Source organism: Nicotiana sylvestris, chromosome 2, assembly GCF_000393655.2.
Source record: "Nicotiana sylvestris chromosome 2, ASM39365v2, whole genome shotgun sequence".
Taxonomy (NCBI): domain Eukaryota; kingdom Viridiplantae; phylum Streptophyta; class Magnoliopsida; order Solanales; family Solanaceae; genus Nicotiana; species Nicotiana sylvestris.
This window is the reverse complement of record NC_091058.1, coordinates 4,951,589-5,023,068: the sequence shown is the minus strand read 5'-3', so window position 1 is coordinate 5,023,068 and position 71,480 is coordinate 4,951,589. Positions and strand designations below refer to the sequence as shown.

Genomic DNA, 71,480 nt, shown 5'->3' with positions numbered 1-71,480 from the left:
GGATATAAATTGAAGCTTTTATGTATGACTTGAACTTTTTAGGATATGAATTGAAACTTTTAGGATATGAGTTGAACTTTTAGGAAATAAATTGAACCTTTAGCATATGTATTGAACCTTTAGGATATGACTTGAACTTTTAGTTTATGTTTAAACTCGTAGGATATGAATATAACTTTTAGTTTTTAGGTTTTGTTCTTGTGAATTGAATTTTTAGGATATGAATTGAAACTTTTAGGATATGAGTTGAATTTTTAGGATATAAATAGAAATTTTAGGATATGACTTGAACTTTTGTGGATATGAATTGAACCTTTAGGATATAAATTGAACTTTTAGTTTATGTTTAAACTCGTAGGATAAGAATTGATGAACTTTTAGTTTTTAGGTTTTGTTCTTGTGAATTGAACTTGTACGATATAAATTGAAGCTTTTATGTATGACTTGAACTTTTTACGATATGAGTTGAAACTTTTAGGATATGAGTTGAACTTTTAGGAAATAAATTGAACCTTTGGGATATGTATTGAACCTTTAGGATATGACTTGAAGTTTTAGTTTATGTTTAAACTCGTAAGATATGAATATAACTTTTAGTTTTTAGGTTTTGTTCTTGTGAATTGAACTTGTAGGATATAAATTGAAGCTTTTATGTATGACTTGAACTTTTTAGGATATGAATTGAAACTTTTAGGATATGAGTTGAACTTTTAGGAAATAAATTGAACCTTTAGCATATGTATTGAACCTTTAGGATATGACTTGAACTTTTAGTTTATGTTTAAACTCGTAGGATATGAATATAACTTTTAGTTTTTAGGTTTTGTTCTTGTGAATTGAACTTGTAGGATATAAATTGAAACTTTTAGGATATGAGTTGAATTTTTAGGATATAAATAGAAATTTTAGGATATGACTTGAACTTTTGTGGATATGAATTGAACCTTTAGGATATAAATTGAACTTTTAGTTTATGTTTAAACTCGTAGGATAAGAATTGATGAACTTTTAGTTTTTAGGTTTTGTTCTTGTGAATTGAACTTGTACGATATAAATTGAAATTTTACGATATGACTTGAACTTTTTACGATATGAGTTGAACCTTTAGGATATGACTTGAACTTTTGTGGATATGAATTGAAGGTTTAGGATATGAATTGAACTTTTAGTTTATGTTTTGGAATTTTAGATTGCCAGAGGATTATTAGAAGAGGTTGATAACGTTATTAGACAAGCAATAGAACTTCCACCAAGAATAACTAAGACACAGTACCTGGCAAAGTGTGCCTTTAATTGTTCTTCTCATTAGCGACAATGATGATGAAAAGGCAATGACATGTGTTTCAAATAGTGATGGTGTAGGTAGGAATTTAGTATTTTCTAAGTAGATAAAAGAAGAGCTTATAGAGTAATTTTGTACTTCATTTTCCATGAAGAAAAGAAGTTTAATTGAGAGTGACAAGGTTGATGAAGACGGAATGTGTTCCGTTGGTCATGGCAGTTCCCATAGAATGGGGATCATAAGACTCTATGATGACAGAGATTATAGGAAGTTTTGTTCTAAATTTTCTTTCAAGTCTGATCCGTACAAGCTTAATGTGATATTAGTGATATTTCTTCAGATTCAGACAATGATTTGACCGACAAAAGTATGGAAATGCTCTTAAAAAGAATTAAAGGTAAAATCTTTTCAGCATCCTTCTCTACCAAGAAAAACATTTTACCTTTAATTCTTTTTAAGAGCATTTCCATACTTTTGTCGGTCAAATCATTGTCTGAATCCGAAGAAATATCACCAATATCATATTAAGCTTGTACGGATTAGACTTGGAAGAAAGTTTAGAATAAAACTTCCTATAATCTTTGTCATCATAGAGTTTTATGATCCCCGTTTTATGGGAACTGTCATGACCAACGGAAAACATTCCGTCTTCATCAATGTTGTCACTATCAATCAAACTTCTTTTTCTCTTGGAAAGTGAAGTAGAGAATTCCTCTATAACCTCTTTTATCTACTTAGGAAATGTTAAATCCTACCTATACCATTACTATTTTGAAACACATGTTGTTGCCTTCTCATTATCATTGTAGCTATAGAGATCAACAATTGATCAAAGACACACCCTGTGAGGTACTGTATCCAAGTTATTCTCTGTATCCAAGTTCATCACGAGTAATAGTACCACGAGGATAATCACCAAAGCCACCAGACAACTTTATGATGCCAATGAAGCAAGATGAGCTATTCAATGAAACTCGTATTGTAAAGAAGAAGAAAGAGACTGATTCAGAAAGGAGGGTCGAACCTCGACTATATACATGTAAGTTTTTTACTTTTCATTAAGTATTTTGATTTACTTTTATATAAATTTTGAAATACTAATTCAATATATATAATTTTTCATATAGGTTCGCTTCACATGCAGCTGGACGTGGGAGAATTCATACGCAGTCAACCACCTAATGAATCGGGCGAGGCAATCCAACTTTCGGACGAGGATGCTGAAAGAACACTCCTTGAGTACTTTATATACTTTGAACTAGACAAAAAAATTTAGTTCTATTGTATTAGTTCTTTTTAGTTCGAATGGGCTTGTAATAAGAGTTAACTTAGTTTTGCTAGCTTAATGTGTTAGTTCTATTGATTGTTGCTTTTAATTGTTGTTGTTGTTGTTGCTAGCATAAAATGCCTGTTTAGGATGTTTGGTAAGCTGGCAGGTGGTGTAGCTGCCAAAACAGGCAGTTTCTGCCAAAAATATACCAAGAAAAGCGACCAACTTTGGTCTCTATTTGGTCGCATTTCACTATAAAAAAAATAATTTTCTGGGCAATAGCGACCAACCTTGGTCGCTACCTGCCCAGATTTCTATTAAACAAATACAATTTCTGGAAATATAGCGACCAATGTTGGTCGCTTATCTTTAAAAAAAATTAAATTCTTGAATTTAGCGACCAACTTTGGTCTTTATTGTCCAGATTTTAAAATATAATATTTGGATTAGAGACCAAAGTTGGTCGCTTTCTAATGATTAATGATAAATTAAAAACAACGTATTTCATATGTAGAGACCATCTTTGGTCGTCAAATTTATATTATTAAATTAATATAGCGACCAAAGTGGGTCACTAAAGTCAAAATCAAAACATTTGGTCCTTTTACCTTAGAGACCAAAGTTGGTCGCTGTTTGGTCGCAATATTGCTGGTCCCTAAAATAAAGGGACCAAAGTTGGTCGCTAATTAGCGACCAACTTTGGTCCCTAAAATAAAGGGACCATCAATATTGCGACCAGGCATGTTTGGTCGCTTTTAGGCCTATAAGCGACCAACTTTGGTCGTTTTTTGTGGTCGCTTTTTACCGGATTTCTAGTAGTGTGTATACATTGTTTAGCTGGCAAACAGAAAAGAGTTTTCTTTCATATCCATCCTCCCTCAAGAAAGCCCGAATTTTTGGAGTTAGTACACTCTGATTTGTGTGGTCCTTTTAAAGTAAAGTCAAAAGGTGGTGCACTATACTTTGTGACCTTCATTGATGATCATTCTCGTAAGCTCCGGGTGTATCCTTTGAAATCTAAAGATCAAACATTTGGCGTGTTTAAGGAATTTCAGGCCTTAGCTGAGAGACAGACGGGGAAGAAATTAAAATGTATTCGCACTGATAATGGTGGTAAATCTTGTGGCCCCTTTGATAAATATTACAAGGAACAAGGAATTCGTCATCAGAAAACTCCGCCGAAGACGCCTCAATTGAATGGTTTGGTAGAGAGGATGAATGGAACTCTAGTTGAGAGAGTTAGATGCTTACTTTCAGAGGCTAAACTTCCAAATACATTTTGGGTGGAAGCACTTAACATTGTTGCCTATGTTATCAATTTGTCTCCTGTTGTTGCTCTGGAAGGTGATGTCGCAGACTGAGTTTGATTTTCCAAAGATGTTTCTTATGATCACCTGAGAGTTTTTGGGTGTAAAGTTTGTGTGCATGTTCCTAAAGATGAGAGATCGAAACTGGATGACAAAACTAAGCAGTGCATCTTTATAGATTATGGTCAAGATAAGTTTGTGTATCATTTTTATGTCAGTTGACAATAAACTTATTAGAAGTCATGGTGCAATATTCTTTGAAGACCAAACTATTGAAGATATTGACAAAGCTGATAAGATAGATTCTCACAGTAATGAGAGCTTCGTTGATATTGATCAAGTTTCAATTGCTAAGGCACCTATTGCACATGAAGGAACCCAAGACAATGATGAAGATAGTGATCAAGATCAAAATGATCATCATCATGTAGATATTATGGATGCCCCAGTTGATGAAGTTGTGGTTGATCAACAACCAATTTCTGCACAAGTAACTATTTCGAATGCTCTTGAAACCTCTCTTAGAAGATCTACAAGGGAGAATCAAAAATCCATGCGCTATCCTCCTGATGAGTATGTATTTTTGACTGATATGGGAGAACCTGAGAGCTATGATGAAGCCATGCAAGATACTCACAAAGATCGGCGGATAGAAGTCATGGAAGATGAGATGAAGTGACTCCATGAGAATGGCACGTATGAGTTAGTGAAATTGCCAAAATGTAAGAGAGCTTTATCTAACAAATGAATATTTAGAATAAAGCAAGATACTCATACTTCTGCACCTAGATACAACGCGAGGTTAGTTGTTAAAGGTTTTGGCTAGAAGAAGGAAGTTGACTTTGATGAAATTCTCTCCCCTGTTGTGAAGATGTCTTCTATTCGTGTGGTTCTAGGCTTAGCCGCAAGTCTAGATTTAGAGGTCGAGAAGATGGATGTCAAGACTGATTTTCTTCATGGTGATTTAGATGAGAAAATTTATATGGATCATCCCGGGGACTTCGTAGTTAAGCTTGCAGATAAGCATGCGTTTTGCAGAAAATTGGCAGGTATGAAGCCTGTCAATAGTTCCTCTACTTGAAGACACATTTGACCTTTGGCTGGAGGGGGAATTTGTTGGGCACATACCCATGTTGTCCAACCAAAGGCCCAATGGCATAATCCTATTCTCTTTTCGTTTCCATTCCTATTTGGAATTGGATTCGATTTATTCCTATTTTGAGTGGTTTTGGCTTTAAGAGAAAGCACCACTCATGATCTATAAATAGGACAACTTTGGAGAATTATTCTATGCTCATTGGTAGAAGTCTTTGAAAGACTTAAGCACATAAGAGTGATTTTTGAGAGAGCTTTCATAAAGAGAGAAGAGAGAAGAAAAATATTTGTTTTGCTGCAGATTTTTATTCCGACTAGCCAACATTCAAATTACATTTTCCGATTCGTTAACCATTGGATTAGGCTAAAATTTTTACTGAGTGTTTGTAATATCTTGATCTTGAATTTGAACGGTAAAGATCGTATTTTGAGGCTCGTAGCATCTGATTGCGAGCCTCGAACAGCAGCTTCGTTTTTGTGGATTCTCCTCTTTCTTCAATTGATTAGTTGTTGCTCTTGTTGCTATTATTGCTCCGTGTTTGGCACTTGTTGTGTAGCGAATTTGGAGAACTTTTGTAACCCTCTTATTGTTATAGTGGAGCTTTTTGGATCTTTGTGATCCCATGGTTTTTACCTTTGATTTGAAAGGTTTTCCACGTTAAAATTTGGTGTTCTTTATCTTCTTTATTTTTCGGGGTCGCCTCTTCCTCGACATAACAAGTGGTATCAGAGTGAGGTTGAAGACATGTTCATCTTTGCGGGTTCAGTTCTAGCCGCAACATATTTGATGATAATCATGAGTTTGTCTGAGAAATTTGACCGGTGTGCTACACACTTTGAGACAAACTTTGTGGCGGAGATTTGGAGATGCGACCTATTAAAGGCTATGTGAAGAAGGTAGATCAAGTTTATTTTGTCAGAAAATTCAAGTCAAGGGGGAGAATTGTTAGGTGTTTGTCCAGATTTCTTACCATAATTGATTTTCCTATTTCATGAAGGAAATGACAACATATTTACCATAATTGGGTTTTTCTTTTCCTAGAAGGAAAATATAATTCTTCCATATTTGGCTAGTCCCTTTTCTTGTAGGAAAAAGTTTGGAATTCTATAAATTAAGGATCATTCCTTCTCATTCAGCAGCATCCATGATGTAGCCATATGGGGTTTGAGAGTCGTGTTTAGGGGGGGAACTTTATTGGACAAGTATTAGTGTGTCACTTGTGTTTGCCTTTTCGTGAGTTTGTTCTCCCGATATTTTTGTACTCTCTTTTATATAGTGGATTGCACATCTCCACCGTGGATGTAGGTCAGTTGACCGAACCACATTAAATGTTTGTGTCTCTTTTGGTAGATTTCCTTTTTATTATCTAATTTATTGTCGTTGAGGGTTTGTTTTACTAGCTTCTGCATGACACCTGATTTTTTCGGTCCTAACAAATACATTAGCTAACTTTCCAATTTCTTTTTTTGCACGGTCTACTAGGAAAGAGATTTCTCTAGTTGCTTTATTTGTCAATGTACGTAGAAAAGAATCTAGGCAATCATTTGCTTGGTAATTTTTTGACATTTTGACCTCTCGGCTTTGACTATATGCTTGCCATTTTTTAACCAATGGAAAAGGGTGAGAAATTCAAAAATAGCTAGATTTACAATTGGCCGTTCAAAAATAGTCCAATTTCAAACGTAATCGAAATTTAGCCACTTTTCATGTAAAGATAAATCTGAACGAAAATACCGTTCAAAACCCGAAAAAATATGTCAGTATATTAGACTGGAGTTCCAGGATAAGTATGCTGGAACTCCAGCATAATATGATGGAGTTCCAACATAAGTACACTAGAACTCCAGCATAATATACTGAAGTTCCAGCAAGTATAATTGTCCAGTATAATATACTGGAGTTTGGAGCACCGGTGCTCTAGTCTCCAGCATATTATACTGGAGTCAGCAAAGTATACCGGTCCAGCATAATATGCTGGAGTTCATACACAGGTGCACCGAACTCCAGTATATTATGCTGGACCGGTCTCTGTTGCAGCAAAATAGTGGTTATTTTTTATTGACTTCGTAAATGCTGGCTATTTTTGAATGACCAGTACGAAAACTGGCTATACCGTCCTATTTTTACTAAAAAAAATGCTCTTTACCGTATTGGAAATAGCTTAAAATTACTCCCCTCCATCTATTGAATCCTAATTTCCCTTAACAATTGTTCCTTCTTTTTAAGGATGCTGATCCAAACCTTTTTAAAAAAAAATTGTCACACTAACCAAAACCTTCTTTTTTAAAAGAACCCCAACTAACTTGCCTATAGAATTAACACAATAATAAGAATTACTTCTCTGTCACAATTTATTTAATATTATTTTTTTTATTCCCCAGAAGGATTTGCACATTTCACATATATAAACTCTTATATTTGCCTGTTATTTATTATTATTTATTTTGTTACTTAATTCGTCTCATTTTATGTGATCTTATTTAACCGTGTACCGAATTTAAGGAAAACAATGAGAACTTTGATTTTACCAATAGGGAGGAATGAAATGGTCCCAAAGACAAGTCTTGGAATAAATTGAAATATTCTGTGAATGGGACTTTAATTAAGTCGCTTCGAGGCCTCAGGGGTATCACTAAATACGAATATGTTGGTGGGTTTGCAAAAGAGGGGTGGAGGGGAGTTTTGGTCAAAGATATATCGTTGAAGGAAAGTGGCCATCCCAAGACAAGAGACCCTTTAAATATTCTTTACACGGTTGGCAACACGTAAGAAAATTGAGTTTATGTTATAAACATTGTCAATGGAACGGATTTTTTAGGTTCATTTAAGTTCATGTAAAATTGTAAATTGCATTGGTCAGTAAATACAGGAATTTTAGGGTACGCAACTGGCTAGTGGTGGCAAAATGGTTAAGAGAAAACAGTTAACCTATCCATTAAAAAGTGGGTTGGATAATGAAGTTTTTAAAAACGGGTCAAATATGAATAAGAACCATATTATCCATTTAGAAAATAGATAACTAATAAATAATCAATGAGTTTAACTTTTATATTTGTAAAGTTTTAAATTGGGGGTTTCTCAAGTTTTGGACCCAAAAGTGATCATATTTAAGAAATCATGATTATCTACCAGTTAACTCGTTTTTTATCCATATTAAATATGGGTCGGAATGAATAATTTATCCGTTTTTTTCATTACTCATTTTCGATCCGAACCATATCCGATCCGACCTGTCCGTTTATCATTCCTACAACTGGCATAGGATTTAGCATAGAATAGAAAAACCTAACATTAATAGCAGGAGGAATGCGTTTTCTGCAGCCTTCTTCGCTTTTATCGAAAGTGCATGGAAGCTTTATTCCGACTTTTATCTAATCTTTAATTCGTATAGCCCACTTCTTATCACATATCATCACTCAACGTAACGTAACAGACCGCTTTCTTCAGGTTTTTCTTTTTTGTGAATCATTGTTAAAAATAAGGATTAAATTGCACCTTGGTTCCTTCTGATTAAAAATAAAAATGGAGATCGTCCAACATTATGTATGTTTGAAGCAATTAACGTAAAGTTAATTTGATATTGTGAAAGGACATCTACAGGATCTAGTCCGAGAATTAAAAATCATTTTATTATCAGTATTGTGCAAAAGAAAAGGAATTCGGAACCAAAATGTGGTTTTTTTTTACTCAAAATACGCAAATAAGTGTTAAAAAAAAAGTTACCAAACTATATATAACGCCACAAATAGTGGCGCTATACAGTAACGTTAACTGCACCGTTACTGAATAGTGGCGCTATACTGACACACATTACATAGCGCCATTAATAGTGGCGCTATACCCCTTATTACCTGACCCCAACAATAATTTCTGGGTTCAATAATTTAAAAGCGTATAAAGTCACTTTTTGTGGCGCTATATACCAAAAAAAAAAAAAACCCCAGCTAGCCATTTCCTATATAAACATCGTAGAATCGCCACAACTTCATTCAAAAAATTTTTTTAACTCTTGTTGGTTTCTATTGTTGTTAAATTCTCCAGCATTTTTTCATTATGTCTGAAGAACGTAGAATAAGAGTATCATTATATTGGGGGGTGAGGTTGTGATGGAGAATAACTCTGTGGGCTACAGTTTACCTGCTAAGTGTAATGTTAAATTGCCACTTTCAATGGAGTACGAAATATGATATCGTTGTTATGCAAAAAAATGAGTGTGAGAAAACGTTCAGTGATACTCAAAGTAACCGGAAGATATCCATATTTCGTTACGCCGCAAGGGGTTGCTTTTTACTCAGAGTTTAACATCGACGATGATGACACTTTGAGTGATTTCTTGAGGACTCCGGACGAATGTCGGGAATTTCTTGTAATCACAATGTTGGAGATGTACGTGAAGGTCGAAGACGTTCCAAAAAATGAGGTTGTGCGTAGTAGAGATAACCCCCAGTCATCGGGTGATTATTCTGGATCAGTTTTTGCTGGACATGTTCCGGATGAAAGATTTTTTCTTGATTTAAATTTATCACCGTCGGCGAATGAGCAGCGAGAAAATAATTTATACCCTGATTTCCATAATTCACAAGAAGAGTGGTAAACTTCAATTTTCATTTGTGTTAATTATGTATATTTTTGCGTATTAAATTAATTTTAACGCTCATTTATTTAATAGGGGGTACCGGCCGGATATGAATTTTACAAGTGGCCCATCCGGTAGTTATCACCTAACTGAAAACGTCCATCATGGAATGTCATCACATTACGACTTGTAAGTGAAAAGCTACAGCCATATATAAAGCATTTATTAATTTAGTAGCTTATATTTTTGTTAAAATGTGCAGTGAAAACGAGCAAGTTGAACTACCCGTACTCACTCAATTGCCCGAAAACGACGTATTACATCAGGATCTGGCAGATGCACAGAGTGAGGAAGAGAACAGCGATTACGATAACAATGCCGATGAATCGGGAGACGAGACACCATTTGCTCGTGAGGATGGTGATGAAGAGGACGAGGAGGAAGGACCCGATTTGAAGAGAGCCCCCCATAGACGAAAAGTGTACGAGTCTGAAGTGCCGTTTCATTCAAGGGAGATTCCTTATACTGATAACTTGCCAGCCGTGCCGGATGTGGAAGCTCTCACAAGGGATTTTGATAAAATCCGGACAACAATGTGGGATGAGTCTAGACCAACGGTGCTTGCAAAGGGGATGCTTTTTCCTGATAAAGCACGCGTAAGCAGGGCTTGTAAAATGCACAATGTTAAAGAGTGTCGTGAGATGCAGGTATCGGAGTCAAGTCCGACGGTATACAAGGCTATTTGCCGCAGGTGGTTTTGGCCATGTAATTGGATGTTGCGTGCGTCGAAGAAGAAGACAGGTATGTGGAAAGTGGGTAAATACATTCCCACCCACACATGCGAAATGGACACTTTCAACGGGAATCACTTCAACTTGGATATTGACTTGATATCTCTTGTACTTATTCCGCACATCGAAGCGTCCATAAGGTATAAAATCAAAGAGTGCATTACAGCAGTCCACCAGGAATATGGCCACACAATTACTAAAAGAAAGGCATATCTTGGGCGCAAAAGAGCGTTTGAAATAGTCTATGGTAACTGGGATAAGTCATTTGCAGATCTGCCTAGGTACATGGCTGCACTGTAGCACTTTAACCCCGGAATAGTTATTGAATGGAAGCTTGAGTGGAGTCCAGGTAAACCAGAATATATATTCAATTACGTGTTCTGGGCGTTTAAGCCAGCAATTGATGGTTTTTCGTATTGTCGGCCCGTAATATCCATAGACGGAACTCATGTCTATGGAAAGTACGATATCAAGCTATTGATAGCCGTGGCAGTGGATGCTAATGGACAGATATTTCCTCTAGCCTTTGCTATTTGTGCAAATGAAAGCACAGAGACGTGGACAATATTTTTGAACCACTTGAAAGAGCACGTTGTCAAACATCGTTCAGGTATTTGTCTAATATCTGATCGGCACGGGGGTATATTAAGTTCTGTGGAGAACCTTCCTGCCTGGCAAGAACCTTATGCATACCACCATTACTGTGTGAGGCACTTTAAGGCCAATTTCAAGAAGGCACATCCCAAAAAAAATTTACATGATTTGATGTGGATGGCAGCAACAGACCACGAACAACATAAATTCCGGAGGCATATGGATTCTATCAGGCAAGAAGAAGAGGCAACATATCGTTGGTTAATGCGACATGATCCTGAAAAGTGGAGGTTGCATGCAGATGGGCAGACGCTGAGGAATTCTTACTACAAACGTGTCAGAATCCTTCAACGGGTTATTAAAGTCGGCAAGAGGATTGCCCGTCACAGCCATGGTGCGTATGTCGTTCAAGCAGATGGCGGAGAGGTTTGTGCAACGGTCTGCAGCTACAATGGAATTGATGGAAAGGGGTGTTGAATTTATGCCAGTGTCTATGAAGAGATTAGAGAAATACAGACGGCGAGCACATTGGCATTCCTTTTTGCAATATGATAACGAACGAGGCATTTTTGAAGTTCGCACCGCTATCCATAATAATCGGGGTAATAATGTACATACTGTAAATGAATCCATAAGGTTATGCTCATGTGGGAAATGGTCAATCTGTCACATGCCTTGTTCACATGCCATCAAGTGTTTTCAACGTGTTGGTTATGCGGAGACCAACTATATTGATCAACAATATAGTGTTTCCAAATACCTAAACACATATAGTGGTCAGTTGCAACCAGTGGGTTCTGAGCATTACTGGCCCCCAGAACCATTTAAAATGGTGTGTAACAAGTCCTATTTGCGTAAAAGACAGGTGCAGAAGAGAACGTGTATACGGAACCAAATGGATGTTAGTGATATCGTATATGCACGCAAATGTGGTATATGCTCGCAAACAGGCCACGACCGTAGAAAATGTCCTTTGGGTGGCAACAATAATCAAGCTCAGGGCGGGTGTTCTTCTATTGTACCTAACTACCCATGAGTTCATGTTGTAATAATTAGTTGTTATGTATACGATTTAAGTATTTATGAAATAATATTTTCTTGTTTGTTAATTATGATTTGTACTTTCCCTTTTTACCTATTTAAATAATAATTTAATATAATTATCGGTATATTTATCATGTGTGTTGTCTTGTCGCTATCACGATATTTAATATACAAAATATAGCGCCATTATATATGGCGTTATGTGTGTCTTGTCTTGTCGAACTGAAAAAGCTGAAAAGCTGACCGGCTGACATAAAGTCGTCTTGTCAACATCATGATATGGCGCCATTAGATAGGGCGCTATATGTGTGTTGTTTCGCCTATAAATAATGGGGTCATTGTAGTTATTTTGTGTGCTAAAAATTTCCCCCAATAAATATTTCATTAAAAGTAAGTACAACAACAACAACAACAACTCAGTGTAATCCCACAAGTGGGGTATTATAAGTAAGGTTTTTATTATAAGCAAATATTTCACAAATGGCTCAACCTGGTCGTCCACCAATTTGCTTATGTGGAAAACCATGCATGATGGATTGTGGGTGGGAAGGTGCTAATGCTGGACGCCGTTGTTGGTGCTGTATGAACACGTTGTACAAGCAACCCGGCGAACCTACTTGTGAATTTGATGAATTGGCTGAGGAACCATGTTATCAGGAAAGCTACAGGGATAGATTACAGGAATTTCATAATATGTGGTTATACCAGCATAGAATACAAAAGGAGGGAGATAGAATTATTACAGAAATGAGGGAGAAACTGAAGGAGGTGGAAGATAAAAAATGGAGAGCAGAATGGAATTGTGAAGCACACAAGGAACGCAACGAAAAATATAAACGGGAACTTGCGGAGGTGAAGGCGAGAGTGAAAGAGTTAGAAGAAGAAAAAGAACAAATGGAAGAACGATTTAAGTGGTTGGAGCGAAGAATAAATGACAACTGAGGATGGAGCATTGGCGTGTATGTGTTTAGTGTCATTTTCATATGTCATGTATTTTTATTATGTTGGCCTGTTATGTTTGTGTTTGTGTTGTAGTAATGTTTTCCTTGTTTGTTGTACTAAATTTTATTTTAATTTAAGTGGAAGTTAAGTTTAAGTTGTTGTGTTACTATACCAAATACTATAAAACGAGGGGAAAAAAAAGTAAGTGTCATATTCGATTAAATATTGTTGTTAATGTATACAAAAATATTATTTACACCAAAAAAACATAAAAATGGAAGACCGAATCAATGTGTCCCGCATCCGGTGTGTCTCAAAGTAGCCGTTGGCCTGAGGCGCATCCCCTAGTCTCTAATGGGGACCAACTGCATACGACTGCTCCCAATTGCTACATCTGGGTCCTCGGACCTGAAACCCGTGAGCCTGTGCAGCATATCCATATATGAAGCCCGATTAAAATGTCTCATATTCCCAGGCAGTAAAACTGGCAAGCCATCGGTGGGCAGGCCATATAAAATTTCGACATCCTGGAGTGTGATGGTGGCTTCGTCGATGGGCAGATGGAAAGTGTGCGTCTCTGGTCGCCACCGCTCAATCAACGCCGTGATCAAAGCATAGTCGAGCTGTATCCGGCCAATGCTAATGATCCTATATAATCCCATCTCCTCCAGGTGATGGACCACACGGGGATGTAGAACGCGGGGAGGAGTCAAAAACTCCCACAATAAATCCACTCTCCTGCCCCGAAAAGTCTGCGTAAGCAACTCTCCCCCCATATATGCTCGGATCTATGCTGGGGCTGTAGGGGTAGTAGCTCCGACGTCCGAGGGCCGGGATGTATAGGTGCATCCATGTCGTCAACTGCAAATTCATAATTTTTAATAACTATCATTAAAATTTATGTGTTTTTTTTATAATTTAAATTCATATTTTTTAACAACTTAATTGTAAAAATTATATATATACTTATGGGTTTCGTGCTAGATTTTCTGAGGCTCAGTGGTACCAAACTATCATTAATAATTTTATGTTTTTTTAATAATTTTTATTCATATTTTTTAATAACTTAATTGTAAAAATTATATATATATATATATATATATAATTTTTATAATTATGGGTTTCGTGCTAGATTTTCTGAGGCCCAGTAGTACCAAACTATCATTAATAATTTTATGTTTTTTTAATAATTTTTATTCATATTTTTTAATAAATTAATTGTAAGAATTATATATATATATATATATATATATATATATATATATATATAGATTTCGTGCTAGAATATAAGATAATTAAACAATTACTACACAATACTACGCTACAAGGCTCTACATTTTACTACGCTAAAAGGGTCTACGTTTTACTACGCTAAAAAATAATCTAAACTAAACGGCATAAAAACACATAAATATACATGAGGATATTAACAAACACATTTTTTAGACTAATTTACATATTTTTATACAACACTAAAATTAAATCCGGATAAAATTTAACATGCTAGTTTCGGAAAAAATAAACACAAACCGAAATAGAACACATACAAATCAAGTAATATGCATTGTTATAAAAGTTTCAACTTAAAATAAATCGAAATACCTCGATTTAGAATTTTCGGAGTGTAAATAGATCGAAATTTTGACTCCGGAAGAGTGAATCCACAATAACACGAAGCTATACTCGACAGTGGGACCACCAATATTCAACTTTTATGTGACGGGGGAACCCAAAATTTATTTATTTTTTTTAAAATTTGGGCAGAATCGGTGGGGGGGGGGACCAAAAGGGAGTAAGAAATGAGAAATGGGGGAGATGGAACGAAGAAGAAGAAGACGGAGAATTTGTATTAAGGGGTATAGCACCACTATTAATGACGCTATGTGTGATGGTAATAGGGATATAGCGCCACTATTAATGGCGTTATGTAAGGTGTGTCAGTATAGCGCCACAAATAGTGGCGCTATACAGTAACGGTGCAGTTAATGTTACTGTATAGCGCCACTATTTGTGGCGTTATATATAGTTTGGTAATTTTTTCTTAACACTTATTTGCGTATTTTGAGTTAAAAAAAACCACATTTTGGTTCTGGATTCAAAGAAAAGTGGCCATGTGCACGTGTGCAAATAAGATAGTGATTTGCCGGCAGTCACCTTTACCTACAGGATCGACCTGCAACTTGATATTGTGAAAGGACATATACAGGATCTAGTCCGAGAAATAAAAATCATTTTATTATCAGTATTGTGATAAGATAGTATTAAAAATCAAATAAGATAGTGATTCTGCAACTTGACAATCTTCTGATGTAATCCTAGTTTGTGGACCTGATATTTTTAATGAAGGCTGAAATCTTTTTTTTCTAATGGTGGTAATATTTGAATTGATCTCTTGTCTGCCCTACTATGTTAAAATTATAACCAGGGGGGATTTAGGGGCGGAAGGAGCCGTGAACCTCTTCGCTATAAATTACACCATACATATAAGACAAAATTTGTTTTATGCTTCTATATATTATATTTTGAATCCACTTGACACAATCCAAAATCATAACTCTTTGGTCAAGTGGTTTTAAAACCTTTGTGAAGTTGCTGATTTAATTTCCACTTGTCACATTTTCTTTTAATTTTTTAACTTACTGTTTTAAAATAAGATGTTAGAAAAAAAATACATTTTTAATTAGACATTTGGTTATAGTATATCTCAACTCACGCAATATATCTCTGTGGGCTCTTTGATTCTGGGACATATATAGTATTTCAATTAAAACAAGAAATATTCTAGTAGCCAAGGCGTGGGGCCGAGGCATTTGTTTTTCACTTTCTGTTTGTGACGCTGTTTGGATCACACAAACAGGTTCATAATATATCTTAAAGTGAAATTTAGTTCAGGCTTTTGTAACATAATGATTTTAATTTTGAGATCATACTTAATTAATTAACACATACAGTCATACACTTTTAAAAGGTTTTCGTCCATCAAAGACTTGTATAAATAGCTTGAGACCCTCACCTTCTTCTTCAAATCTTCTCTCAGCTAACTCTTCTCTACTCAAAACTAGAGTCTACAGACTGAAGCATCAACCACTTTTACTGTAATGGATCATAGATATGAGTCTTCCGATACTCTCAGGTACTTACTGTAAACTTGACCGATTCAATCTTTAAATTTTAAAACTGAACTCATACTATATTTTTGAAATTATGGATTCAGAATTTACTACTCCTATCTATTAACTAAAATTTTAGTATTTATTTTTGACGTGAAAAATATTGAGTTCAGTTGAACGTACTTGTCGTAGTTCAATCCTTGATAACATGCAGAGTATTAATATGGTTTCTGTATAATTCATGGGATATTGCAGGAACAAGTGTGCAGCGTGTTATAGGCAGTTCAACAAAAAAGAGCATTTAGTGGAACACATGAGAATATCTTATCACTCAGTTCATGAGCCAATGTGTGGAGTTTGTAGAAAACACTGTCGCTCTTTTGAATCTTTAAGGGAGCACCTTATTGGTACGTACCCAAATCTTTCTCAGCAGCAATTACAACTTTTAGTTGCCTAGCTACCTTTTTATTTAGTTATGAATTTTGATTTGATGTTTGCGTTAATTACTCCAAATTCATATGATCAGGACCACTTCCAAAGGCAGAATGTGAAAGAATTTTCAAGGAGAGAGGATGTGATGTTTGTTTGACAATCCTTGGTAGCCGAAGTGCTCTACGGGTTCACAGAGAATCATGCCTCTCACGTCCAAATAATAATGTATGCGTAATTTAAACTATGATAGCTCAAAACAATGATGTGTTAAATATTGTGATCATGTCATCTAAAAGCTTAAATTATTTGAGGGAGTATATTTTAAATTATTTAATTATGTTTTAACACGCTCTCTCATGTGTGATTTGAATATTTTTCATGGGCCAAACACGTGAAAATTTTTTCAATAAAGGGAGGCGTGTGAGACTCGAACCAAGAAACTATGCGTGCTTTGTTATTTGTTTAATTATGTGATCATCTTATCTAAAAGTTTAAGTTAGCGTAAAGTGATGTTGGTTCTTTTTGTAGGGTTTGATATATCGCATGGCAAATTTGGGAATTCAAGATGAACTAAGAATTGATAACAGCCGAGGAAGAGTTGTTGCCCTAGCCTGTAAAATGGTTGGTGGTGGCAGCGATGGGTCTCTGGATCTATGTGCAAGAGTTTGTCTCATTGATGAACATGAGAGAATCCTCTTTCATTCATATATCAAACCAAACCTTCCTGTCACTAGTTACAGGTAACGAACTTAAAGTTATATATACTAATAGCATAAAAATTCTTTATATTTTTTTGCAAGAGGGGAAACCCGCAACCGTTATAACTTATGTCACAGTCTTTGCCCTTTGGGTGAGCACTCTGTAGTGAGCACTTTGTGCATACTGGATAAACATCTCTTGTGTAATAGCCTGCAAACTACACAGGGAATGTAAACCGCACTAGGCAATCCCTGTACGATAGGGTCAACCCAGAAGACATTGAAGGGGGATTCGATCACAAGTCATCCATCCAAACCAACTGGGCAACCCCATTATTAATTACTAGTACTACTTATCGTATAAATATTTTGTACACTATCAACATATAGAGCTTAAATAATGACAAGAAATTATGTGTTTATTAGGTATGAAACAACGGGCATAAGACAAGAATATTTGAGGGATGCGATGCCATTAAGGAATGTGTCAAGAAAAATTCAAGAATTCCTTTGCAATGGAGAACCTATTTGGCAAATCCGTTCTAAAGCTGGAAGGTCTAGGATTCTTGTTGGCCATGGTTTGGATCATGATCTTAAATGTTTAGAGATGGAATATCCAGCAATAAAGATCAGGTAAATTAATTCTTTGATCAGCTTATCTAGCTAAGAACCAATGTTTTGTCATTATGCAATTTTCAATGATTAATTTCATGCATGATAACTAAAATTTATTACTACAATAATAAATTCACAAAATTATTTTTCATCACATTAAACTAACTGAATTTTACCCTGTAAAATAGTAAGCTCATTGAACTATGTTTGCCTCAATAAAGTAACTGAATTTTACCCACTAAAATAGTAAAGTCACTAAAGTTCAACGTGAAGATTTTCTCACTTTACTATAATGTTCAGATACCACTTTAATGTGAGAAAAATCAATATTTTTGTGATTTTTAGTGTTATAGTACTAGATAAAATTCAATTACTTTAATATGACAAATAGTTCTATAACTTTATATTCTATTACATAAAGTTCATTAGTCATACGTGAAGAAATTAATTTGTTGTCATAGTTATTATTATTACTATAGATGAACGGTTCAACAATTGTTCGATTTTTTTTTTTCTGAAGGGATACTGCAAAATATCCGCCACTGATGAAAACAAGCAAGCTCAGCAACTCTCTCAAATACTTGACCAAAGCTTACCTAGGGTAATTGCATGAAACTTTATCCTTGTTCTCCACTATTATTATTTTGTTGCAATTTTAGAAACAAAAAATTAATGGACAAATTAAAATTGTATAGGTATGATATTCAAAATGGAGTACAAGATCCCTATGAAGACTGTGTTGCAACAATGAAGCTCTACAAGCGAATGAAATCACAATTTCACAAAAAAGAAAACTACCCTCTTTCTTCAGATCCACAAAATAAAAATAATTTTGCAACGTGGAGGCAAAATGAGCTTGAGAGGATGAGTCCAGAGCAGCTGTTGGATTTCTCAAGGTCTGATTATTATTGTTGGTGTTTGGATTCACAAGATATATAATTAATAGGAGACGAAAGCAACAATATTTGTAATGTACGTTTTATGAATTCTTAGTAGATATCAAGAACTCAAATCATGATATTCATGAAGAAAATTTAGTATTTGTATCCCTACTTGCTATTGTAAGATTTATAGTTGAAATAAAAATTATTTTAATTAATTGTTAAATGAGCGAGTACTGTAATGTCAATGCATAATATACGTCTCAATCTCAAATAAGTTAGAATCAATTATATAATATACCTATAAGCTAACTTCAAGTGCTTTAGTTTCCTAGTTTCAACTAGGAGTAACATATAATATATAGTCCATTTAGGGTGATGGGTCGAATTAAAGTACTTACAAGTATTAATAGCTTTAAGTTATGATATGCTTCCCCTTTAGAAGCGTGATGAAAAAAGTGCTACTCCCTCCGTTTTTTCAAAAAAATAGTGGTTAATGTTCAAAAAAAATAAAAATTGATGCATTTAATTTTTCACATGAATTAGGACATTGATATCTTATCTTTCTTAAAATAAACTTAACATTTTATCTTGAACCTATATAACTATAGATGGCACTTTTCAAATAAACATACTTTAAGTTCCAGTAGCTATTACCATTGACATGTATTTGTTTTAATTATATATGATACCCATGCATGTATTAGTATTTGGAATTTGTTGTTGGAGTTCTCCATTTGATTGATTTCCTTTTAATTTAGTGTAGTTTTATTATTTGCATATATGAAGTGGATACTTATGCGTTTTTTTAGACTATTCCATGCATTTGAAGTTTTAAATGGCGTAATAAAAATCCTTAAGCACCTCCCAAAATGCGGATGGATTTATAAATAATAGTAATCCCTATGGTTTCTCTCGAGGAAATTGCTTCCCATGGAAATGGTGCATTTGTTGGATAGTTTTTAGTGTTTGATTGGGTGTAAAAAAGTAGGAAAAATGACATTGTATAACCACCGTAAAAATAATTGCCAAAAAAGTGTATAAAATTTGTATAATTTTTGTATATATATATATATATATATATATATACAAAAATCATACAAATTTTATACACTTTTTCGACTATCAGATGTAAATAGTTTCTGACACGGGCTAAAAATAGTAATACCCTAAAAAGTAAGTGACATTTATGTGTAGGATATGGATAATATTTTGGTTGACAATGCTGTAACGTAGTTGAAAATAGGAACTTGAGGAAAGTTGAGTTTAAGGTGCGGCAAGTAAAATGTCAGGACCATCTAAATTTATACGAGGCGAACTGCTATGTAAAACTCAAGGACAGGGAATTCGAACTTATACAATGATATCCTGAAATTCGAAACTTATACAAGTGCAGGCTCAAACACATATTATAGTTTGAGGATTTTTCTGGCTTCGGTGGATATCTGCCAACTCATAAACATAAAAAACACAACCAAAGGAGAGAATTTATGGCCATTGGAGCAGCTGAGATGGTGCTTCAAAATGTATTTGCTGGAAGCTTTTCAACGTTTGACATTAATATGGAATGAAGACTATATCGTCGTAGTTGCAGCTGTAAACTGAAATGATCTGAACCAGACTTGTTTGCTATTGACTCAAGTCCACATCACTCACTCTTTCCTTAATCCTTTTTCTCCGATTCAAACAGTATAACATTCCAAGATATCCAAGCAAATCTTAACGTCCTACAAAAATTTAATGGATGTTGGTAAATGGCAATTGAGAATCGTTTTGCACTTTATGACGTTTTATGTCACTTTATAAAATTGTCATTTACAAAATGGGAGAGAGGGGGCATGAGTTAACAGCATAGAGATGGGACAGGAGCAGGTTAAATATCACATCATCGATCCAGACGGCAGTTGGCATAAGGTTTGTTACTTTCATCTCGCAGTGTGAATGTGGATCCGGAACACCCCTAGTCTTTTCTTTTTTTAAATCATTATGGCAAAATAAGCTCCACTTGAGTTAATTCAGAGAACATAGAAAGATGATATATACAAGTATTAAGACAGCATAATAAGTTTGAATTTCGAAATATATGTGTAAATCTAGGCAATTACCAGATTGCGCTCTAACAGAAACTACAAAGAAAAACAAGCACAAAATTGTGTTCTCCAGAAAAAAAATCGTCATGGTACTTCATGAAGATGTAATTCTCGAAAGGTCACTGGCCTAAGTATTCCAAAGGCCTTAGAAAAAACCAGACAACAATAGCCAATAACTTGTCCACAAGTTGCAGTGCATCTAGTCTGTGTCATAGTTGGATCTCACTAACAAGAGCATAAAACTGCGCAACACACATATATAACATCATTCTAAAGCTTGTACAAGGAGCATTACAACACTATTAACTCAAGGATACCTCAGTATATACTCACCTGAACAACCTGCAACTGATTTTTCATATCAGACAATTGCATTAAACTTTAAAGTATGATAAAGACCAAAACATAGCACATGACTATGTTGATCTAGAATTGCATAGTACATAGCCAGATATGAGGGAGCTGAAGGCCAAAGCTGCAAATGCAAGGAAGGACATTGCTACGGAGGCGCTTGCCATATCAGGAAACTTGTCCTTCCCCCAATTGGACTGCCAATCATCAATGCGAGTGGCAGCAGAAGATGATGCTGATATCAGAAGATATGTTACAATCTGTCATATAGAAAAACAGTAAATTTTAACAGAATCACAGCAAAGCCCTCAAACTAAAGTGGTTATGGAGATACTCTCAAGACCCTCAAAGTTTATGGAGCAAGGTACTCAAAGCCAAATATGAAGTAGAAGACAACTGGATGACTAAACCAGTTAACACAGCTTATGGAGTTAGTCTTTGGAGCTCTATAAGGGTATTATGGCCAGCTCTAAGAAACTAAGTGTCTATTAAAGTGCTAAATGGTAGCAGGACATCCTTCTGGAATGACAATTGGCTGGGGAATGGAGCTCTGAAGGATTTATTCTCTGACATATATGCTCGAGCTCATCACCAACAGAGATTTATAGCTGAAATGTGGTCACCTCAAGCTTGGGAACTAATACTCATAAGAGACTTGAATGATTGGAAGATAAATAGAATGATTGAGTTCTACAAACAACTGGACAACTTCACAGGAATTCAGAATGGAGATGACACATTGAGATGGCAGGGACATAGTAGTGGAAAATTCAGTGTCAGTGCAGCCTACAAAACGATAAACCAACAATACCTCAAGTCACCAACTGGCCTTGGAAACATATTTGGAAGACCAAGATACCATATAAGGTTGCATGCTTCTCATAGCTACTGGCAAAAGGAAGTTGGGCTCACACATGAAAACTTAAACAAGAGGAAGATGTTTTCTTTGTGAAAATGAAGTGGAAACAGTTGGTCACCTATTTTGCACTGTAGGATAACTGAATCAGTTATGGAAGATTTATGTGCCGCACCCGTGTCGACGCGACACTGGTGTGGGTGTGGGTATGGGATTCGTACCGAATCTGGTCAAACAATTTTGGGTACTTTGACCACGACAGACGGAAAAATTCAAAACGAGATACAATTTGATTCCCGAAATCAGAACCAAAACTAGAATAAATTTGAAGAAAGTAGCATACCTTATCTAGGAAATCAATCCTTTACCTATCTGCATCTTGAGAATAAAAAAGAAATCCACACTTTACAAGTATTACGTAAGTATTCTACAAATTTCTCATAATTTAGAGATATTTTTATATTTTTATTTTTTTGAATTATTTTTAGCCGGATTCTCGCACCTGTTTTACTAGGATACGTATCCCCGAATCTTAGAATTTACATCTCGAAGGATCCGACTTTTAGATCCGCACCCATGTCGGACACCCGCACCGTGCCCGAGTAACTTAGTTGCTAACTAGAGCTGAAGCATGCATTTTCAAAGTCCATCTCATGGCTAATCAACAAAACCAAGTCCACTCTAAAATATAAAAAGTATACACATTTTATATAAAAGTGATAGTTTATTTCTTCTTTTTGAAGATCAAAATAATCTTATCATGCATGTATCGCTTTGGTGCATGCCCAGGTACTGGCAAGTTTATCAAACTACAACATTAAAAAAATAACCTTTTAACTGTTAAATATTGGTTCTTAGAATTAGATTAACTGAACCTGAAGTATTCACTGAGTACGACGAAATAAACTAGCTATTCGTAAACAAATAACGAAAAAAGGATAGAAAGATAAAAACTGCCAAAGGATCTCACTTGAAAACCCAACAAAAGAAACAGCAAACCTCAATAAGTTAAAAATATTTTAAAGAATAATTTAGTACCCAATAGAACTACCAATCCACAAAGGCACCCAACAGAAAAGAAGGTTCTGAAGGTTTAAAAACTATCACCTGTCCTCTTTCCAATCTCTACTGTGTGTTATTCCTTTTAGTTTTGTACAGATTAAGTTAGTCGATAGCGGAGTTCTAGTAATTTTACTAGCCTTTCGAAATTTAGAGGGCACACAAAACAAAGCCTATAGCGAAAGTTTATATGTACAAAATAGCCGTGGAAGGAACTTGATCACAGGACTCAATCTGCTAGTGCAGAGTATGCAAACAAGCTTAGTAACTCTTAGATTTAGACTTTGGGACCTATTAAGGTGGGAAAAAGAAACAGACAGATCACCCTCTTTCACAGGGTTCTGCTTTCAAAAGGTGGCCTTTCAGAGAGGGATGGCATTAATCTAATAATATACTATATATTTGTTTATTTTTAATAAGGGGTCAATATTGGTTAATGGAAGAAATTTTCCATCAAGATAAATGAAAACAGAAAAGGAATTGTTCCTAGGCATAAAGCAGAGGGGTAAAGTATATGGCAAATAATACAGGGCTCAGAAGGAGATGCCACAAAAAAGAAAGGTGATTCTACAGTTGGATGGACATGGTAGAATTTTCCAGCCAATGAAAGTTAGCAATTAATAGGCACCCAGATGATCATAAAGGAAAAATTCCTCCAACCCTGTGGGAATATTTTTCAGTGCACTCTTTTAAGATTACTTTTGGGTTATCAAAAAAAAAAAAAAATTGAGGGAACTCTATGACAAAAAAACATTTTTTTTATGGGATATATGATCCCCTTTCCTATTCATTTTACAAAGAGGCGGACAGCTAGAACAGTCTTACGCCAGGCTAGTGCAAATCCATCACCACCATAACGAATTTTTCCACTCAATCAAGGCTCGCAATATCATACTTCATAAAGTCATAGTTCCCATTACCCCAAAAAGAGAAGAAGTCCGAAGGTTTTTAAAGCTTAAAATCATTATAGTAGTTAGTCATTGCACCCACTTGACCATGAAACATGCGTGCATAAAGGCATGTCTTGTATTTATTATTTTAGAACAGACACCACGTGTTCCAGAGAGGGGGGAGCAAAAGAATGTATTCGTGTTAGAGTTTAAATTCTATGCACCGATGGCATGAAAACATTTACACAATCAGGTTTTAAAAGGTTCAGTAGATAATGATAAGTAAACTATAATAATAGGTTAAAGTATATTGATAGTATACGAATATCACCACTGTCAATGCATATAACATAAATCCTTTGTGTTATGGGCTGAACCAACTTGCCTGATCAAGGGCAAAATCAAAAAAGTAGCGCAAATGGTGCTGCACGACGTTCTTGCCTGTGGCAGATTGGTAGGCCAAATTGAATGCCTGAGCTCCCGAATACACAAATCCTATAACGTTCACCGACATAGAGTACCTGCCAATGCAAATTCACCAACCAATATTATCATTCATAAAAACTCAATGAGCTAAGGAATTAAATTAATCAATTAAAAGAGAAAATAAGTGGCAAACCTGAACTCCTTGTAACGTTCGAAAGAGTCCAGAGCCCAACCTTGATTCCTATCAGCTGCCAGTACAGAAAACGAAACCAAGCAAAACAAAAACCCAAAAATCCTAAAACCTAAAGCCGCTTTCTTCACCATCTCATCCCTCTTCCCTTTTCTTATAATCGAAAACGGCGGCCTTACTTTCCTCCGCCGGTTGCCACCGCCTCCGTCGCCACCTTCCCCAATAGTAGTACCATCACTGAACACCAGATCCGCTTTCACTATAGCAAGTGGCTCCTCTTTGATAGACCGTTTCACCACCGCTTCCGGTGACGGAGGTTTCTCCGGCGGACTCCTCGTCGGAGCTGCATAAGGTTTATTATCCTCGGGATGGAACGACTCGTGAGGAAGAGATATTTGATCGGAGGAAATTGACGACCTCGCCGGAGATTCCACCGGCGGGGAAGATACCTTAGTAGAATCTCTATTAACACTAGTATGAGTAGCAGCAGCAGTAGAAGTAGTATTAGTATCAATATTCCTAGCTTTATCTGTGTCGGACTTAGTAGAATCATCTGAATCATAATCGGAATTACTATGGAAACGAGCTGGAGAAGAGTATTTAATAGCTTTTTCTGTTTCAGAATCAGTAGAATCTGAATCAGAGAGGCAGTGATGATTTTCATTCTTCATTGCAGCTAGCAGAGTCTGCTTGTTATTGGTATGATTCAATTCCATATTGAAGAAACTGTGATACAAAGGGATTGACAATGGGTTGAAACGGAAAGTAGAATAATGAATGGGAAATGGAAGTTGAAGGATGAGGTAGCGACGATAATGATGGTTTTGGCGGTTTCGTTTTCTACGTCTGATATTGGGAAAGCTTGCTCTCCTTAGGGACTGCTTAATCCTTAATACTAATATAATGTATTCACGTGTCGGGTATTCTCTATTTCTCCTAGTCATAAATAGCATGAAATACTCCTACCTAATTTTCAAAAGAAGAATGATATATCTAGGTAAAAATAGCATGGCTAGCCAGTTTTTGGACTGGTCATTCAAAAATAGCCAGCATTTACAAAGTTATATAAAAATAGTCACTATTTTACTGCAATACGGAAAGTTCCAGCATAATATACTGGAGATCGGTGCACATGTGTATGAACTTTCAACATATTATGCTGGAATTCCAACACACGGAAAGTTCCAATATAATATACTGGAGATTGGAGTACCAGTGCTCCAATCTCCAGTGTACTATACTGGAACTCCAGTATATTATACTGGAGTATTTTTCGTATATTGAACAGTGTTTTCGTTCAGATTTATCTTTACATAAAAAATGGCTAAATTTCGATTACTTTTAAAACTGTGGCTATTTTTAAATGGCCGCTTGTAAATCTGGCTATTTTTGAATTTCTTCCTGTATCTAGAAAGGATATGAAAAGTACTACTCCATTATAATCGCAACTTGTACTAAAACAAAGAAAAGGTTAAAATATCATAATTTATCGATTCATTAATATTATAAAATACGAATATTTTTACTATCATAATCAGTGATAGATTCAGAATTTTATGCAAGCGGGTTTAATTGTAATAGTTCATAACTAATATAAATGGCATAAGACACGAGGAGCAAATTTTTTGTCTTTATTGCTCACAATGTTATCTCGTAATAAAGTTTTTTTTCTTTTTTGATTATTGCAATTTATGCAAACAAAGAAATAAAGTAGGCACAAAAGATAAAAAGGATTCGCACACAAGACCTCACCAACTCTATGAACCCGCTTGACCACTTTCACAAGAGCAAAGCTTTTGTCAAGTGGGTTCAAATATAATTTTTGTACAAAGCTTTTGTAATTTAATTATTTTTGGGGAACTTTCATAAGTATCACATTTTGAAAGAATATATACAAAATCCTAGCACTATTAAGTATATTTGATAAAGCGAGTTCAGTTAAACCTACTTAGCATCACGTGGGTCTGCCCCTGAAATTCACACCTCAACAGAGCAAGCTTGAGTTAGGGTTAACTATATAAATCCGGGTCGCACCACCCCATTTACTTATCAACATTAATAATAGTAATTAAGAAACATTAACATACCCAAAAGGACGCATTCCTTAAATGTGATTATTGTTGTTTTTTTTTATGTATTTAATTAATATATTAAATACTTAAAAGAGGGTGAATGGGAAATGGAGGAAAATGAAATTTTTGAGTGAAATTTTAAGTTTCCCCCCTTGGTAAATGGACATTGTCTCATATTGGAAGAGGAAGAGGTTTTCTATGGGTATATAAGCAATTGCTCTTCTTCTAGCTCTTAAAGAGTTGAGAAGAAGGCAAGCCTCGCGCCGTCGTCGTCGTTGCTCGCTCTGCTCGGCTTCGGCTTTGGATTTGGTCAAATGATCGATTGATTAACTTTTTGGACCAAATTTATTTGTTAATAGTAAAATATTAACAGAAATATTATTAAATATTTGTTTTAATAACAGAATATTAATATTAAATGTTAATATTAAATCCAATCTGTTTTTCTGTTTTGGTAACAGAAAATTAACTACCCTATTCAATTTTTCCTCTTTATTGTTGAGTAAATAGCCATTTATGTAATGACATTTATGTTGTGGCCGTTTCGCAGAAACAACCATTCTGAAGAGTTGCACCTCTTGAGATTTCAGCCCAACTTTGGCTATAAATACAACACTATTCTGCTCAGAATTTCACTACGATTTTCTGAGTTTCTCCTCCTTCTTCTGCATACTTTTAGCATCAGACAAAGCAATAGTAAGTGTGATTTGCTACCGAACTTTGTGTTCGCTGAAACACGAGGGTTTGAAGTACCACTACACCAGTGTGTAATTCGTTCTATCCTGAGAGGAAATAATCCATAACCTTGGGTACTAGGAGGAGATTAAATTCTTTAAGGAAACACTGTGAATTCAGTGAGCTCGAATTGGTTTTCTGTTATTTCGTTGTTCACTTCTGTTTATGTTCATTTATATTTCCAGAATTATTTTACAAATACAGTTTACTAACAAGCTTAAGGAATTTAACTATTTTCTGTATTTGTACTCACTGTTTCTGGAGAGTAAAACCTTTGTGGTTTTGTACTCTATTGGAGATTAAAATCTACGTGATTTTAACGTTTGTGTCATTCTTTTACAGAAATGACTAATGATAACGGAAACCAAGCTGTTCCAATGGCGACTGCCAATGCCTCAACGAGTCGAACAACACCGGCAGCATTGGCACCGGCGGAGGAACCCGGAAAAAAATTCGCGATTAATTTCAAGCGCTGGCAGCAAAAGATGTTCTTCTATTTGACTACTCTAAGTCTCCAGAAGTTCATCGAGGAAGATGTTCCTGTGTTGTCCGATGAAACTTCAGAAACTGAACGATTTCTCGTGATTGAGGCGTGGAAGCATTCACATTTTTTATGCAAGAATTACATTCTAAGCGGGCTGGAGGATGCTCTGTATAACGTCTACAGTGGCGTGGAAACGTCAAAAGAACTGTGGATTGCGCTTGAAAAGAAATACAAAACCAAAGATGTCGGGTTGAAAAAGTTTGTTGCTGCAAAGATTTTGGACTACAAAATGGTAGATAGCAGATCTGTTATTACCCAAGTCCAGGAATTGCAGGTGATTATTCACGATCTCCTTGCTGAAGGTATAAATCAAATTAATATTGATGTTGAAAGTAGTAATCTTAGTATTTTTACTAACATATATTTCATTGAAGGTCTTGTCATCAATGAAGCATTCCAAGTAGCAGCGATGACTGAGAAGTTGCCTCCTTTATAGAAGGACTTCAAAAACTACTTGAAACATATACGCAAGGAGATGTCCCTTGAAGATCTCATTGTTTGGTTGAGAATCGAAGAGGACAACAAAGCTGCTAAAAAGAGAGGTCGTGGAAACTCAACAATAATGGGAGTAAATATTATTGAAGAGAACAAAAGGAGGAAGAAGGCTTCTAGACCGAAATACAACCCAAGCAAGAAGCGGTTCAGTGGAAACTGCTACAACTATGAAAAAATCGGACACAAATCTACGGAGTGTCGTGCTCCGAAAAAAGACAAGAAGAAGGGTCAAGCAAACATGGTTGAAAAGCATGATGATGTTGATGACTTATGTGCCATGCTTTCCGAATGCAACTTGGTGGGCAATCCTAAATAGTGGTGGATTGATTCTGGACCCACTCTCCATGTTTGTGCTGGTAAAGAAGCTTTTGCTACTTATGCTCTTGTTGGACCCGATAAGACGATTTCTATGGAAAATGTTGCAAAGGCCAAGATTGAAGGATGTGAGAAGATATTTCTCAAAATGACTTCCGGCAAAGTGGTGACTTTGAACAACGTCCTTCATATTCCCGAGATTAGGAAAAATTTAGTCTTTATCGGACTTCTTGTTAAGAATGGTTTTAAATGTGTTTTTGTTTCCGATAAGGTTGTAATAAGTAAAAATGAAATGTTTGTAGGAAAAGGTTACCTCACTAAGGGCCTTTTCAAGCTGAATGTAATAGTTATTGAAAATAATAATAAAATTTCAGCTTCGTCTTACTTGAGTCAAATGAATTATGGCATATACGTTTGGGTAATGTTAATTATAAAACCTTGCGGAAATGATTAATTTGGAAGTATTACCTAAGTTTGAATGTGACAAATCAAAATGTCAAGTATGTGTGAAATCTAAGTATGTTAAGCATCCTTATAAGTCAATTGAAAGGAATTCAAATCCCTTAGACTTAATCCACACAGATATTTGCGACATGAAGTCAATACCATCTCGCGGAGGAAAGAAGTATTTCATAACTCGATATTGCTATGTTTACTTACTTAATAGTAAAAATGAAGCAATAGACGCATTCAAGAAATACAAAAATGAAGTTGAAACACAACTTAACAAGAAAATCAAAATGATAAGAAGTGATAGGGGTGATTAATATGAATCTCCTTTTGAACAAATATGTTTAGAATATGGAATTATTCATCCAACAACGGCCCCTTACACGCCCCAATCCAATGGGATTGCAGAAAAAAAGAATCGTTCATTAAATGAGATGATAAACGCATTATTGATAAGTTCTGGTTTGCCACAGAACTTGTGGGGGGAAGCCGTTCTTATGGCTAGCCGAATACTAAATCGAGTACCCCATAGCAAAACACAATCCATTCCATATGAAAAATGGAAAGGAAGGAAGCCCAACTTGAATTATTTTAAGTGTGGGGGCGTTTGGCAAAAGTGCAAGTTCCTAAACCCAAAACGGTAAAAATAGAACCGAAAACCATTGATTGTGTTTTCATAGGATATGCAACTAATAGTAAAGCATATCGATTTCTGGTTCATAAATTAAAAAATTCCGACATTCATAATAATACGGTTATAGAATCAGATAATGTTGAGTTCTTTGAAAATATATATCCGTATGAAAAGGAATGTGAGCCGATTGATGAAGGATCTAAATGACATCGGGAAGAAACAATAGAAAGTACACTTAACCAGGAGGATCCAAGACGTAGTAAACGTCAAAGAACGTCTACTTCATTTGGACTAGATTTTGTGACTTTCTTATTGGAAAATAAGCCTCAAATATTTAAAGAAGCTATGTCTTCTTCGGAATCATTGTTATGGAAAGAGGCAGTCATTAGTGAAATAGAATCCATATTGAACAACCATACATGAGAATTGGTTGATCTTACTCCTGGAAATAAACCGTTGGGTTCTAAATGGATCTTTAAGAGGAAAATGAAAGATGATGGCACTATTGACAAATATAAGGCAAGACTTGTGGTCAAAGGGTATAGACAACGAGAAGATCTTGATTATTTTGATACATACTCTCAAGTTACAAGAATTACGTCCATACGAACGTTAGTAGCGTTAGCTGTAGTTTATGGTCTTGAAATTCATCAAATGGATGTAAAAAAGGCCTTCTTAAATGGAGAGTTGGAATAAGAAATCTACATGGAACAACCTGAAGGGTTTGTGGTTCCAGGTAAAGAAAAGAAGGTTTGTAGACTTGTTAAGTCCCTTTACGGATTAAAACAAACACCCAAACAATGGCATGCGAAATTTGACCAAACAATGTTGTCAAATGGATTTAAGATAAATGAATGTGATAAATGTGTGTACATTAAAAATGTTCCAAATCACATAGTCATTGTTTCCTTATATGTGGATGATATGCTCATAATGAGTAATGACATTGCCAACATAAATGCTACTAAGCGTATGCTAACTAGCAAGTTTGATATGAAAGACTTGGGAGTTACTGATTTAATTCTGGGAATTAAGATCCATAAGACTTCTCAAGGTCTGGCATTGTCACAATCTCATTATATTAAGACAGTACTTGAAAAATTCAAGCACTTGGGCTTTAAAGTTGCAAAGACTCCAATTGACGTGAATCTTGCATTAGCAAAGAACAAAGGCCAAAGCATATCACAATTAGATTATGCTCGTGTATTGGGTTGCTTAATGTATATCCTGAATTATATACGACCAGATATAGCTTGTGCTATAAGTAAATTGAGTCGATATACGAGCAATCCAGGCCAATCTCATTGGATGGCAATGAAACGATATTTAGAATATATCCAGGGCTTTGATTTGCACTACAGTAAATATCCTGCAGTGATAGAGGGATACTATGATGCAAATTGGATCACCGGTTCAACTGATTCTAAGTCCACAAGTGGATATGTATTCACTATTGGTGGAGGAGCGGTATCTTGGAAGTTATCCAAACAAACTTGTATTGCCCGCTCTACAATGGAGGCAGGGTTCATAGCCTTGGATAAAGCCAGTGAAGAAGTTGAATGGCTCTAGAATTTCTTGAAAGATATTCCATTTTGGCCGAACCGTTGGCACCAATATGCATACATTGCGATAGTCAAGCGGCAATTGGAAGGGCTGGGAGCGTTATGTATAACGGTAAATCTCGTCACACACGATGAAGACATAAAACCGTTAGACAATTACTCTCCAGAGGAATTATCATGATTGACTATGTAAAGTCAAGTGATAATGTGTCGGATCCACTTACAAAAGGCCTAACTAGAGAGGTAGTTAAGAAGTCATCAAGGGGAATGGGACCGTGGCCGAGAACAAATCATAGTGGCGGTAACTCTACCTAAAAGGCTGGAGATCCCAAGATCTAGGTTCAAGGAGATCAAACAAAGTCATTAATGACGGTTCAACATTGTCAACTAAACTTTTGGTCCATTCTCGTGATGAGACAATGTTCAGTACCAAGGATAAAACATTAAGACTTTTTAATGATTTTTAATTTTGATACGGGGTATATCAAATAGTGTATCTACGGGATGATATGTTTAGGAATCACCTATGTAAGTGTGAAGTGTTAGCCGCTTCAAAGAGAACTTTGTAAGGCCAGTTCTCTACGCACTTATGAAACCAGGCGGTGTTCATGGTTGAAACGAACACAACAATGAGAACCAAAGACGATTAAGGGTTGGTTGTGTGACTTGTGGTTGTCTAGGTATACACCAAAGTTCGATGGTTCAAAGATATCAAATTTACCGATTGATCGAGTATATCCGACATAAGTTCACTACGGAAAGTTCAAAGGGAAACCTACTTATCCAGATGCAATTAGTCCTTACTTGCGAATCACACAATTTTTCATGCATACTTCTGTGATATAGTCATTCCTCATTCATGTGGGGGGATTGTTGGATTTTTATGTATTTAATTAATATATTAAATACTTAAAAGAGGGTGAATGAGAAATGGAGGGAAATGAAATCTTTGAGTGAAATTTTAAGTTTTCCCCCTTGGTAAATGGACATTGTCCCATATTGGAAGAGGGAGATGTTTTTTATGGGTATATAAGTAATTGCTCTTCTTCTAGCTCTTAAAGAGCTGAGAAGAAGGCAAGTCTCGCACCGTCGTCGTCGTCACTTGCTCGGCTTGGCTTCGACTTCGGATTTGAATTTGGATTTGGTCAAATGATCGATTGATTAACTTTTTGGACCAAATTTGTTAATAGTAAAATATTAACAGAAATGTTATCAAATATTTGTTTTAATAACAGAATATTAATATTAAATCCAATTCGTTTTTCTATTTTGGTAACAGAAAATTAACTACCCTCTTCAATTTTCCCTCTTTGTTGTTGAGTAAATAACCATTTATGTAATGGCATTTATGATGTGGCCGTTTTGCAGAAACAACCATTTTGAAGAGTTGCACCTCTTTAGATTTCAGCCCAACTTTGGCTATAAATACAACACTATTCTGCTCAGAATTTCACTATATTCTGAGTTTCTCCTCCTTCTTCTGCATACTTTTAGCATCAGACAAAGCAATAGTAAGTGTGATTTGCTACCGAACTTTGTGTTCGCTGAAACACGGGGGTTTGAAGTACCACTGCACCAGTGTGTAATTCGTTCTATCATGGGAGGAAATAATCCATAATCTTGGGTACTAGGAGGGGATTAAATTCCTTAAGGAAACACTGTGAATCCAGTGGGCTCGAATTGGTTTTCTGTTATTTCATTGTTCACTTCTGTTTATGTTCATTTCTGTTTATGTTCATTTAGATTTCCAAAATTATTTTACAAATACAGTTTACTAACAATTATATCGGCAATAGATGAATGCGTAAATCGCAATAGATGAATGCGTAAATCGCGTTCACGGAATGACTTATAAACAAGAAACTGTGTTTTGCTTCGTTCTTTCTCTTTTTTTGTCCAAAAATGGGAAGAGATAGCTCGCTAAATGACGTGAGTAGTTGCGCTTATATTCTGCCCATCCAAAGCTACTACATTAGCTTATTTAATCATGCCAATTTAAATAAAATATATAAATTGAGAAGCCCCGAGAAAGACAAAAGATATTTGAGCTCACAAATATACATCAAGGTTTTACCTTTAATAATCCAATTTTTGAGTACCAAAGTGTCCTTAGTTACTTTAAAAAGATTATAAGTTGACAATTTGCCTTGTGGATTTCTCGAGTTACCGGATAATACAAGATTTTTACCTTTAAAGAACTAGTTTAATGTCCAATCACCCTCACTAATACTACTAATCTCACTATCCCAGCACCTAGAATTAAGGTAGTACTCTACAAAGAGAAACCACAGTGGTGTTTTTCACTATTTCTTATGATAGAGATTACCAATTTGGTCTGCTCAAAATCTTTAAACAAACGACCGCAGATTACAGGCAATGTAGTACACAATTTATGTAATTAACATAGCAAATAGAAGTTGCAATTAAAATTCTCTCCGAGAAAAGTTGCAGCCTGATAACAAGTGACAGATGATTTCTTTCCAAAAATGAAATTTAAGATCACTAATCACCAGCTTCCAGCTTCGTAGATCATAGCCACTTAACATGCATATGCAATTCCCCGCTGATAATTTTAGTGAGTTTCTAATTTTAGAGGCGGATCTAGAGATGGTTCAACGGGTTCAACCGAACTTAGTGCTTTCGACGCGAACCGTGTATACATAAGCGAAAAACAAAGTTGTATGTATAATCGATCACAACTATTCTCAATCCAATGCGTCTAAATTATAGATTAGTCTTTGATTCTGAACTAGTGGTAACATTTCAGCTACAGCTATCCTGTGAAATATTCTCACAAGCATGAGAAGAATCTGCGAGCTTCATAATACCGATCCAACACTACGTTGTACAGTGGGTGAATCTGTTCCAAGAGATTTTGAGAATAAGGACCAAATACATCCTTGGGTAATGGTGGAGCATCAGCTTCGTTGGTCCAGCTATACTGCGCAATTGAAAGACCACTTAAACAGTAACACGTATGGTAGTGGTCTCTACCCTTCCCAGGTTTGTCTCTGAAACCTCCATCAATCTACACCCACAATTATGATATCAGAATCTTCAAAAAAAAGATATAAAAGCAAAAGAGCAATCGAAACAGGGAATAACATTGCCAAAGAATCTAACACAGAGCATCATGTAACACTTGCTAAAGCAAAAAATGCAATATCTTCAAAGCATTTTGGTGAGTCACAGCTTACAACAACAACAACAACCCAGTGAGTTCCCACGAGTGGAATTTGGGGAGGGTAGAGTGTATGCAGACCTTACTCCTACCCCGGAGAGTAGAGAGGCTTTTTCCGAAAGACCCTCGGCTCAAGAAAACGAAAAGAGACAAGAGAGACAATATGTTAGTACCATCAACAGAACCATATGAGTAATAACAACAGCATAAGAACCAGAAAATAGATGAAAAACAATAACAAAAACCAGTGAATAAAGCTCGATACTATCAAAAACAAAAGAATAGTGTGGACACAACAATAATCGGTAGCAGCCTAGGACCCAACCTTATCAGACCAGCCTCCCCCCGGACGAACCTTATCAGCTACCTCCTAACCTAACACCCTAATGCTCGACCTCCACACCTTCCTATCAAGGGCCATGTTCTCGGAAATCTGAAGCCACGCCATGTCCCGCATGATCACTTCTCCCCATAGGCCGCCCTCTCCCTCTTCTCGAACCCGCCAAGGCCAACCACTCACACCTCCTGACCGGGGCATCTGGGCTTCTCCTTCGCACGTGCCCGAACCATCTAAGCCTCGCTTCTCGCATCTTGTTATCCACAGGGCCACAACCACCTTCTCCCGAATATCTTCATTCCTAATCTTATCCATCCTAGTGGTGAGTCACAGCTTCTGATATAGAATATTTTAAACCTACTAATTTCTTTTCCCTTCAAAGAATGAATAAATTTACATGAAAATAGAGTTCTAATTGTACAGTTAAAACATATCAAAAAGAAATATTTTATTGAATTTTAAGAAAAATGGCAGTATGTGCCTCTTAAAGGCTATTGAGTTTGTATGTTCAAAGAAAAGAATGGTACTTATTAGACAAATGATATTCAAGCTGTTCTTGAGAAGAGGTGTGATGCTCCAAAATCAGAAAGGAACTTCAAAGAAAAATAGGAAAGAGGATTGGTGCCTAGCATGCTCCACATACAGAAGCTTCTAATACATATAGGCAAACCAGTGATGATATGATGTTAGTCGAAAAAATCCTAGCTTCCTCTAAGTTTATGATTTCGTTGAAGTACACCTTTTTTTATCCCTTATTTTCCAGCTTGTGCTTTTGGGTGCATGCATACACTAATGCAAAGAGCGGTGACAGCATAGGGATCTCCAGAATATATTTTCTCAAATTTTAAGCACCTGGGAGCAGAGAAGAACGTATTGCTGCAGATAAAAGCTGTCAAAGACAGGTCGCATAGCTATGCGTCGATTGACAAAATCATATCCAGTATCTGCTATCTTTGTGGGATCTGAAGCATTTTCCTGTCCTGCAGCCAAAACAACAAAAAGCAATTAGAAAATAAGTGTGAGAAATTAGGCCTAAGAGAAAGGACCGAGTAGGCAAAAAGAAAAAGATAGAAGCTTGATAACCTAACATTATCTGAAGAAAAAGATAAGGATATTTCAAGTTTCAAGGAAATGCTCTCCCAAACCATCTCAGTGCACATGGCTCTCAGTCAAATGGATAATAGAATCAGGCCAACGAACATATTACCCATTAAATTTTCCCTACTCGTGCTCACCCATGGTTTGGATCATGAAACATATAATACCCAGTTAAGGAGAAGCCCAGCTGAAAGCATTATAGGGTACTAATTACCTTCCAAGTTCATATACAACCCAAATGCAAAGGTGTGACTAAAGAAGCGGTTTAAAATGGAGTATATTCTTTCACCCTTCATTTATTCAATTCCACCCACTGGGAGTCCTTAATCACATGATGTTTTCACTTTTTTTTTTATTTCAGATTCCAAGGAATTATTTGAATATCACTGCAACAAAGGGTAGACCAGCAAATCGTACAAGATTACGTTTTTTTTGCCTTTGAGTTATTCTTCCTCAAATTGATATACCTTCTTGTCGGAGAGGGCAAGTCTTCTGAACATGAGATGATGTCCCTTCCAAATGCTCTTCTTCATCAGATAACTCTGACTCTGAAGAATCATCAGCACTTTCTGTACTGAGTTCATTTGACAGCCCTAGTTGTTCATGGACTATCGATTTTAATCTTTGTATAAGAAAAGCTACCACGCCCTGGTCAATCAAAGTCATCTCTAGTTCAGTAATACTTAGACTACAAAATGGAAGTGTTCAGGACATAAAGGTAAAACTGGTAGTCACCACTCACCTGCCAAAAGGAATAGCAGCCATCGACTAATTTATTTGTCCTGCCTTGAAATCCACCTTCGACTCCTTGTCTAAATACCACCCAATCCTAAGATACACAACAGCAATGCATCTCATGCCAATCAATACCATCATATGAACCAAATTTACGTAATTTCACATCACCAACAGGCCGATTGAACTCAACTAGGAATAGTCATAAGAGAAGCAACTGAAGAAAACTACTAAGAGAAGTAACGAGACAGAGAAAGTCGCATAGAGGTACTACTATATGAAAGATAGTTAGAAGGAAAATGAACTAATATTGGTTAACAATCAAACCCCAACCATCCCAGGAATGCAGCAGCAGAACCTGGTAAAGGGATCCCATGCAGCGGCTTAAAAATGGACCAGTCAAGTAAAAATAAGATCAAACCAAGGTTGAAAGCAAAATTAAAGGCCAGAAGGCTACTTCTGGGCTCTAGATGTCTTCCCATCCACCATATACTGGTAACAAAAAGCATTCAAAAGTCTCATACTCCAGCGTCCCGGATGAAGGACAACGACCTATACGCTGCACATTATTGCAGCTGTTAATATCTAATTCACTTTTTCCATATGTTTACTTTTCCCGTGCATCAAACTTCTTTCCTTTTTATTCACTTTTTATCCATAATTATCCAATAAGTAGTTTTATCTGTAAAAACAAAATAACCTACCATTTTAAAACCAATATTTAAGTACTAGAATGATATCCATTTCTTCAATTGCCAGCTGAAAGTCAGCTCATTTTAACATACTTTTTATTCCCCCTTCCTTCTTATGAGAAGTAATAAAAATGTAACCTGGAACATTGTGAAAAAGAACAAAAACAAACAATGCAAGCCATTTTCTAGTTTCAGTATCATTTTATCAGTCACGAAGGCCTGTAACAAGACAGTGTCAGGAATGTTACAGGCCAGTAAACCAGATGGAAAACAAGAGAAGATACACAGATTATTAAATTAGCAATATTCATCCCTCCCCAACACCTTCCTAAAGCAAAAAAAGCAACTTACAATTAATCTTGGCAAGTCCAATCGATTCGTTTCGTTAATCAGAATCATTGCAGCCAACCCACAGAAAGTATACCTAGAAAATGAATTATAGGTAAAGGGCTTCAGTAACAGCATAAGCTGAGAAGTTATAGTGCTGCAATGACAATTAACGTTGAAAGAGAAATACAAGTAAAAGAGCAAAACTAGATTGAAAAACATGAGCATACAGGTGAGACTTACCCACCATGAGCTTCAGAACCTGGTTCGCCAGCAATTCCACCTTCATAAGTCTGACAACTGAAGCAAAAATAACAGTTTAGGAAAGGCTTATCCAAGCAAATATATTCTTATAATGAATTCGAACGATAAATGAGGCGCATTAAGGAAAAGAAAGAGCTTCCGCCTGCTTCTTATCCTGTACTTCTGACACTAGGAATATATTCTTCTTTATCCTAGCGAAATAATTCTTATGATGAGACTAGAATATAACCAAAAACTTGAGAGAACAAGAAGGAAAACAAGCTAGAATGAAGAATATTTCCTTCACTATTTTTTATTCAATGAGGACAATGGGTAATAATTAGGAAACGACATATATATCTCCCTGATGTGTGGCAGCTGTGAATTCAATGGGAATCACGAATGCAACTAAAGTACCAGTTCTGTCATGCATTTAGTACATATAATTATCTGTCCACCATGCCCTGACAACTAATCAGTGAACATCAATCAAATCAACTAGCATCAATTTCAAAGTAGTTGGTTTCAGTTATATGAATCCTCCAAATCCATTACTTCGGGTAATTCCAATACTCAATAATTTGTCTTTAAAGGCAGGAGCTTTTAAATCTTAGGTTGTCTCTACCATAAGCATAAATCTTACCACACAAAAGGACTTCTGGCAAACACGAGATCTAACATAATTATAACAACAACTAATCCTATGTTTCCTTAATCTCAACTTGATATCGTGGATTTTGGGTGACTGTAGGTCTTTCTCAACAACTTTTTTACATGTGATTTTGACTACCTCGTTACCTTTATAGCACCTTCAATTATTTTAACATAGTAAGTATGGACCAGTACATTTGAAGGTGTATGTAAAACATGATTAAACCATTTCAAACAACTTGCTCTCGTTCTATCCTCTTATGAGTTCTACCTAGCTGCATCTTATCTTGGTTTTGATCATTTTAATCTGACTTATAGCCTATTTGGCCAAGCTTCTTTTTGGCCAAAAGTGCTTTTTTGGCCAAAAACACTTTTGACCAAAAATTGAGGTGTTTGGCCAAGCTTTTGGAAGGAAAAAAAGTGATTTTGAGGAGAAGCAAAAGCAGTTTTGGAGAAGCAGAAAAAGTAGCTTCTCTCCAAAAGCACTTTTTTGAGAAGCACTTTTGAGAAAAATACACTTAGAAGCAGTTTTTTAAAGCTTGGCCAAACACTAATTGCTGCTCAGAAGTGCTTTTCAAACTAATTAGCCAAACACAAACTGTTTCTCACCAAAAGTACTTTTGAGAAAAACACTTCTCAAAATAAGCTGATTTTTGCAGCTTGGCCAAACGGACTATTAATCATGTACAACCTCACGCATATCCATCTTAACATCTGCATTTCATAACACTTATCTAGTGGTTATGTTGGGAAAACAATCGCTCACATATAATATCGCTAGCCTCACAATCAATGTTGCTCCGATCCTCCAAGAATATTGTCGGGTGCATGTTGGATCCTCCAAATTCCAAAAGTTATGCATATTTGAAGAACCAGCATGGGTTCAGCAGTATTTTTGGATGATCTGAGCAACATAGCTCACAACCGTTCTGTATACAACTTTTGATAGGTATCTTTTTATCAGATTGCCCAGCACTCCTATTTCAGCCATCCACTTTCTTTTTTTTTTTGGGTCAGGATTTCAGCCATCCTCTTTAATTCTATATGTTAAATCATCCATCCATCATGTCATTCTCTAGGAAGACAATTACCATCAGTTAATCGAAAAGGAAAATTACAACTTAATTAAATCATAGAAAGATAACATTATCAGTAAATGATACGGCAACAAATATGAAATATGGTAGAATAGAGTAAGTTGAATAAGCTGTAGTAGATGAGGGCACGGCTGAAACCAACCTTAGGATGTAATTTCCAACACCATTAATCAGCTCATCATCCACAATTTTCAATATACTTGCAACCTAAAGCACGATATATCAATTAACATGAAAGCACATTATTCCGAAGACAATTAAGAGGTAAAAGACCAAAGTTGAGATGTAACATGCATGAATGGTGTATGTAATCAAGTATTCACTATTTAACTTACAATAGAGGCCTGCATCAAGAGGGTTTTCAGATGAAACCTTGGAGACTTTTGAATCTAAATTTTATTTTTGAAAACAAAGTCATGTTTTATCAAATTGACCCTTGATAAGCACAAGAAGCCATTAAGTGAGAGTACTTCATTAGATCCAAGTCTCTTCAGTAGGAACAGACAAGGTATCAGGTATGGTAAGGATTCATCATGAATCAATATCTTTATATTGGTTATCAACCTACTGCAACTTTCCTCCTTTATCCGGGCTTGAGGCAGACAATGTGAGCTATGCAGAATCGAGGGTTTAGGTCAGTCACATAGCCGATCCCAACTCTTCTTGGGATTGCGGCTAGCTGTTGTAGTATGAGTAGATGAGGTATGACTTGAATGTTTGCTAGGGGGAACTGTGAATTTTATTTAAAATTTTTGTATCTGTAGCTTTCATGATTTTTGATTTTTTTTTCTTGTTTGAGAATAATCTGTAGCTTGCATGATTCATCGATCAAAATTTTTATATTCGGCCTTAAGCTTATTTAAGAGTTTTCCATCGAAGCACGGTAAATATGATGATGATATCATCGGAATTCAGATGCATAATCATAGGAAAAGTTGACACTTTACCAAGAAGATCACACTTACAGAAATGGCAGTATAACAGGCACGAACATCCACTTCTCCATCATCATGCATCCTGCAGAAAATAATTGAAGTCTGAACATTAGCAAAGATGGTGCAAGTTGTCATTGATGAAATTGAAGATTGAAGACAAGTGTCTCTCATCATCTGATGAAATTGACTATTAAATCCATTTGGATCTAAAGACTCAAAAATGAACCCCAACACACAGATACACACAGATACACACACATACACACACATTTTATGCATAAACATTCTCAATATGCTTTATTTTCAGATCAGGGTAAAAGTGTCTAGTACAACGGTAGTTCATCCAAAAGCCTAGTTCGCCTCGAAAGAAGTGAAAACTGAACAAATTAGAAGGTCGGATTGAGATCAGGAGAATCAGCGCCAATGAAAGCCCATTAGTACATAAAATGGAGAGATGGCAATTTTAAAATAGATAAATGAGTTACAAATTGAAAGAAAAGAGCCTAGATTATAAAGACAATATAAATTTCTAGTAGTCAGCAAAGGGAGAGGAGATAGATACAACAGACTAGGAAGGAGATATAAGGGAAGACATAATTTGCAGAGCTGATCAAATAAGGTAAACAAGTAGAAAAACATCATACCTGAAGCCACCACTTGTGTCTTTCATTCGCAGCAAAAAGGCATACAATTTTTCTCTGAGGCATATTATTAGACAATGTCAACAAGAGTGGATGATAGATAAGATCCCAGTAAGAACATAGAATAGCTTGTGCACCTATTGATTGATGACAGAGCTTTAGGGCAGCCCAAAGTTATGAGTGAATTGACTGCAGCATAAGTTGTTGCGAGATGAGGCATCTGAACAAAGCAATATATTACAAATATCACTTCAAAGAACCTTAACGACAGGAAGCACAAGAACTATCTAAAATAAACAGGCTGACCAGAACAAAGAGAGCTTGTAAATGTATCTATGTGACTCTAAAGAAACAGAAAAAGAGTTTCAAGCTAACTTAGAAATGAACGAGGAACAACGCCAATAATTAGATGTGTAATTATCAAGTCAGGCCAGTGTTTTGAATAGCGTGAGGCGACAAATAGCGATGAGGGCCCGCTTCACTGAGGCGAGAGGCGAGAAGCGAAGCGCTCGCCTTTTTGATGTGAAGCGACAATTATAAAGAAATAAAATATTAAATATATATATATATATATATATATATATATATATATATCAATTCAAAATATATCAGTTAAAAACTCAGGTTTGAAGAAGCTCTCTGCCTCTGCCCGTGAAGGAATTGAAAAACAGTGCAAAAAAAAAAAGAAGAGAAGAAGAAAAAGGAAGGAAGAAAGAAAGCAAGAAAGAAAAAGCTCGATCAAAAACAACAGAGCAAAAAAGAAAAAGAAGAAGAAGAAGAAGAAGAAGAAGAAAGAAAGAGAGGAGAAAGAAGAAAGAAAAAAAGGGCAGAAACTCGAAGAAGAAAGGAGAAGAAGAACGAAGAAAAGAGATGAAGAGAAGCATACCTGATGAAGAAGCTTGAAGAAGAAAAAAGAATCGCTGGTGACTGGGTTGACTTGAAGGAGAAAGAAGAAGAAATCGCTGAAGCCCTAAATTTTTTCTTTTAATCGCTGGTCTGCTGCCTTTCTCTTTTCTTTTTTTCAAAAAGCGACGCTACAGGGCGCCTCTCGCTACACAGGTAGAGGCGCTCGCCTTTTTGAAATCGCCACGCAACGGAGGCAAATAGCGCTGGAGGCTCACATCGCATCGCCTAACGCTATTAGCACTGAGGCGAGCGCTATTTACAACACTGAGTCAGATGACTATTTCCCTCTAACTTTCTATTATAAGTCCTAACCGAATTCTATTTAGAGTTCACATATTTACAATAGTCAAATCAACCATCATCTCCAGAGGACGAAACTAACATGAGTGATAAACATGGACGCACAAGCATACCAAATACAAATGGAAACATCACAAAATCAAACTCAATGTGAAAATAAGCACAAAGCAGCTGACTAAAATCTGACAATGGCATTAAAAGTGGAATAGGAGAATTTGACTTGCCTGACCAGGTCCACCGCCATAGCCACCATCTTTATCCTGTGATGATGGCAAACAACACATGAACTAGATTTTATCGCATTTTATTGTACGAGAAGTCTAGAAACAAATTAGGTGGAATTGCAAGTAAGTAAAAGAAACAGTTACACAGGTATTCTGGAAAGACAGTTACTTCCAGGGGATAACTAAGTTGACTTCAACTAGTTTAGTCAGTATGCTCTCCTAGGATACAAGAGGCTATGCAAAAAACTAGTTGTAATTCTAAGGTCCATTTTAACTCAAGGTTGATAGTTGCAAAACAGGCGATCAGCATTTCTTCCAATAATTTATAATTCTATCATTCGAAATATAATAATCTAAGTTTCTTTTGATTAGCAGATGAATTTAATAGTTTAAACAACAGAATCCAAAATGAACAGACCTGGCAACGGCTCAAAAAGTCAATTGCATCATTTTCCAGTTTGGCATCAATAGATTCTCCCAACAAAGCGATTGAATGAAGTATCCAGTAGCAAAGCCATGGTCGACTAGAAAGAAAAACTTATGTAAGGCAAAAGTAATAGCTGATGATAATGAAATAACCTTCAGTTCCATGTCAGTATAGAGTACTACAAGGATATAATAGCCACAATTACCTTGCACTAGAACATAGGCCAAGATCCCACCTTGATGAACACATTTTCCAAACTGTTACAATATGGTGGTGTGATATGGGAAAGGGGGCGCAAGGGTGTGGACTAATGAATCTGGAATGCACATAGGAAGTGGGAGACCAGCGTTTGAATCCCAACAAAGTCAAAAAAGCATTAAGTGATTTCTTCTCATGCTAGACGACACATGGGCTAGTGAGAGATAGTAGGTACCAATGGATTAGTCGCGGTATGAGCAAGCTCGCGAACACCACCACGACCCCCTCCCCCAAAAAATAAGAAAGAAAAGAACAAATAACCTTACTATGTCCTACACCAACAAGATTAATCAACATGAACTTATAATCAGTTTAGTAGGTTCTATGTAATCAAACATTGGACATACAAAAAAATGTAATCAAACAATGTTGAGAGCTATATTTGAAGGTCATGTATTCATCCACGATAGCTTGTTAGCTCTTTCCTCGCTTTATTATAAATTCTTCTATTAGTGAAAGCTCAATCTCAACTCTCTGGCTAAGATCAGATCGTGCAAACGATGTTCTTCCTAAAAAGCCATTCAATCAATCAACTTGCCTAGATCCCGAATTAGAAATCAGCTATATGAAGCTATATTAACTGAGCTGCTGAGCTTTATACAAGTAAATTTCATTCCAATACTAGATAATTTTACTTTTAAGGCGCATTAAGCTCATTATAAGAAATAATTTCAGTTGTGTTTGGTCCTATAAGCCACCAGTTAAGCATTAAGATTAGAGTCGCCAACATTATAAGTGAACTCCACACAGTCAATGAGTAATCAGAAACGAGCATAGAGGGATGGGGCTTACTTAGCATCCAAGACGGAGAACGACGGACCAAGTTTTCTGAGACCTCGAGTGAGATAATCGAAGTGCTTATCACGTTGAAGCTCTAAGCTTTATCATAAGAAAGAAACAAATTAACACAAAATAAGTTCCTCAAAAAAGAATTTTAAGCTCTAAATGAACAAACTGACGTAATCGTGAGAAAAAAAAAAAGAACCCTAGAAATTGAAAACAGTTGAGAGCTAACATTACGGACTGGGAATTGGGAGGAATGCTGTAGAAAAAATCGTATATCTCCCGAACTTGATGCTCCACCATCCATTGATCTTCCAGCGTCTTCGTTACTCTCCTCGACTCCATTTTTTACTCCAGCTGATTACTACTTTTCGTGTAGATTACTGTAAGCGCCAAATCAACACCCTTTTACTCTTTCTACGATTACTGTTCTTCCTTTTTTTTCCTTTCCTTTTCTCTTTCTTCTGCTATTTCTCACCAAGTTTGAGAAAGACTGATTTAATTTTTGGGCTGATTTTGATTCGCCGTTCACTGTACAATAATAGCCGAAAAAATATATATTTTTGTATATATATATATATATTCTGTATGTTATATATTAAAATTATACAAATTTTTTTTTTTTTTGGCTATCAAATATAAATAATTTTTGTGGGACTAAAAGTGAAAAAAGTCCTCTAGTTTTCGAATTGCCTGGTCCGTGATATTACGAGCCCGGCCCTGCCCAAGCCATAAAAATATTATCCTGGAGTTTAAGTTGTGAAATTTAAAACTCCATAATAGTTATATTAATTTTCAATTACATAAATGAAAAGTGATTACCCTATGCTATTACTACCATAAAATGCATAAGATGGAGGAAACTTTCTGTCCTTATTTTTTTAATGTTTTGGATTATAATAGTAAGTGTCAATCTAACTGACTGAAACCTCATTTTCATTGTATGTCAGTAATTTAGTAAATCATTACCAAATTACAAGTTCTTTAAGTATTTATTGTTCCACCTTTCATGGAAATAAATTATCTTGATCCCTCAAAAACTATATTGTTTGCTAATAGTCCTTTTGTTGTTTTTTCCTATATTCACAACTTCTATCTAATAATATACTTGTTTATTTCATTCTAGTTTTTTTTTTTTTTTTGGAATTACTTTGTTTAATTTAGTGAACTTGCTTCTCAGTTGCCTTAATTTATTTTTAGTCTTAATTATACCAGATCAATTATATTTAAACCACCTATAGGTCATGAGTTCGAGTCGTGAAATCAATCGTGATACTTGCATCGGGATAAGTTGTTTACATTACACCATTTGGATTGCGTCCCTTTTTCGGATCATGTGTGAATGCAAAACGTTTCTTGCATCGGGCTGCCCTTTATGGGTTAAAGTTTAAAAATGTAAAAATATTTAGCAAGAATTGTTTCCCCTCTAGCAAGCTTTACGTAATGATAAATGAAATAACATTATAATCCTAGCATCTCATGTTAATAAATGAATCATGCGTCTCGAAGCTTCTCCAGATTGTAAGAAGTAAATTAGTTTGCGGTGAGATGAATGTAATTTTTTGACACTGATCTGCATTTATGGGTTAGAATTTATTAATTGAAAAAAATACTTGGTAAAAAATATTTTCTCTTTAGCGAATTTTACATATGTATATTTAAATTAATCGCAAAAATTAATAGAGATAAGCAGGTGCTTTGACCGTGAAACAACATACATTCATAGACTTTTGTTTGTTAACTAATATACCTCGTTATATGGAACCGTGAAGTTGAAGATGAACAAATTGTTTTTATATCTGATTCATAGACTTTTGTTTGTTAACTCATGGGCTTCTATAAAGATGATGGTACTATTATTCATATTTATTTTCTTTTTTGAAAAAAAGGAAATTTAAATTTTCTATATTACTGAGCTGTAAGGGAATCTAAGCACAAATTATGAATTTTGCTTTTCTAGTGTATTGCAGGAGCGATTAAAGCTAAAATTTCAAAGGGCGGTGAGCTTAAAGAAATACAAGTTAACTTATATACCTCATTATATGGAAGCACAAACTCATATACCAAGAACAAATAATTGTCTTAAACTGGACGACATTTGATAACTTACAACTTCAAACATGCATTCTACCAAATTATAATCTGTTTCGGCATTTATCTAATGATAGACACAACAAATACTTCTTGCCTAACAACAAAAGTATCAACAACCCAGTAAAATTTCATTAGTGGGGTCTAAGGAGGGTAGTGTGTATGCAGACCTTACCCCTACCCCGAATGAGTAGAGTGGTTATTTCTGAAAGACCCTCGACTCAAGAAAACAAAAGGACAAAAGGAGACAATATTAGTACATGGAAAAGAATTAATACACTTTTGCCATTTTTCAACAGGCTTGAGAAGAAAAAATTAATACACTTTTAATGGAAAAGAAACAGATTACGACCGACATGAACTAATAAGAGGACCACCATATAATAATTAACACTTACGCTTTCAAGAAATAACAAATTAAACACTTTATAAAGAAATCCAAAAGGAAAAAAACGCAGCAAATTTAATCTGTAGTAGCGTTTATGCATAATTATCCTAACAGTAAAAATTAATACACTTTTAATGGATACCAAACAGAAAACGACCGACATGAAATAATAAGATAACCACCATATAATAACGGGTTCAATTAACACTTACACTTTCAAGAAATGAAAAGGAAATTAAAGATAAAGAACACTTTTTCCACTGATTAAGTTCCAGAAGAAAGAAAAAACGCATATCTCATAAAGACAGCTTAATAAAGAAATTAAACACATAGTAAAAATCATCATGAAAACTATAACCAGTCCAATTTGGATGATTAACCACTGCAAAAACAAGGTCATACAAGGGTTTAGTTCATACAAGAAAGAAAATAAAAAAAATAAAAAAATTCAAATCTTTAGTCACAATAAAAGCAAAGAAAGAAATCTTCTTAAGAAATGAAACACTCAACCAGTAAAATCATCTCCAAAATACGCATGAAAAATAAATTTTGGTTTTCGATCTTTACCTTAAATGAAGAAATGTTTGGAATTTTGAAAGAAGTTGAGAGGATGAGAGCAAACAATGAGGCGAATAGAAATGATGAATTTGGCTGTCTATTTATACATTCAGAATTCCGTTTCTCATTCTCCCTAAGCGCCTTGAAGGTTTTCTGTTTTCAAATTTAACCATAAACAGAAGGGGCAAACTGTAATTCTTTTCTCACCAATGCTTGTAATTCTATTGTCATCATGTAATTTATAATTATTTAATACTTTTATTTTAAAGAAAAATATAGTACCTAATGTTATTTATGTATATACCTAAAGTTTGCCTACTTTGTATTTGATTAATTCTATTTTGCTTATTGTCACCCATAGAGTAACTCTGCATATGGCTGAAAACATGTATAATACACATCTTTGTTCGTCTTAATATTGGAAAACGAGTGTCATCGTGTTCGTCAGTGCTTTACTCTTTTTTTTTTTTTTTTTGGTTAAGCAGATGCATATTATAATTAAAACAAACTACTCGTTAGGGTGTACAAAAAGAGTGTTTGTGGGTGGGTATGTGATACCCCTTCTAGCAAGCTATAGTTATTACTATTACAGCTCATTGTTTTCCTTTCAAACACAGTTCCTGCGATGTCTGTCCAAAAATCATGATTGACAAACACCGGAGAAACTGTTGTTACAAAAACATCTTCAACAAAAAATTTCCTTGCCCCTTCCTTCGCCAGCATGTCAGCAACTTTGTTGGTCTCCCTGTAACTGTGCTTCACCACCACAGCGCCTAGTCTTTGGACGATTGACCTGCATTCATGAATAAGTGAATCAAAATAGAGGTTTCCATTAATTAGCATTCTGATTACCTCTGTTGAATCAGTGTTTATTTCCAAAGGTGTGAATTGTCTTTCTTCTGCAATTTGCAATCTTTTAAGGAGAGCTAGTAGTTCTGCTTGGGTGTTAGTGGTGTATTAGATTGAGCCCATGTAGCCCAGTATCCAGTTTCCACTTGCATTTCTGAAGACTCCCCCCAGTCCTCCCTTACCCGGATTCCCTGTTGCAGCTCCATCAGTGTTAAGCTTGTAGGAGTTGTTGTTTGGTGGCTCTCATTTTACCCAGATATTCTTCATGATTTTGGGTTCTTTATCCAGCATCATTGTAGCATATTCTGTGACCTTAGCTATTGCACAGTTTGAGTCTGCCCTATCTTTTCTGTTATTGAAGAGATTATTGTTCCTTGTTAGCCATATTTGCCAAAAACAGAAAGGTAGGAGCTTTTCCCAAGTAATGATGATGTTGTAATCTTTTTTTCTTTAGAGATTCCCAAGTGGTTGGCCAATCTGTGGAAGTGAAAATAGGAGTAGGAGTATTGGTTTCCTTATTGCTTTGGGAGATGATGTCTTGCCAGAAGGTGTGTGAAATGGTACATTCAAAGAAGATGTGTGCTGATGTTTCATTGGCCTGGCTGCATTGGTGGCAACTGGGGTTTGATTGTACCCCAACATAATAGAGATAGGCTCCAGTGGGGAGCCTTTCATGGAAAAGTAACCAGAAGAAGGATTGAATTTTTTTGGGTACTTTTAGTTTCCAAATCCAAGTGAAATTGTCGGTCATGGTTTCCTGTCCTTGGTCCAATATTGAATAGGCAGATTTTGTGGAGTAGAGACTATTTGGTGTGGCTCCCTATATCATTCTATCCTCGTTAACTGAGTCGGATGGAATGAAAGTGTTGTGGATGGAGTTTTGAATATTTTGGGGGATGGTGAGAGAGAGAGTAGAGAGACCCAAACTCCATTTTGTGGGCATTTGCAACTGTTTTGGACATGTCTTCTCTTGTCATAGGACCTTGAATTAGGGACCTTATAGCAGGAAGTTTGTTTATCCAATGGTCATTAAAAAAGCTAACTCTGTTTCCTAAATTAACTACCCATCTTTTTGCTTGCATGCATGTTTTCCATCATTTTAGGATGCATTGCCAGGTGTGGGACTTTGCTTTTTTGGGAGGTTTCCTCCAATTGCAGTGTTTTGCAATAAGAGTTTTTGCCCAAAGGGTTGTGGGGTTTTAGTATAGCCTCCAAGCAAGGCCTGAGTGCTGGGCTTTATTTTTTAATTCAGCTTTCTGGATCCCCAGTCCTCCCTTGTCCTTAGGCTTTGTAACTGTGTCCCAAGATATCAGGTGCATTTACTTTTTAGTAGTAGTAGTGCCCCAGATGAAGTTCCTCTGAACTTTATCAATTTCTTTGTTTGTTTTTGCTGGCAGCTTGATGTATTGTATGACATGGTTTGGGATTGAGTTTAATGAAGCTTTTGCCAGAGTGGTCCTTCCAATCATGTTAAGCATGCTTGTTTTCCAACCTGCCATTTTTGAGTGGAGATTCTCAATAATGAACTGAAATCACTATGAGTGGGTCTTTTGTGGAAAATTGGGAACCCCAGGTACTTCCCAAAGTTTATTGATGCTTTTATGGAGAGAGTGTTTGAAATGAACTCTATTTGATGAGGTTGTCAGTTAGCACTGAAGCATACTTTGGACTTAGTGAGATTGATCTTTCGCCCGGATGCTAGATTGAAGGAATTAAGGGTATTCATGATTGTATTGCAACTTGAAAGGTTTGTTGTTGCAAAGAGAGTTAAGTCATCAGCAAAGAAGAGATGGGATATTTTAGGGTCACTTCTGCTAATGTTGATTGGGTGCCATTCCCCTTGGGTGACATTATTGTCAATGACTCTTGAAAGCTTTTCCATACACATGATGAACATGTATGGGGAGAGGGGGTCACCCGGCCTAATGCCCCTAGTGGGCATGAAATGGGTGGTTTGCTCTCCATTGACAATTACAGAGATGGTGGAGGAGCTGACACATGACATGATGAGATTGATGATTGTGTTTGGGAATTTAAAAACATGGAGGGTTTGCTTAATGAAAGACCATTCAAGTCTATCAAAAGCCTTCTCCAGGTCAATCTTTAGGATCATGCTACTGGATCTGTGGGTGTTTATAGGGTTGCCCCCTATAGGGTCAATCTTTAGGATCATGCTATAAGATGACAGTTGTTAATGCAATTCCAGAAGGAGTTGCTTCTGTGGGTATTTATAGGGTTGCCCCCAAATTTTTCTTCTGCTTTAAGGACTTCATTAAAGTTCGCACCCACAAACCAACTTCCTTTGTGTGTTTTTGAGATGTCAACAAGACTATCCCAGAGGCCTCTCCTATCCTCAATGTGGTTACTGGTATAAATTGCAGAAAAAAACCAAGGGTGGGTTTGAGGGTAATACCTTGACCATAGCATGGATACCCTGAGAGTTGACAGCTACCTCATCAACTTGGAGGGAATTATCCCTCCACATAATCACTATGCCTCCAGAGTGGCCAATAACATGGAACTAAATGTGCATGTCGAATTGAAGCTCCTCGGTAAGTTTTTTGTGGTCTACCATTTTGGTTTACAAGAGAACCAACATTATAGGTTTGTGTAGTTTGACCATTTCAGAGCAATGCCTCTTAAACTCCGCCACTATTTTCCCCTCTAACATTCCATATTATGAAATTCATTAGAGGGTTCAGTGTTAAAGGACTGGTGCTCGTTGATGCTTTCTCCCTGCCCTGGGGTTGCATCGCATCTCTCCCCCTATGTTGAGATTGTTGGGATCTTATCACTGGGGTTAGGGTCAGAAGGGGTTTGAGAGTACCTTGGTTCAGATGAGACGAGAAGTCCAATCCGCATTGAACTAGGTTCTTTGGGCACAGTAGGATCAATGTCTCGCTGTGGTCCATGCTGAATTCCACCGCCTTTATTGCTTTCAACCATAGTGAGTCCACTCTCACTAGATTGTCGATTGGTGTTGCTTCGTGGTCCATTGGTGCCTCGTTGTTACTCAGTAGCTCCAGGGCTGTTGAAATTCCTTTGGAGATGTTCCCCAGAGGCGATTGATGTTGCCTCTCTTGGGGTGGTTGTTGCTGTTTCTCCTGCTTTGAAGGTGAAGTTTTCTGGGTTGATTCCGGCTGGAAAATTTTGAACTGGGGTATTGCATAGGGATCCTCTATTGTTAGGTCTGGGAAGAATGGGATACTGTTGAAGATCTGTTGAATCTTGTCTTGGATAGACAAGTCGTTGTTGATGTTCATATTGGCTGGGTGGGTCCGCTCCATGACTGACTGCCACATTTGAGCTCCAAGCATCCCCAAGCCCATGTTTAGGGCTTCTACTATTACCCTTGCCAGATGGGCTAGGTTTTGAATGATTAGGGAGATCTATTGCTCGCCTAGTTGAAAATCATAGCTTAGGGCTTGTCCATGGAGTGCTAGCTCCAACCATGATGCTGGTAGGTGGTCCAGTGGTGGTGGGGTGGAGGTTAGGAAGATTGGGAGGGTTTGAATTTTGTTCCATTTTTGAGTTTTTTGTTCCTATCCTTTTTTGGGTTGGTTATAAAGGGTGGAGTATTGGGGTAATCAAGCATTTCTGACGGTTGTGAATGTGGATCGATAAGCATGCTTATTGTTTTGGGGTTTGTGTCTGGTACACTGGGAATGGGGTTAATTTGATATCTGATTGAATTGATGTGTTCTGTCAAATCACTAGAGATTTCTTGATTATACTGCTTTGGCTCTTGGTCTTTCATGAAGGGATTTTCTCCAGTTGGTGTTGGTAGGGGAGACGTAGTGTTGTAGTGGTTATCATTGTGGTCTACCATGGGGTCTATTTTCCCAGAGGTATGTGGTGGCCCAATCTGCCTTTGGGGTCCGTCTTTGCTTTTGTTTGAGTCGTGGGCCTAGGTTTGTAGTTTGTGTGCATTTGGGCATTCCCTGGGTCCGCTTTCCGTTTAACACGGGTTAGGCCGTTCTCTTGTGGGCTGCCCAGTTGTATTTTGTTGTCCATCTTGTGATCCCTTTGTGGAAGTGGGTTGGATTCGGTCCGTTTCCTGTAGCGTATTAGATTTATTGGTGTAACGAAAAGTTTGGGTTTCAAGAAACTTACCGGATGTAGAATCGAACATTTTCACTTTGATGCCTTCTGGTTTTGTTGATGGTTTATCCTTTCTAATCTTGTCCTTTGCTTCATTTTGCTTTGTGTTGAACTCTTTCTTACGCCTTCTGGGGAAGGAGACCACTTTCCATTCTTCTTCTTCCTCCTTGTTTGGTGTATGGCCTGAAACATCATTTTGCTTAGTATTTGAGCACTCTGGGCTATCTTGGTTTTGTGGTTATTGTTGTCTTTGTCTGTGTAAGCATCCTTTCAAGATGTGCCTTATCCTTCCACAACCAGTACATAGAACATTTTCTCCTTCATAGAGCACCAACTCTTTGTGGTCCCCTATTGTGACTGAGGTAGCAACTGGTGTTTTCAAGGGTACCTGTATGCATATCCTTGCATATCTTCCTCTGAGAGTGACTGAAGTGCACGTATCAATTTTTAGGACTTTTCCTAGTTTCCTGCCTTTTTCTAGGACTTCCTTGTCATAGAACTCGGTGGGTAGTTATGAGAGTCTTACCCAAATTGCTGTGAAGGATAGGGTTGCTTCCTGTGGGACGAATTTGGGTTCTCATCTTCTTACTAAGAGGAAATTCCCTGATATGAACCATGGTCCTTTTTGTATAGCTTTCACTAGATTCTCCTTTTTACCAAATTTGACTATGAAGAAATCCCATTATAGGTCAATCAAGATCAACTGTTCGGATGGGTTCCATAAATCAACTAGTTTAGATCGGAGAAGATAGTGTGGCATTTTTTTTCCAAACAGCTTTATGATAACTGAGTAACGCCATGGTTCATAGAGCCTGTTTTTATCCTCTTGAGAGAGTATTATAGGAACTATTGTTTCCTTGCCTTTTTCTAGTGTTAAGGTGGATTGAAGTTCTGTAGTGAAGTAATCCGCTTGTGTAGTACTTTGCTTATCAAGTAGCATTTCCTTGTAGGAGTGGGATTGGGTTGCCTCTTCTTCCATGACAGTGTTGTCTGGTAGTTCCGGTAGTATGTTGGGTGATTTGGGTGGGTTTTTCATTGGTCGTTTGTAGTGATGGATGAGAGTTTCTCTCACTCACTTTTTGACATATAAGTATACCGATATTGTATAAGGGAACTTGGATTAGCTTCTTTGCTTTTCTCATGCTTTACTGTTATTACTCCACCTTATCCTGTTCGTTTTAAATATTTAGAATTCTGTTAGTAATTATGAAGAGCTTATTTTGGCTCTTACTTTTGGCAGCATGAGGTTTTAACAATTTATAGAATTTCAAATAACTACTCTTGTTAGTATGAAAAGGTGAAAGAAACAGCAGTCTTTGCCATCACTGACAAGGTATAAGTAATGGGTGGTATATTAAGAGCCACTTTATAGCATTCATCTAGCTACTATTTTTGAGATCGAAGTAATATTATAAGAAATATTTTATGAGAACTATATTGAATACTAACTGTTAGAAGTTAAAAAGATTTCACTTTGAGAACTATAATGAATACTGGCGGTTAAAAGTTGAAAAGATTCCACTTTGAATAACTCATCATTTACATGATATCATAAGTCAAGTGAAGTATGCATTTCTGATATCAAATCTGTAATAGCTGACTAAAGAAACAAAGATTGATTGTAGGACAAGAAGAAGTTTTCAATTTACTGTAATTTTGATGGGCCCAAAAGCAAACAAGTAAGGTGAATCCTGCGAGTTCTTCTAATCCGCATCAAGTTTTCTTGTCTTGATAATGTATTTATGGTTATGAAAACTGAAAAACTAGACATAGGTAATTCCCGAAGGTCGGTAGTGCTCAGTCTCTTCGGTCGTAGGCTTGAATCATATTATTGCAAACTAGCTTTGATAGAAGATATCATACTCACTGCCACAGGTGAATATGCTATTCACATTTTCAGTATATCAATTAATTTGGTTCACCTAAGATAATGAAGCAGTGGATGGCCATTGAATAAGTATGAATGCCATTTAGTGCTAAGATCTCCCGGTGCGCTATTTTCATTCTCTTTACCTTAAAAATGTTTGTATAAATATATGAGATTTCACTGTAATAAAAGTTTTCTTTTTTGGTACAAATCAAGATGTGTCTTATGTGAATCAGTACACTAAGATGTAGTTTAACTATTAACCATATTCCAATGTCCAACGCCTTTTGTACAGGAAACCAATGAACAAGCATTTTAAAATGCTACTAACGACCTACCAAAGGTGACTGACGAGGTTGCATACTTAGCTTTTGTGATGTTATATAATTCTGTCATTGGTTGCACATTTCGTTTAAACTGTGGTACTCAGGTAGCAGGAATGGTTGGAATAAAGTGGGTATTTTAGTGGATAGAGATCTTAGAGAGTCGGTGATTGAGATTAGGAGGGTGAAAGATAGACTGGCGATTCAGTTAGTAGTTGGAGAGCTCACCCTAAATGTCATTAGCACTTACACACCCCAAGGGGGCCTAGATGTGAAGGTTAAGAGGTGCTTCTGGGAGGATTTGGATGAGGTTGTGCGTGGTATTCCGCCCACTGAGAAGTTGTTTATAGGAGGAGATTTTAATGGGCATATTGGGACGTCCACTGGGGGCTACAGTGAGGTTCATGGTAGTTTCGGATTTGGGGATAGGAATGGAGGAGGTACAACTTTTTTGGACTTTGCTAAGGCTTTTGAGTCGGTAATAGTGAACTCTTACTTTTCCAAGAGGGGTAAACATTTGATTACTTTCCTAAGCGCGGTGGCGAAGACTCATATTGATTATTTATTCCTCAGGAGGGGTGATAAAGGCTTATGCAAGGTTTGCAAGTTTATCCTGAGTAAGTCCCTCGAGTCGCAACATAGGCTATTGGTGATGGACGTCGCCATCATGATGAAGAGGAAGAAGCAGGATGTATAGGGTTGCCAGAGAATCAGGTGGGGAGCCTTGTATAAGGATAAAGCATAGGAGTTAGAGGGGAAGCTGAGGGTTATGATGGCTTTGAGGAGTAGTGGGAACGCGAGTGTTATGTGGTCGAGAACGACGAACTGTATTAGAGAGGCTGCGAGGGATGTGTTAGGGGTCTCAAAGGGTTACTATGGCATGCACAAGGGAGATTGGTGGTGGAATAAAGAGGTCCAAGAAAAAGTGAAAGTAAAGAAAGCGACATACTTGAAGTTAGTGGGAAGTACAGACGAGGAGAAGAGAATAGCAAACAAAGGAGGGTAAAAAGGCTAGGAAGGAGGCGAAGCTAGTGGTCACTGATGCCAAGAATGCAACGTTTAGTTGTTTGTATGAAGAGTTGGGGGACAAAGATGGGGACAAGAAGTTATTTAGGTTGGACAAGGCGAGAGAGATAAAGGCTCGTGTTCTGGATCAAGTGAGGTGCATCAAAGACGAGGAAGGCAGAGTTTTGATAGATGAGGCTATGATTAAGAGGAGATGACAGACTTACTTTCATAAACTTCTGAATGAAGAGGGGGACAAAGACATTGTGTTGGGCGATTTGGAGTACTCCAAGAGAAGCTGTGATTTTAGGTACTGCAAGCGTATTAAGGTTGAGGAGGTCATGGGCGCTATGTGTAAGATGAACAGGGGCAGAGCAACTAGGCCAGACGAGATCCCGATTGAATTTTGGAGGTATATTGGTAAAGAGGGCCTGGAGTGGCTTACTGGGCTGTTCAATGTTATTTTTAAGATGAAGAAGATGCCAGAGGAGTGGAGATGGAGTACGATAATTCTGTTGTACAAGAACAAAGGTGATATCCAGAATTGTAATAACTATAGGGGTATCAAGTTGCTTAATCATACTATGAAAGTGTGGGAGAAGGTGGTGGAAGCGAGGGTAAAGAGGCTGGTGTCTATATCTGAGAACCAGTTCGGATTCATGACGGTTCAACTACGGAACCTATCCATCTTATTCGGAGGTTGGTTGAACAGTACATGGATAGGAGGAAGGATTTGCACATGGTATTTATTGACCTAGAAAAAGCGTATGACAAGGTCCCAAGGGAGGTTCTTTGGAGATGTTTGAAGGTAGAAGGTGTTTCGGTAGCATGCATTAGTATGATTAATGACATGTATGATGGAACCAAGACTCGAGTTAGGACAGTAGGAGGAGACTCGGAGCATTTTTCGATGGTTATGGGGCTACACCAAGGATCTGTGCTCAGCCCTTTCTTATTTGCACTGGCGATGGACGCACTGACGCACCATATTCAAGGGGAGGTGCCATGGCGTATATTATTTGTTGATAATATAGTTCTGATTTATGAGACGCGATGAGGTATTGACGAGAGGCTGGAGGTTTAGAGACAGACCCTTGAGTCTAAAGGTTTCAAGCTGAGCAGGACTAAGACTGAGTACTTGGAGTGCAAGTTCAGCAATATCGGGAGGGGGGATGGACGACGACGTGAGGCTTGGTTCACAAGTCATCCCCAAGAAATAAAGTTTTCAGTACCTGAGGTCGATTATCTAGGGGAATGAGGAGATCGACAAGGATGTCACGTACCGTATAGGGGTGGGTTGGATGAAATGGAGGTTAACATATGGCGTTCTGTGTGACAAGAAGGTGCCCCCGGAACTAAAAAGCAGATTCTATAGAGCGGTGGTTGGATCGCCATGTTATATAGGGCAGAATGTTAGCCAGTAGATTGCCCATAACCAGAATATGAAAGTAGCAAAAATGATGATGTTGAGATGGATGTGTGGGCACACAAGGTTAGCTAATATTAAAAATGAAGATATTCGGGCAAGGGTGGATGTGGCTCCCATGGAAGACAAAATGCGAAAAGTGAGGCTTAGATGGTTCGGTCATGTGCAGAGGAGAAGTCCAGATTCCTCGATTAGGAGGTGCGAACAGGTGGCTCTGACGGGTATGAGAAGAGGTAGAGGGCGGCCGAAGAAGTTTTGGGGAGAGATGATTAGGCAGGACATGGCGCGACTCTAGTTCACCGAGGACATGACCCTTGATAGGAAGGTATGGAGGGAGAACATTAGGGTTGTAGGTTAGTAGGTAGTGAGTGTTTTTCTGCTCTGTTTTATGTGTAAGTCTAGTCGGTCAGTGTCGTGTTTTAGTATGCTAGTGGTACATGTTGTGCTCATACTATTCTCTAGGACCTTGTCATTGCACTGATTATTGATATTTCTTTTCTAGGTATATTTTTTGATTCTTAGCTCGCTGATACTATCTTTCTGGTTATGTTATTGTTATTGTTCTATTGTCTCATTTCATCTTCTTGTGCCGAGGGTCTATCAGAAACAACCTTTCTACCCTAGGATAGGGGTAAGGTTTGCATGCACACTACCCTTTCTAGACCCCACTGTGTGAAATTATATTGGGTTGTTGTTGCTGTTTGCACATTTCTTAGTTGTTCAAATTTTGAAGTACCAATATCAGCAAGTGTGTGGAGTTGATAATTTGTTCTCTGGGTCTTAGATCTTTTGCTTGAATATGACTGGGCTCTTTCAGATGATGTACTTGAAATTGTGGTAGATAAGTTGTTGGTAGAGTGGTTGATACAAAAATAATTGTAAAATGAATAAACAATTCTTCTATAGTAATTATAGCTTGGCTAATTGGTTTGGAACGTTTGAACTGTCATCGTTGTGATGTAGGCTCTGCAATGTGATTAACAAATGCCATTTTTCAAATTTATAAAGCGTATATTCATTTCAATATTGTCACGATAAACCCGGTTGCTTGAAGTAACATAAGCTGATCTATATAGATGAAGACACTGAAAACATTTGATGATGTAAGTAATGCTGTATTCTGGCCCGGGCCTTAGTGGGCCTAACGGGCCGGGCTCGTGGGCTTTGCGGGCCTAGCGGGCTTTTTTTTAAGGCAATTTCTTGTAGTATCATGGCTATATTAAAAATATATATGTAGTATATATGTATATCTAATTATTAAAGTGCTTGACAAAAAAGAAAATAACAAAACAATAGTAAAACACTAAATTGTCATGCATAATATATTTTCTTGTAGTATATTATATTGTATCTTATGTATATATATTCTCTTATATATTTTCTTGTAGTATATATATTGTATCTTATGTATATATATTCGCATAATATATTGTATCTTATGTATATATATTGTATCTTATGTATATATGTTCGCATAATATATTTTCTTGTAGTATATATATTGTATATTATGTATATATTTTCGCATAATATATTTTCTTGTAGTATATTATATTGTATCTTATGTATATATATTCTCTTATATATTTTCTTGTAGTATATATATTGTATCTTATGTATATATATTCGCATAATATATTGTATCTTATGTATATATATTGTATCTTATGTATATATATTCGCATAATATATTGTCTTGTAATATATATATTGTATATTATATATATGTTCGCATAATATATTGTCTTATGTATATATATTGTATCTTATGTATATATGTTCGCATAATATATTTTCTTGTAGTATATATATTGTATATTATGTATATATTTTCGCATAATATATTTTCTTGTAGTATATTATATTGTATCTTATGTATATATATTCTCTTATATATTTTCTTGTAGTATATATATTGTATATTATGTATATATTGTAGCTTATAAATAATTCTAAGTATAGACAAAGAAATATTGCGAAAAGAAGCTCATGGGTAGAAGCAATAAATTTTATTACCAAAAATGGCATATCTTTCTTAGTCATCCTTCCCCCAATGGAATGAGCACAACAAGGTACTAATACCACCATTAGAAGGAAAAAAAACTAAGGAAGATGTGCCAAAATACAAGTTACATATTATTCTATGTATTATCTCTAACAAATCTCATAAATCCTTCAAGGTTCGGAGGAGGTTGCGTTGGTGGTGGTGGAAAAGAAGCTTGTTCATCACCACTTCCGGGCGAAGCCGAATCCTCCGCAAGTTCCGCTATCATTTCTTCATAAGCTTCATCTATCGCCGGTTGTGCTTCTGCAATTCCAAAGTTTCTTCTTTCCGAGCGGATCCAATCTCTAAACAATACTGATTTTTCCAAGCTATCCCTCATAGACGCTCTATGATCACCTATTTGCAGTCTTGCTTGACTGAAAGCGCTCTCTGATGCAACAGTTGAAGCTTGAATTGATAAAATATCCCGAGCCATCCTTGCAAGAACAGGAAAATGTTTTTCCCTTGCCTTCCACCATTCCAAAAGATCAAAAGAGCCGTCTGGATTCTCCTTTTCAAGTCCCTGAGACAAATAAACTTGAAGCTCATTTAGATGTGAAGTTTCATCATAATTTTCACCTTGAGACCCCCTGAACTCCGTCCAAGATTTAAGAGCTTTTAAGCCCGCAACTCTTTTAGACGATTGTGAGCTAGACGAAGTAGGGGTTGGAATAGTTGGCCTAGCATGCTCTAAGGCAAGTTGATAAGCATTATAAACTGTTTGAGCATTAATCTTAATTGAAGCTTTTGCATCTGCAAGTGTCGCAATTTCCTCATTTGAAAGATCTAAAGCCTTATAAATATTTGAATACCAAAAATGAGGACCTCCCAATTTCATTGTAGGATTTAGCATTGCAGCAAGACCATAAATAGGAGGGATAGGAAAAAAATATTTTTTAAACTTTTGTTTCATTTCATTTATAGCAAGTTCATAAATATCCCCACCCTCACTAAATTCAACAAACAAATCAGATAGTGCTGCAATATAAACTAAACAGTTTGAAATAGTAGGATAATATTGCCCAGAAAATGCATTTGTAGCAATTTGAAAATGTTCTAAAAAATCTAAAAGAATTTTAACATTAGTCCAATCTTGAGTGGTAAGCATTTCATCATCATCCTCACCACCTACCCGAGAATTAAACGTTGCATTAATTGAGTTTCTATATTCATATGCTACTACTAAACTTTCGTACATACAATTCCATCTAGTCGGGCAAGGTTTAGGAACCTTTCTTTCTCTAAGGCCATATTCATCACATTTTTTAAAATACTCTCTAAGTCTACTTCTACGGTTTGAATAAAAAAGCCAATTAAGAGCCATTCTAACCTTTTCAATTTCTATGTTTAATATTCGCATACCATCACCGACAATTAAATGATAAATATGACAAATACATCTAACATGGAAAATATTAGTAAATGCAGGATTTAGTGTTGTTGTAAGCATGCCTATAGCACTGGTGTTACTAGAAGCATTATCCATTGAAATTGCCATTATTTTATCGCTAAAGCAAAAATATCTACAAATATCTGCAACAGTGTTAGCTATAAACTTACCTGTGTGACGCGAATTAATTATTCTATATGCAATTATGCATTTTTGCATTATCCATTCCTCATCTATCCAATGACTTGTAACAGTTAGATAATCACAATCATTACCACTTCTACCAATATCAGTAGTAATAGAAATCCGATTAGGTATATGAGTAAATAAATACCGCAAATATTGTTCATATTCATGTTTGAATTTATAAATATCACTCTTAACTGTTGCGCGAGGCCAACCTTTATAAGTAGGATTAAAAACTTTTCTAATATAATGAACCCAATTAGGATTAAGATGCAAAAGTATAAGGTAAGCACATAACAGTAATCATCTTTGCTAATTCTTCACGATCTCTATTTGGATCGTAATATAAAATACCTCCGGTGACAGTGTTAATTCCTGGTTGAACTAGATTTGAACCTGTACTAGGGTTAACCGCAGAATCTACACTTGTCCCCTCTAGTTGCGCTTTCATTTGAAAAAATCTAGCCTTATCTCTAGGGTGTGTTTTTATGTGCCTAGTCAAACTACCCGTGCCGCTACGGTCTCCAGTATATTTATGCACCATTAATTTCCCACAAGTTTTACACTTAGCCTTATTTTGTTCTCTTACTTGAGTAAAAAAATTCCAAACTAATGATGTTTCTAGGCGTTTAGCAGGTTCTCTATTAAAAGTAGGAGTTTCTACAGGTGGGTCGACCGGTGCATCAGTTGGGTTATTAAGAGGACTAGTAGGTGTATCATCTAAATCCGGTGCTTGGGTTTCATCATCATCCTCATTTTCCTCATTATTTTCTAAGATGGTTTCATTAGGATAAAGAGCATTCATAATTTCATCATCTAATCTTTCACCTGGTGCAACATTATGATAAAATTCACTATCGGTAAATTGAAAACAAGGGTGATCACTATCAAGAATTACGGAAGGAGGAGGACGTCTAGGTTGGCGACTACTTTCAACTTGCTTATCTTTTCTAGGTCGGGGAGCCGGGGGAAGGGTAGTTGGTTGGCCACTACTTTCACCGGTTTTATCTTTTCCTTTACCAAACATTTTTTTCAAAGTAAATGCCATATTAATTATAATTATGCAAACTAAACCACACAAAAATATATTCTAAAAACGTAAGAGTTGAAACGAGTTTACCGGATTGCCGAACAACTTCTTGAAAATTGAAAATCGTTGAACACTTGAAATCTTCAATTCAACAACTTCACAATTTTTCACGAAATTTCAACAATAAATTAAGTAATTGTAGTAGAGAGATTGAGAGAGATTGAGAGATATTGATGAATTGGTGAATAAAAATAAAAGAATGAGGGGGTATTTATAGTTGAGAAATGGGGAAAAGTGTAATTATATAAAGTTTGGGGTTAAAATAAAGTTTGGGGCCAAATGACCATTTTTTAAACTTAAAAACGGTCATATTTTCAGCCCAAACGGCTAGATTTTAAATATGGCCGTTGGAGAATTTTAATTTTTTTTTTATTTTTATTTTTAAAAATAGCCGCCAGGCCCGCCAGGACCGGCCCAGGCCCGCCTGACGGTCCCGGGCTCGTGGGCTCAAACATGAAGACCGGCCCGTGACGGGCTTAGGAGGACCACCAGGACCGGCCCACCAGGCCCGTTAGGACCGCGGGCCCGGTCCGGTCCGGTTCAGGCCCGACCCACCGAGCAGCCCTAGATGTAAGTATGGGTACAGTAATTTTAGTTTCAGTTTTATATGTTAAGATTAATTGCTTTTTTATAAACAATTAAAATTAACTTTCTGTTTTTTGCTCAACATAGTGGCAATTATCATGATGTAGGCATATAATTGGCTTCGTAGACTGTCAGCAAGATGCACTCCTAGGTGATGGTAAAACTATACTGCATGCACAACCCTGTGTGCAAAAATTTCTTCAGACAGATCTTATGTATGCTTAAGTATCTATGGAAGATAATTTTTGAAAGTATAGTATGGAGGTAAGAGATTGAGACTCTTAAAAGAACTATCGAACTAGAGAAATAGAGTACTGTGAGGGGATTGATTAGCTAGCATGATTGAAATAGCTCTCCATATGGCTGAAAATATATATAGTGCACATCTTTGTTCGTCTTAATATTGGAAAACGAGTGTCATCGTATACGTTTGTGCTTTACTGTTATTACCTCACCTTATCATGTTATGTGAATGGTGAAAAATTGAAGATACTACTTGTATTTTTATTGGAGTTAACGTTGTGAAGTTTTTATTGGAACCCCAAGAAAATTCGCAGTCGCTACAGCTTCTGCCACAGCCTCTACACTTCGGGTGAGCACTCTGTGCGCACTAGGTAAGTTTCCACTGTGTAATAGCCTACAAACGACACAGGGGATGTAAATTGCACCAGACAAACCCTATGCGACAGGCTCGACCCAGAAGGCATTGAGGGGGGATCGATCCCAGGTCATCTGTATAGATGACAGCCCTCCAAACCAACTGGGCCATCCCCGAAGGGATAACGTTGTGAAGTTGCGTATTAATATCCTATGTTATTCACTTCTGTATTCTGAACAAGAAAGCCTAATCTAGAGAAAGTTTCGTGCAACGAGGAAGGTAGAGCTTTCCACGGTGAACTTGAGCAATGGGAGATGGAAGTGTTTGCTCAAGGTCTGTTTTGAGAAATGGAAGAGAAAAGTAGGACCTTCCAGAACTACCTAAACTATCAATAATTTAAATTGTGCATGTATCTTTAAAAGTGAAACTAAAAATACGCTTGCAGTACCTATTCCCAAGTGCCTTCTTATATACTAGATAACTGTTTTAATTTAAGAAACAGATAATGCAAAAGATTTTTTTTTATATATAAATAAAAAATAAATGTACTAAAGAACAAGAACCAATATAAATTGTTGGTCTTGTACTTTTCATTTCAAATTGTTGGGCCTGTACTAGCACGGGGAATAATACTACCTACATGTATCTGCATATGTTGCAACATAGGCAATAATACTACTTAAAATGTAAGTGCTACACAAGAAGGAAAGGGGAAACAACAGCCTTCAATGTGTTTGAGTAATGCAAAGTGCACATGCATTGATGTAAGATATGTTTCATTTGTAAAAAAAAATTTTTTTCACTTAAAAAACACGTCAAATTGTATTAGAAGAAATCACCTACATAAAAATTAGGAAGAAAAGAATCTGGAATCCATGACACACTGCAATTATAGAGTACCTGGCATTGAAAAGGTATACATATGCAACATCTTACAAAAATGAATGAATCCCTTTTTTAAATACAAAAAGAGCTATAACTTCGCCATGCATAGTGCCTTCCAAATGAAAGTGTCACAGAACCATCGTAGACAAATTGATGTTCTTCGTATGAATATCGTAAAAAGTTGATCCATCACCTTAACCTTATACATAAAACACTACAAACATCCTAAATTTCACTTCTTTCGTTTTATTTAAATATGCAACCAACTTGGCTTTGTCTTGATGATTAACCAAAGCAAGGGTGGCCAAAGCCATGACCTTTGTTTTTTTAACTTTCTCTTAGAATTTCTTGTTGTGCAAAGGAAGATTGTTGAATAAATCTTATACTATGTACCTAAACTTCAATATGGACATCACAATCTAACAGTAGAATTTTACAAAGACTTCACATCCATTAGAATTACTAAATGGCAATATTGTAACAGAATAAATTATTGTACCCTATTTTGCTTTTAAGTACAAAGAATTATTTTAAAGATTCATCCTGGCTTATTTGAAAGAGTAACTTTATATCACTTACCTCTCTCCGACACTCCTATTTCCTACTTTATCTTTGGACTTTTATCTTGTTCCATCCTATCAAAAATCGGTTAGGAAGTAACTGTTAGTGGAGGCTCACCTTCCACGTACACTTTCCAAAGAGATCAAGGAAATTTTGAATCAATACCACGAAAACATTTGTCAAGATACCGATAACGATAAAAGGTAAATATACAAAATATTTTGATACGAAAGTGCATCATCTTTTGGATTCGACGTATAAAAGCGTAAAGAAAGAACTTTATCAAAACAAAAACAGAATAGTGAAAGCAAATGCTCAAAGGAATTAGTAAGTACGCAACAACATAAGATGGGTAAGGCATATCATCAAATACCATATGCATATAGTCTACTTCAATATTTGTTATTTCTTCGTCATGATATAGGGAAGATTGGCTCCTTTAATGTAATCATGAATTTATGACAAATTTATCTTCTTTGTCTGCATTCTTGCCTTTTCTTACTATCTGATTGGCTTAGGTATACAAATAATTAAACAATGTTGGGCCGTTTATTTTGCGAATTATTGTAGCGGAGAATCTATAATTCAAGTTTCTTTGTGATGTTCTATCTTCCACATCAGAATGATTCCTTTTTGGTTGTTCAATAAAATTTTAACCCAAAATTAAGGGGGGAAAAGTACCTTGGAAACTATAACCTAGATATCTGTCTTGCGAAACAGAGAAAGAGAAGAAACAGAAAAAATCATAACGGAAAAGTGTCTAAACTACCCCTATAGTTTACTAAATGGTTTACAGATGTCCTCCGTCCGTGTAACGATCCGATGTGTTGATTTGAGCTTTTGCACTTTGCTCGCCAGTTCTCGGGCATGTCTAGCCCCGTGTGATGTATTATGACTTATGTAAATCGTCGGTTTTGGTTTTCAGGTTAACCGGAATGAATTTTGAAGAACAATTCTCAGTTTCAAGCTTAAAATTTGAAAGGTTTGACCAAGATTTGACTTGTTGGTAGATGACTTCAAATTGGAAATTTTATGATTTGGTTAGCTCCTTTAGGTGATTTGGGACCTAGGAGCGTGGCCAGATGTGTTTTGAAGGTCCGGAATAGAGTTAGGCTTGAATTGGTGAAATTGAAATTTTGGCATTTTCTGGTTGATAGGTGAGATTTTGATATAGGGGTCGGAATGGAATTCCGGAAGTTGGAGTAGGTCCGTTGTGTCATTTGCGATGTATGTGCAAAATTTCAGGTCATTCAGACGAGGTTTGGTAGACTTTTTGATTGAAAGCGAAATTTGAAAGTTCTTGGAATTCTTAGGCTTGAATCCGATGTGATTTTGGTGTTTTGATGTTGTTTTGAGTGTTCCGAAGGTTGAAAAAAGTTGAATGAGGTTATGGGATATGTTGGCATGTTTAATTGAGGTCCCAAGGGCCTCGGGTGAGTTTCGAGTGGTTAAACAGACTATTTCATGTTGTGGAAAGTTGCAGATTTTGGCTTCAGTTGTTGCAGGTTTTTCTTCTTCGCGATCGCGTAGGGAGTCTCGCGATCGCATAGAGCTTTTGTAGGGGGCAGTCCAGGTGTTCTTCGCGTTCGCATAGATGGAGCTGCGATCGCGAGAGGCTGTGAGGTTATTGTTCGCGAACGCGTGTGGAAGGTCGCGTTCGCATAGGGATAAGTGGACCAGAGGTTGACCATGAGTTTGTGCATCGTGAACGCGGTCCCTTGTCCGCGATCGCGTAGGTGTGGGATGTCTCAGCATCACGTTCGTGTGGCAGATGACGTGTTCGCGTAGGGTAATTTTGGGCTATGAGAAGCTTGTGCTTCGCGATCGCGATAAGGGTCCCGCGATCGCGATTAAGGAGAATTAATAGTTGGGCAGAATGTTTAAATAGTCATTGTCTGCGATTTTGGGTCTAACTTTCACCATTTTTTAGCGATTTTGGAGCTTTTTGAGAAGAATTGAAGAGGGAGTCAAAGGGAAACACTTGGAGATTTGGAGCATCCGGAGGCCGATTTGAGAGGCAAAGGCATCGCGGGCCAGAGTTTGGACCGAATAGAGGTAAGTAATGATTGTAAATGTCTGTCTTGAGGGTATGAAACCCCGGATTTTACATCGTTGTGCTATATTGAGGTGACGCTCACGCTAGATGACGAGCGTGGGGTCGTGCATCGTTGGGGATTGTGACTTAGTCCATCCAGAATGATTGTTTTACTGCTTATTTGATTGAAAATTGTTTGTTATCATCATGTTTTGGGCTGAATGCCATATCTCGGCCTCGTGCCAACTATTTTTGACCCTTATGGGATTTTTACTGATATTTCCTTACTGTTTTGATTTTTATATCTGTACTGAGTCATGCTATATTCTACTATTTTCATAACTCAACCATGTTTACTCTGTTTTAAAACTTTAAATGATATTTTGGGCTGAACATTATATTTTACCGTGCCCGAGTGGCTTTTAGAGATTTCTGACTGAGTAAGGCCGAGGGCTTGTGTTGTGAGGATACTTTTGGGTTGGGCTGCATGTCGCAGCAGTGATACAATAATTTATGATTATGAGGCCGAGATCCTGAGTTGTACGCCACAAGGTGGCTTGATATGAGGCCGAGAGCCTATTGATTATGCCACGATGTGGCTTGATATTGCGCTTGGGCCGTAAGGGGCCCCTCCCGGAGTCTGTACACCCCAGTGAGCGCGGGTACCTAGTATGAGATGTGATATAGCCCGAGGGGCTGATGTTGTTCCATGTTATGTCCGAGGGGCGGTTCTTGATTTATGTTATGCCCGAGGGGCTGATTATGAGTGATTGTGAGGTAGCCCGAGGGGCTGGTTCTGTTGATATTATGCCTGAGGAGCAGTTTATGGTACATGTTTTTCCTGAGAGGCTGTTTATATTTTCATCCTTTTTACTCACTGTTTTATCACTCGTTTGAAACTATTGAAAGTTGTTTTAAAAAGGTTTTACGAAAACTGAGCTTGATTTACGAAATAAATGATTTCTGTCTGTTTTGGTAAGGTACTGCATTTGCTGTAGTATTACGATGTGTTTTACGTGTTTTCTTAATGCTCAGCTTTTATTTACCTTTATTACTTACTGAGTTGGAGTACTCACATTACTCCATGCACCTTGTGTGCAGATTTAGGTATTTTCTGAACCCAGTAGCGGGTGTCGATTGCTCAGAGGCAAAGTCATTGGAGTTTAGCAATGTAGCTGCCTGATGTTCACAACACAACTTTTCTCCCTCTTTCTTTCATTAGACTGTATTTAGTACATTTTCAAACTTTTCTGTTGTATTCAGACCTTAGTAGATGTTGTTGACTTGTGACACCTCGATGTCGGGCTTGTATATTATTTCCGCACTTTTCATTTAGACTTATATTATGAAATATTTGTTTAAATTAAAGGATTAAACAAGATTCTTATTGATAAATGGTTAATGTGGGAGTTGTGTCGGCTGGCCTAGTTTCACGATAGGCGCCATCACGACCGGGTCGATTTTAGGGTCGTGACAAGTTGGTATCAGAGCCTAGGTTACATAGGTCTCACGAGTCATGAGCAGGTTTAGTAGAGTTTCGCAGATCGGTACGGAGACGTCTGTACGTATCCTTGGGAGGCTGTAGAACCTTTAGGAAAAACTTCACATTCTTGAATTCTTATCGTGCATCCTTAATTTAGCTTGAAATGTAACTCTTTGAATTCCTTCTATGCATTCGTATGCGCGCATGAGCGCTCGGTATCAGCTATGCATTAACGGCTTGTGATTCCCAGATCGAGGGGTGAGATGTGATCTCTATGTGTTGCTGTTGGACCAGTCTGGAGGACTTGAGGTCGGATTTTTGCCTATAGCTTGAGCTTTGAGGAGTTGATTGTGTGAGCATATGCTTTTGGATCTATATGTCCGATAGTGTCCCTATTAGTGGGAGTGATGACTGGATAGTTATGTGATGAGTGTGATGTGACTGTGAGATATGTTCATATGAATTGAATGAGACGAGAAGGGTCTGCCTGAGGACAGAAAGGACTATTTGGTGCTTGATTTCCATCTTGATTTGATGTATCGCCCCGAGGTATGGGGGTGTGAAGAATCTTTTTATGTTCTCTAGTTGGGGGAGTGAAGTGGATTTTACATTGTGATATGAGTTCGAACTCAGGAAGATTAAGTAACTGTGTAATATTTATGACAGTGAAAGGGTATAAGGAGATGTTAGTTTGAGGCGAGGCAGGTGGGCTATCTCCTGCGGACTGTTCTGAAGTTTGCGTGATCCTTTATGTCGTTTATTGGAAGATCTCTGTCACCAAGGAAATATGTGTGTTGCAATTTGAATTTGGGTCGCTTAAGAGAGTAGGCTTGACTGTTATGAGGGTGAATGCGAGATTGCAGAAGGTTTAATGTACTAGATGGTCTGTGTTTCACGAGCTTATGAAGGATTAAATTTAATCTCACTATGGTATTATGGCAGTAATAGAGTATATGTATTATGAGTTATTGTGTGTTTTGATCTATGGCTTTGAGCTAAGTGGGGGAGTCTATTGTTGATTGCACGGTTATGTGCTATGTTGGTTCCAGTTTGAAGTGTACTGGTGAATCAGTTTTGGCTTACAGTGGTTGAAACCAAGGATGGCTCGAGTAAGGAAATTTCGATAAAGGTCATGTTATGCCTTAAGGGGTATGAGAATCATAGAATGACTTGAGTTGTTATTGGTAAAGGATGTACGATGCATAGAGCAGAAAGTTGCTTGGTTGTATTAGGGTGAGGTTACATTGTACGGTGTCGGAGTACTAAGGGAGAACGGGTCGCCCAATCCGTTTGATCGGTCTAATTGCAGTTTGAGTAGAATGGGTGACTCTCGAAAATGGTTCTAATGAGTTCAAGATTTTACATGTAATAATTGGAGATTTTCAGGTAGTGTAGTTGGTTAGAAACTGAGGTTTGCATTGGAGGGTGTCAAGACTTGTGGTATTTCTATATCAATTAGGGAATTCTATATATCAGTATTAGGAAGGCAAAGGTAATGACTTTGGATTCACATGAAGTTTCGTCAGGGTAGGTATCTTGAATGTGGTGCTTTTGGGAATATTTAAGAGAGTATTCAGTGGCTTATGAGCCTTAGACGGTGTGGTTTTATGCTTGGGTCTTGTGTCGTGAGTCTGGGTTGAGGAATTGTGGTGTTATAGCAAGAAGGAGTATCAAGTTGAAGGTAAATCAGAAGGAAACCCGGATCGATGGGATATCTTGGTAGTAGGCCGGATCGGCATGGTAAGGATAAGATTAGTTCTTTGGATGCTTATGAGATAATGAGTTTATACAAGTATTTCACGGCAATGCTCTTGGGTTTTAGTGGCTTGCGTAGCTTGGTCGAGTTAGAAGGATTCAGTCCTGACGGTTTAGTTTTGTGCAAATGGAATTCAGAGAGTTCTTGATGGTTTCTACCACGGTTAGAGATGTATATTATCTACGAGCGTGAGGAGCATGTGATGTATAGTGATTTTCTTCTAGATGGGGTCAAATGGAAAGTTTTTGACTAGTTGAGTACGTAGCTGCTTGTGGCTCGGAAGGGGTTACAAAGTCCTTATATTTATCATAGGATGGCATGGTATATGCGGTATGTTGTGTAGGGTTGAAATTTGCATGTGTAAGGTTACGGTTCAGTTCTGAAAGGAAAAGTCATAAATTCTTAGATAGCACGGGCAGCTTCAGATGATTGGGGAAATGATATTACTTAATGGTGTATCTTGATGAGGGTATACGCTTCAGAAAAAAGGCAATGTGATTGAGTTGATGATACTTTATTAGTATTGCGGCACTCTCTTGTTGGTTTGAATGCTGATATTCTAGTTTGCTTGGTGGAGCATAAGAATTTTAGGAGTACCTCTCATGGAATGATTGGGTATTAGAGGTGTGTTGTATATTCGGACGGTGGAGTTGGGATTGGATATGGTGATTCACGTGCTTTATGGATTTGGAGACTGGGAGTTCTCATAAACAGGGTAGGTCGTGATTGTGAACTGCATATATCAATCTTATGTGGTAACTATCGGAGGTTTGAAAACCCAAGTGGATCCTTTGTGGCTTGGTATGTTAGATTTTGATGTGATTTTGGGTATAGACTGGTTGCCTCCATGTCATGTTATTCTAGAATATTGCGCCAAGACGGCGATGCTAGCTATGTCGGGGATGCCACGGATGGAGTGGCGAGGTTCGATGGGTTATGTTCTCAGTAGGGTGATTTCATTGTTGAAGACCCAGCTGATGGTTAGGAAGAGTTGTCTTTCTTATTTGGCCTTCGGGGTGGATGTTAGTGCAGAGACTCCTACGATTCAGTTCCGGTGATGAGGGGTTTTCCGGATGTGTTTCTTGCTACCGGGCATGTCGTCGGACGGGGTTGTTGATTTTGGCATTGATTTGGTACCGGGCACCATAGCGTATGGCACCGACGAAGTTAAAGGAGTTGAAGGAATGGCTTCAAGGACTCCTTGATAAGGGGTTCATTGGTAGACCTATATGGATGTGTGTTCGGCATCGAGTCGGCTTGGTTGACTCCTAGTTGTATTGTTGAGAGATGTATTGATTCAATTGTTATTGAGCTTATTAGTGACTTGGGGAGATCTATGAGTTACCTTTCCGTGTTGCGAGGCATTAGGAATTGTTGGTTATAGGCACATGTGGTGTGGTTTTATTTAGGGTCCCTCAGTGGAATTTGAGCGGGAGAAGTATTGGATATTGCTCGGCGGATGGCATATCGGTTGTGTCCTTTCGAGTTTGTGTAATGTCATGTCAATTGCTTCTCAATGGTTATGATGATTTGCTTTGGTTCTAGACATCTAATTGCGCGAGGTTGTCGGTTTGAGCATAGTGACTGGATGTGTTTCATGTGGACCAGTGTTTGGATAGGGTCGCGTATTGCAGCAAAGTTATGTGGAGGTTGTCGCGCCCCTTTTTCCCCTTTTGATGGGGAGGTCCGGGTTCCGACATTCCATGGGGTGTAATGACTTATTTCCTTTTGGGAATTAGGAATTTAGAGAGTCGCCACCTAACGAATTACGGTGCGTTTGGGAACCTAGAGTGATTAACTCTTGGGTTGGTCTGCAATTATCAGAGATTAGGGTAAAAGCTCGAAGTAACCTCGAGGGAAAGGTGTAAGGCACCCCTCTTGGTTCACAACTGTGGGTCCCGGTCGAACTTATATTCACAAATTAGTCCGTATAAATAGTTGAATCAAATAAGGTGCAAATATAGCACGTTGGATAACTCAAGTAGTAAGATAAAGGTTTTGACAAGTTGTAAAACAAAGGATTTAAATAAAAGGGGAATTTTAGTAAATGAGGGGTCCTAGGTTGGTTATCCTATAGGATCACCCCACACAATATCCGGTAAACACTCCTCAATGAG

At 36.9% G+C, this 71,480-nt stretch overlaps 5 protein-coding genes across 11 annotated transcripts; 3 read left to right on the top strand and 2 right to left on the bottom strand.

Moving 5' to 3' along the window:
* Positions 1-15,945: 15,945 nt before the first annotated feature.
* Positions 15,946-18,864, top strand: LOC104210826 (RNA exonuclease 4). Its single transcript, XM_009759796.2, has 7 exons — positions 15,946-16,035; positions 16,268-16,419; positions 16,539-16,669; positions 16,973-17,184; positions 17,569-17,775; positions 18,278-18,358; positions 18,453-18,864. The coding sequence occupies exons 1-7, from the start codon at positions 16,001-16,003 to the stop codon at positions 18,694-18,696; spliced, it is 1,062 nt and encodes a 353-aa protein (XP_009758098.1). The 5' UTR covers positions 15,946-16,000; the 3' UTR covers positions 18,697-18,864.
* A 1,060-nt stretch (positions 18,865-19,924) lies between these two features.
* Positions 19,925-25,409, bottom strand: LOC104210828 (CASP-like protein 4A3). Of its 6 annotated transcripts, none has more exons than XR_706963.2 (4): positions 24,504-25,409; positions 24,270-24,405; positions 21,062-21,339; positions 20,263-20,365 (listed from the first exon to the last, which is right to left on the bottom strand). XR_706963.2 is itself a non-coding variant. In XM_009759800.2 (3 exons), the coding sequence occupies exons 1-3, from the start codon at positions 25,214-25,216 to the stop codon at positions 20,321-20,323; spliced, it is 894 nt and encodes a 297-aa protein (XP_009758102.1). In that variant the 5' UTR covers positions 25,217-25,409; the 3' UTR covers positions 19,925-20,320. The 6 variants fall into 6 exon arrangements, 3 of the variants coding, with proteins under 3 accessions (XP_009758102.1, XP_009758099.1, XP_009758101.1); XR_706962.2 differs by lacking the exon at positions 20,263-20,365 and adding an exon at positions 20,687-20,970; XR_011405206.1 differs by lacking the exon at positions 20,263-20,365 and adding an exon at positions 20,687-20,970 and having other exon boundaries at positions 21,062-21,314.
* Positions 25,410-33,917: 8,508 nt separating this feature from the next.
* On the bottom strand, positions 33,918-44,629 carry LOC104210829 (protein farnesyltransferase subunit beta). Of its 2 annotated transcripts, none has more exons than XM_009759801.2 (14): positions 44,375-44,629; positions 44,152-44,238; positions 43,093-43,198; positions 42,675-42,710; positions 41,382-41,464; positions 41,248-41,301; positions 40,634-40,685; positions 39,811-39,875; positions 37,921-37,977; positions 37,702-37,774; positions 36,666-36,752; positions 36,391-36,571; positions 35,678-35,805; positions 33,918-34,335 (listed from the first exon to the last, which is right to left on the bottom strand). In XM_009759801.2, the coding sequence occupies exons 1-14, from the start codon at positions 44,485-44,487 to the stop codon at positions 34,099-34,101; spliced, it is 1,359 nt and encodes a 452-aa protein (XP_009758103.1). In that variant the 5' UTR covers positions 44,488-44,629; the 3' UTR covers positions 33,918-34,098. The 2 variants fall into 2 exon arrangements, with proteins under 2 accessions (XP_009758103.1, XP_009758104.1); XM_009759802.2 differs by having other exon boundaries at positions 44,384-44,629.
* Positions 44,630-51,855: 7,226 nt separating this feature from the next.
* LOC138882228 (uncharacterized) lies at positions 51,856-55,016 on the top strand. The gene is made up of 3 exons (XM_070162739.1): positions 51,856-51,876; positions 52,627-52,747; positions 54,427-55,016. Exons 1-3 carry the CDS (start codon positions 51,856-51,858, stop codon positions 55,014-55,016), a joined length of 732 nt encoding a protein of 243 aa, XP_070018840.1.
* Positions 55,017-55,091: 75 nt separating this feature from the next.
* Positions 55,092-55,542, top strand: LOC138882226 (uncharacterized). The gene is made up of 2 exons (XM_070162733.1): positions 55,092-55,321; positions 55,383-55,542. The coding sequence occupies exons 1-2, from the start codon at positions 55,092-55,094 to the stop codon at positions 55,540-55,542; spliced, it is 390 nt and encodes a 129-aa protein (XP_070018834.1).
* The last annotated feature ends 15,938 nt before the right edge of the window (positions 55,543-71,480 follow it).

Bases quoted from the DNA above. Each gene is read 5' to 3' on its own strand.
- LOC138882226 (XM_070162733.1), top strand. From the start codon at position 55,092: ATGGCTTTGAGGAGTAGTGGGAACGCGAGTGTTATGTGGTCGAGAACG. The intron at 55,322-55,382 runs GTAAAAAGGCTA...TGCAACGTTTAG, and splicing joins AGAATAGCAAACAAAGGAGG to TTGTTTGTATGAAGAGTTGG.
- LOC104210828 (XM_009759797.2), bottom strand. From the start codon at position 25,216: ATGGAATTGAATCATACCAATAACAAGCAGACTCTGCTAGCTGCAATG. The intron at 24,406-24,503 runs GTTTGCCACTTA...TTGCATTGGCAG, and splicing joins GAACGTTACAAGGAGTTCAG to GTACTCTATGTCGGTGAACG. The intron at 21,340-24,269 runs GCAAGTTGGTTC...TCTATATGACAG, and splicing joins TTGATTTTGCCCTTGATCAG to ATTGTAACATATCTTCTGAT.
- LOC104210829 (XM_009759801.2), bottom strand. From the start codon at position 44,487: ATGGAGTCGAGGAGAGTAACGAAGACGCTGGAAGATCAATGGATGGTG. The intron at 43,199-44,151 runs GTAAGCCCCATC...TTTTCTTTCTAG, and splicing joins TTCTCCGTCTTGGATGCTAA to TCGACCATGGCTTTGCTACT. The intron at 40,686-41,247 runs GTATGATGTTTT...TATTTTCTGCAG, and splicing joins GACACAAGTGGTGGCTTCAG to GATGCATGATGATGGAGAAG.
- LOC104210826 (XM_009759796.2), top strand. From the start codon at position 16,001: ATGGATCATAGATATGAGTCTTCCGATACTCTCAG. The intron at 16,420-16,538 runs GTACGTACCCAA...TCATATGATCAG, and splicing joins TTTAAGGGAGCACCTTATTG to GACCACTTCCAAAGGCAGAA. The intron at 16,670-16,972 runs GTATGCGTAATT...TTCTTTTTGTAG, and splicing joins TCTCACGTCCAAATAATAAT to GGTTTGATATATCGCATGGC.
- LOC138882228 (XM_070162739.1), top strand. From the start codon at position 51,856: ATGGGGTCTATTTTCCCAGAG. The intron at 51,877-52,626 runs GTATGTGGTGGC...TCCTTGTCATAG, and splicing joins TGGGGTCTATTTTCCCAGAG to AACTCGGTGGGTAGTTATGA. The intron at 52,748-54,426 runs GTCCTTTTTGTA...TGTGGTACTCAG, and splicing joins ATTCCCTGATATGAACCATG to GTAGCAGGAATGGTTGGAAT.